The sequence below is a fragment of the Sinohyriopsis cumingii genome, chromosome 6 (genome assembly GCF_028554795.1).
Source record: "Sinohyriopsis cumingii isolate HCF-2022 chromosome 6, ASM2855479v2, whole genome shotgun sequence".
Taxonomy (NCBI): Eukaryota; Metazoa; Mollusca; class Bivalvia; order Unionida; family Unionidae; genus Sinohyriopsis; species Sinohyriopsis cumingii.
In genome coordinates, this window is record NC_142966.1 from 49849813 (window position 1) to 49921901 (window position 72089).

Genomic DNA, 72089 nt, shown 5'->3' on the forward strand with positions numbered 1-72089 from the left:
AAAGATTTAACAGGCTAAATAACGATCTTAAAAAACTTGACGATGCCTTAGCTAAATTTAGCAAAAAATTTGACGAGGACATAAAAACATCCAGCGATACTTCCTCCGCCGCAAACGAACTAGCAAAGAAAAAAGCCGATCAAGCATCGCATGACGATCTTAGCGATAAAGTAAGAAAAATCAACGAGGATATTACTAATATTCTCGCCGATATTACCAAAATAAATACCGCGATGGGTCAGAAAAGCGATAAAACATCGCACGATGATCTCAGCGAGAAAACGAAAAAAATCAACGAGGATATTACTAAAATCAACGATGAAATTAACGTAGTACGTGAATTGGCGCGTCAAAAATTCGATACATCGGTGTACAGCGGAGAAATTCGAGATTTAAACACGAAACTTCTCGACGCAACTACAAAAATTAGCGATATTAACACAAAAATATCGTCAATGAATCTTGGAAGATTAGCGCGTATTTCGATACCAGCGGAGGTAGAAACAAAAAATCTTCCCTGCCATGTACCATTTGTGGTAAAGACACTAAATTTTACTTGGGAACCCCAAGGTTTCGGATTTGTTTTCATCGCGCCAATTACTGGCGTATATCGAGTATATATTATCTCCGAGATAAAATTTAAGGTAGATGTAGGACAGAATCGTAAAATCCATGAATTCTACCCTGGATTTTTTATTATTTCATTAAGTGAAGATAGCGATACATTATTCGAACTAGAACCACCAGATAAAACCACCACAGGACCAATCCCCTATTTTGTAATTTTCGAATATTTATCGGGATGGGCCACAGTTGGTATTCCCGGATAAACACAATTGGTAATTCCGTAATTGTTATCGTAGATACTAATAAAATGACCGCATCGGATTACCGTTACAATCAGGCGCGTTCATGGCAGGATTCGCTAAAAAAACTTCTCGACGAGTATCAGGTAAAAATAAAAAAATATCAACGCAGATTAATTGCCATCGATGTCGCCGTGTACGCGGTAAGTGCAATAATCGCCGGTGCGGGAATAATCTTATCCGCGGTAACAACAATCGCGTCGATCGCAGCAACGATAATAATCTCATCGACAACAACAATCGCTGGTGTTCTCAATATCATCGCGAAAAAAATATCCTCGTGCACGAATGAGAAATTGTCTCTATACACGAGTAAATTATCCCAGGTCAACGGCGCGTATTCAAAATTATCGTCGTTGCTTTCTGAGAGTCTCAACGACGGCGTTATATCCGATCTAGAATTTTCGGCGATGATAAATATCTACTCCGAGATTGAACAAATGAATATTAATAATGTCCGAACTAGCCCAAATCGTGACCAACACGACACCGCTGACAACAACGCTGATATCGGCAAGCTCAACCAGGCCAGAATTTAGTATCGATTTTCCAATACCAATTAGCGTCAAGGAAATTGCGCTGTTACAGTTACGCGTCTATAACAGCTGGCCCAATGTTAGGTCGAAATCATTTGGTAGATTATCATCGAATAATTCGCTTGTTTTTGCCAATAAAAACCGCCCCGATGGAACTCCCGATTGGATCGTCGTTGGCATACCAACAGGCAGTTACGAAATTGAGCAACTAGGTAAGGAATTTACCAGTAGAATATCAAATATAACCGGCGATGCTACTCCAGGAATAAAAATATCCTCGCACGATCCAACGTTGTCGTCGATAATCGAAGTAAAATCGCCATATATCGTTGATATTTACCAGTCATCGATTAGGACAATTCTAGGTTGGCCCGAAATCGCACCTCTGGCAAAACCAGAAAAACCAGATTTTATTATTCCAGGTTGGCACGAGGAAGCTCCTCCAGAACTACCGGAGCCAAAAAAATCAGATTTTACTACTGATGAGGGATGGAGGGAAGATAACAAACACAAGCCTCTGATCCACAGCGCCATCAACCTCATAAATAACCACAAATTTAACCTGGTAATGTTCGCTTTTACTTTTATTAACGAAAGAATTCTCTCGTGGTTGCCTCTTCCTAAATTCCCCCCGGTGTGAAAATCTTCGACGCTACCAATATTAACAGGATAATAGCCCCCATAGACGGTATCTTGGTAAGAAGAACCCTCGACGAATTTATTCAAGAGCATAAATTACAATTAAATTTATTGCGGGAATCATTTCATGAATGCATCTTAAATAAATCAGGTTCATGTAGCGAAATTATCGAACGCGTGAAGATTTTAAATCAACTCGCGAATGATGTTGAATATTATCACGGTATGTTCATTCGGGCGATAATCGACGATATATCAATTGCCGATTATGTTCTTCCTATTAGCAAATTCGAGTTGATCAGAAATTCAGGAGAAAAACAAAAATTCATGAGAGTATTTGGATTAACCGAGGAAACGCTACCAAATTTCAAATTTCCCAATTATGATGTTGATGAAATGAGAAAATCCGTCACTGATACCATCGATGATTTATTTCCGAAGTTACATGCCGCGTGGACTAAAAAAATACAATCAGAATCGATTCTCAAACACAATAATGATCCCGCCGGGCAAGGGCGGCATATCTCGCCAGGTATTGTCAATATAATGGAAGTTATCGCGATTTATCTTCACGCGGATGTTGTTGAAAACAGCTACAACGTTGATTCGTCTGTGTCAGAGCAGGCACAGCAGGGATTTATCTTATATTCGTTTTCACCTAGCGCATCTCCGGGTTTTTTGATAATAAAAGAGCCAGTAAATCCGTTTTATCTGCGATGTCACAATCGATTATTGTCGAGGATAAATTTCAAACTGACGGATCAAAATGGACACTTGCTTGATATACGCGGAGAAACACTGAGTATCAATTTGTTGGTGAGATCGTGAAAATCGAAGATTCTTAAATCTCTCCACGGGAAAAAAACAGGCCAAAAAAATAAATAAAAACCAAGGAAATTTTCAAAATTAATATATGTTTTTAATTTTTGTTTTTTTTTTGTTGCAGAAATCTTCAAGATTCCTTGACTTTTTCATCGACCAGCTTTTTCAGCTGCCTGACACGCGAGCTTGTAATTTTTCTCGATTCGTATGCGTCTGATAAAATCAACCTAGCTTTTTCTACCAGCGTCGATAATTTAACGAAATCCTCGATTTGATTATCGCTGACTGTCGCAAGTGATTGACACATCGCGATTTGGATCTTTTTTATTAATTTGTATTCTGACGGCAGTGTGTATTTATATTCGAGCTTTCCCTGAACAATTATCTCGAATTCGGATCGAATTTTATTCGCGTCCAACTCCGAGGGAAGATTTATATTTTTTTTTCTCAGGTCATCGATAGCTTCGATGATGTTATTTATATTCTGTTCGTCCATTATATAATTTTTGTAATATTTAATTAATTTTTATCCTCACTTTCCGAATCGAATATTATCGGAATATAGGAAAACTCGATCCACGCACCGAGGTCATATGAAAACGTCGCCCTGTGTATTTTTTCTGCTGCATATCGTACCGAGACGGTATTAATACCGAAGTATCTTGCAGCGGCCCTCATCGACTCAAATACAAGCTCATTGCCTGTTTCTCGATTTACTGATTTGACCGACTTAGCCGATCGCGCACCACCGGTATTGCCGGATCTACAATTTTCACTCTGAGTTACTGCTCGAATGTTAGATAGCTTGTTGTTGAGTTTATTTCCGTCAATGTGATCGATGACAAGTCCAATTTTTATTGGTCCGTGATAGCACTCGTATACGAATCTGTGATTGAAGTACCTTGCGCCTCTTCTTTTATCATTTTTGTTGACGGTAAATCTGAGATATCCATTGATATCAACATTACCAACACGATTCTTCGTTTTGATATTTCTGACAATACCATCCGATGATGACTCGCATCCCATGATCGTAGGATGAGATTTAAACTCGCATGTCATTGTTGTTGGAGGAATCGTTGATTTCAAGTTCATTATATAATAATTATATGTCTAAATCATAATTTGCTTTGAATCGATTAATATAATCTTCTTCACATGTTATAACCGACGAGGATCTCTTTTCGTAATATCTTCGTAATTCCCGATAATTTTTCCCTCCACAGGATAAACATAATCGGGTCTTTCCTCGAGTGCCAACTTGGCAAACTAAGCAACGTTGTGGTCCTTTACTGCCACGTCGAATTGCATATATGTGAGCGCCGCAATAATCGCCTCTGCAGGATTTGTCGCATGATTTTGTTGATCCGATTGTTATCCATTTGCAATGCATATTATAATTTAAACATTTGTCTAAAATATAATCATGGATGTATTTGATCTTGATGAGGCAGAATATATTATACCTGAAGTTGATCGGGCCAAGAGAGAATTCTTTGATGATGGAGCTGTTCATGTTTGGTCGACTTGGAAAACTAACTCTGTTGATGCTACGATGAATCTGGAGCGAGCCAAGAAAATAATCGAGCACATAAAAAACGAACATAAAGAAGAGCGATTTATCTTCGGAATAAAATTTATCGCACAAATGCCGGACGACACTTGGATTATTCGCGATAAACGAGATCCCGTGCTTGGCGGTAAGAAAAACGTCATTCTCGATAAAAATTCTAAGCCCGGATTGTTATTGGGAATCGACGGTCCTTATTATGCCAGGGCGTATCCATCCAGCGCTGTTGTTTATGGAATTTATCGGCTGAATAATAATCCTGACATGAAAAATCTACCCGCGATGAAAGAATCGCCGAAGATAAACTGCGTGGCTGAGCGTGTTATCGAACACATGAAAAACGCTCGGCGCGGATCTGGTCTGACCCAGTTGAGGTTGAATAAAATTAACACGTGGGCAAAGACAGTTGCTGATGGTGCATCGGTGGACGATGTAGCTGCGTTGAGCAAGAAACTTAAGTTTCCTATCACGGTGAAAACGCTATCGGGAGAAATATTATATTCGTCTCCGTACAGATCTCGAGGAGTACCAATCGAAATTGTCGATCATAATTCACATGCGTGGTCGCAATCGGTAATGATATTCCCGCGGGATCGTGTTGTTAAATTTTATCCTGTTGACGCTGCAAAGGACAATTCCGATGCCATGTTCAGATATATCAAAAAATTGAGCTCGTCTGATCCAATATCAATTTGGTTATTCTCGAGCGAAGAAAAATATGATCAATTTATCTTGCCACGCGGCGATATTTACCGTGATGAAATATTACACGAATCGATGAAAAATCTCGCGGTGAAGTATTCGTCGAATCCCGATCACTTATTAACGAACTGCTTTACGGTTCCGTCTGTTGCTGCTCACGCTGCCAGAGAGAGAAATTCGTGGAAACCTACGAGGAATGAATATCTCGCTGATATTCAACTTAGCTGTATCGAGTACGGCCATGGAGGATTGTGGAATACCAAGTATTATTTCGAAGATATGATCTCCGTTGACATGAGCGCGTGTTATCCTGGAAGTTTCCTCGGATATGGCGATTGTGCCGATTATTTTGCTAAATTTGGCCATCCTACCAGCGAGATGACGAGAGTAGCAATTAACGGACCGTTGCCTGATTTTGTTATGACCGGATTCGCTTGTGTTACGTCATTCGAGTTTGCTGAAAATTTGCATAAAATCTGTTATATTTGGTTTGGTCGGCATTTATCCCAGCGTCGTTGGGTTCCTACGGTGTTGTTGAGATATATGCTGGATTCGTCGATGTTAGTGTCGTTGACAGTGAGCGAGGCGATTATATCATATAGGAAACAAACTAAGGTGTGGCTGCCGACGGATTGTGAAAACGCGAAAGATATCGGAAGAAAAATAATTGGCAAATTTACTCAAGGAGGATCCGTTGATCATAAACACCGACACGCTAGGTTGTTTATCAATGACGCCGAGATGGATTTTATTATCGCCGATACGGTATCGCGAGGAATATTCTGCAACAGAGAGAATATTATCATTGATGGAGCAAAGTTAGGTACCGTAATTAGCTACCTTGATGGAGAATCAACGCAGTATACGCATTTGCGGTCATCGATGCTCGCTTATGTGAGTATAAATTTGCTGTCGATGATAAATAAATTTTCTGATATCGCGGTAAGGGTCGCGACGGACTCGTTTTATATCGATAAAAAATACCAGTGTAGGCTAGAAAATTTAATCACCGATGGTAGCTCTTGGGGAACTTGGAGGATAAAAAACGAAGATATCCTAGATTATTGTGAAGACGCTGATGTCGAAGATTGCGATAAATTTCATCGAGATAAATTTGAGGAAATATCGACGGCTGCATCTGCATTTGACCCAATTTCACGTAGTAAATTCGTTTACATGAATGGTCCTGGTGGTAGCGGTAAAACAACGCGAGCGATAAATTTATTTGCAAACTCTGATATGATCGTGTTGACTCCGACTCACAGATTAGCGCGAGAAATAAAGCAACGCGGAGTTGGTTCTTGCACGTATCATAGTTATTTCAAATACAGCGGTGGATTATGGGATCCGGCTCGCATGGGAAACAAATATATCAACAAGATCATAATATTTGATGAAATTTGCACGGTAAATCTGGTCACGCTAAAATCAATCCTGACCTGGCTGGAGGGGAAAAATACCGCCGTGGTAATGTGCGGAGATCACGGTCAGCCTGATCCGATTGATGGTGAATCGCCTCATGAATGGCTCAGAAACTTCGTTGATTATTATGAAGAAATCGACGCCGATTATAGATCTACTGATATTTTACTGACCGAATTTAAGAAATTAATTCGATTACAACCGAATAAGATTCAATGTGATGTGATGAGAAGAATAATCGACGAGACTCCGATGGATGATTTTCTAAATTTGTGGCGTCCCGATCATCTGATTGTTGCTAGTAGGAAAATTGTTCGTGATATTATCCAAGAAATGTTATTCAAGCTGCATTGCGAGAAGTTTCCAACGTTGCAGGTGCCGTTATGTTATAGGCCCACTGATACTAGGAAACAAAATATCAGTGTTACTTTGCCCTGCGGAGAGGAAAAGATTTTAGTCTTAAATGATATTATCTTCGTTGATATTAATCTTGTCAATGACGCGATAAATGCAGAAAAATCGCCATGGAAACTAGGATACGCAACAACGATACACTCGTCGCAAGGATTGACCGTGCATGGCCAAGTTTGGATCGTCGATGATAGAATTTCCTGGTCAAATTTAGTGTATTTAGCCGTGTCGAGAGTAAGAAAATTATCTCAGCTAGGACGAATTCGAGTAAATTACCTCAGTGACGCTGGGGGTAGTTGAGTATCTTCTGGTATTATTTGTAATTCTTCCTTGGTAAATCCGCGTTGAGGCGCTAACGAATCTAGGATATAAATAGCTGGTCTTCCTGACGATCTTGTTACGGCGGATATTTTATGTGTTGTGACGCTCCAGGTTGGATCGGTTGCTCTTTTTCTTCCTCCTTCAGCCTCACCTTCCTTATATAAATATCTAACTGTGACACTACCTAGTACAGGCTGAATTGTGGAATCTCGCTTTAGTGGTATATTCGATTTTGTAATTGCAATTGCAGGTTTCATTGCTATTGTTCGAGTCGTCTCGTTATTTAACACGTTAATTACATGAGGCAATCTTGATACCCAATCGTGAGATCGATTATCTTGAATAAATTCACGCGCGTATTGGTATCCGAATAATCGTTCTGCAAGAGTTTTGTTGAATCTTTCGACGATAGCTTGATTGTGATGAACACCTACAATACCGCGACGGATTTTAACATTATTCTTTTTCATCAGTGAAGTAACCGCGCCAAGAAATTCTCGACCTGGATCAACCTGAAGAAGATTTGGCCATGTCAACGGGGATCGTGAATAAATTTCGCTAAACGCCTTAGCGATCTCCGTTGCTGTTTTATTCGATAACGGCTCGGCTTCTTTATACCTGCTGGCGATATCAACGACTGTCAAGACATATTTATATGTGACTCCGTCGACGGTATCGTAAGGAAGAAACATAAGATCAGCCTGATGGACTTCATTAGGGACACTGACGGTGAAACTTGCATATGGTATTTTCTTAGGCGGAGGAAGATATATTTGCCAAATTGCCTGTTTCGATAACCACGATTCAGCGGTGGATTGTTTTACTTTAGCGGCTTTAGCGAGTTTGGCAATTGCTGATTTTCCTCGCCAAAATCCTCGAGGAGAATAATATATCTGCTCCATTATTATTTACCAGCGCCGAGTACTAATTTACCTTTCATTGCGCCTTTTATCAACCAAGTTGCCAATTTTTCTTTGAAACTTTTGTCAGGAATCGCGTTTAGTGCGTGAATTAGCCTGATATCAGCGAGATGCCTTTGTTGTAGATCTCCACTACGATACGCAAGATCGTGGTAGTAACAAGCGCTGTCGATGGCGTTTACTGGATCTTCGCCTTGCTTTGGTTGGTCATTATCGTCAAGTCTTATATCGAGTCTTGTTCCGGGTCCACAGTAATTGTACCCTGGCAGATGCTTCTCTCCGGGATATTTTGCCCAGGGAGTTCCGGGTAGATTTGACAAGGAGGCGGCAATGTCTCCTCCGGTTCTAGTTTTTTTTTTACAAATCTGAACTTGCGTGTCTTGCAAACTTCGCATTCTCCTGCAATTGCGTTTCTGTTATTGCGTGTAACGATTTCAGTCGGATTTATCGTAGCTGTGTGCGTGCGACACTTAACACAATATAGATCCATGTATTTTAGTAACATGAATGTAATTGATTTTTCAGCCACGAAGCGACGCGAGCAGGTGAAACATAACGCGGTATTACCAAATTCGATAAGGATGATAATTATTGGCCCGTCAGGTTCTGGAAAGACGCAGTTGTTGCTAAATTTGATAATGCGATGGCTAAAATGGGACAAGTTGTATTTGGTTGCACCATCCGTGGACGATCAGCGATGTTATCAGGTGCTAAAGGAATTTAGCGACAATACCGATGAGGGCACAATCGAATTTATCACAGACATCAATGAAGCTCCATCCGTGGAAAATTTAGATGGCGATGTTAATAATCTCGTCGTATTCGATGATGTTATGCTGGACAAGCAAACTAATCCGGCTAGGATATTCTCGCGTGGCAGACACAAGAACACCGATGTTATTTACGTGACACAGCGATACACGCAGATTCCCAAGGTAATTAGAGATAATTGTAATATTTTATCGGTGTTCAATGGCGTTGACACTCACACGTTGAGAAATATCCATCAGACCTGGTGTAACGGCGACATGGACATAAACAAATTCAAAAATTTATTCAGCCGCGCTCAGGCAACGCCGCATGGTTTTATCACGATCAATCTTCATGATCCGCGTAGTAGATATCGAATCGGTCTCGATCAAATTTATTCATAAAATCGCAGCCAAACCTTGCAAAATCACACTTACACAGAATAAATTTCCCACCCACCCCCGGAAAATCTTCCTTTTTTCCTTGCTTGAATGCACACAAAAATTGCACTCGGCGGAGATTTTACGCAAATTAATTTTCGTAGGAAGGCTCAAAAGTGAAATCTGAGGCTTCTACGGAGAAAGTTCTCGCAGGAAGGTTTATTTTGGCTGGAACGGCTGGTCTGTACAACTTCCCTGCTGCTATTACAGTCATGGAGTTCGGGGTAATAGGAGGACACTGTCATGTAGGGTAAAAGGAGGACACTGTCATGTAGGGTAATAAGAGGACACTGTCATGTAGGGTAAAAGGAGGACACTGTCATGTAGGGTAATAGGAGGACACTGTCATGTAGGGTAAAAGGAGGACACTGTCATGTAGGGTAATAGGAGGACACTGTCATGTAGGGTAATAGGAGGACATTGTCATGTAGGGTAATAGGAGGACACTGTCATGTAGGGTAATAGGAGGACACTGTCATGTAGGGTAAAAGGAGGACACTGTCATGTAGGGTAAAAGGAGGACACTGTCATGTAGGGTAAAAGGTTGTGACCTAGGTCTGTAACCAAAGCTACATAAGCCACTGTTATAACTCTAATGCATTCAGCAATCAGGATCGAATAGACTTTGGTTGAAGCATAATACTATTAAATTGTAAACATTTACTATTAAATATAAGTAAATAAGCGTAAATGACCACGACTTTAGCAGTAATTATACTCATTGACCTGGACTGAAGAAAAACGTACCGATGAATGATCACTAAAAGGACATATTTCAAGCATTGGTTGCATTGAGGGTTTTCTTGTGGTCACCAGCAACATGAGGTGAAACAGTACATTTCCTCAGTAAATACTGCTTAATGTCTCCTAACTGAGTTAGGGGGATGACAACTTTCCGTTTAGCTCCATTATTAATTATATCTCTGATAAAACGAAATTTTGCCAGCTGACGAAAACCATACTATAAATGTTCATTGAATCTGGTATGTATATAAACCTAGGGTGCGTGTTCGTCTAGCAGACATACACGGTTATCAACCAAGTAATCCAATCTCATCTAAGTACAATGACTCCTGATTCCTACCTGGAGTTAATGTGGTGTACTTATATGAGAATCTGTTACTGGGTAAACAAGCGTGAGTGTCTGCTATGCGTGAATGGCTATATCAGTGACTTTGTATTATGCATTTGTGGGGATGTGTGCTTTGTTGAGGGGGTAAGGGGGGTAGGTACGTATAGGCAAGGCGATGAGTGTCGTGAACCGCTGACCCTTGTTCGAATCTAACTTGTATGATAATATTCTTTCTCCAATGTGTGTGTATGTGAGTGTGTTTGTGCTTATGGTTTAACACCATTGAAATTTCTATTAAAATTCAAAGCTTAAATATTTGGTTTAGTTCTTTGTTTTAACTGTTCCTTTAACAAGTTATCGACTACATGATGCAGAGAAAATGGGAGTTATCTACCTTTTCCGTGCAACCCGAGCTAGCTTAGGCGGGTATCAGTTTAGCGACCCTTGCGTTGCAACTGTACTACAGCGACTAACTGAGCTGTTCGTATGTGCACATACTGAATTTGAAAAGATAAAAGTTATAAATGCGCTGGGTCCCTTGTGGGGTGCGGTGGAAATAAATGTGCAGATATATTTATTGGTATCGTCTTATTTGGAATTTCATTTAAAAGTGCTTGATAGAGTATGTTACGTACGTTTATCGAATCTTGGGCTCCTGATTATGTCTGATATTTTCTATAACCTTTGGCGCATTGTTTACACTGGTCAACAGTGAAATCATTACTGACTTGAAAAGGCCCTAATCTGTAGTATTTTGGTGTGCCGAACACGAATATAACCGTGAAAAATTTGTATTGGCTCTCGTTTTGAAGATATTCATATACCTCATTTTCTATGTTTCACTGTGTAAATTTCTCCAGTAGGAGTGCAGCAACATCCGGAATAATGATGTAACATTGCATAATACCATCATGCTCACATCATCCACAGTTGATTGCATCATTTTCTGATGCAATGCAATACTAATGCCATGCGGCTGCTGAAGTAAGTTGACGTCAGCAGTGTACTATACATGTGTAGGCCTATTATACTAATGCCAGGCGGCTGCTGAAGCTGACGTAAGCAGTGTACTATATAAAGCCCAATCAGATAGGTTCAGCATTTAAAATATTTTAGACGTTGTGCGAGACAGTTCAAGCTACTGTTACATAAAACTTATTATTTTATCCATTTACGTACAATAAAGAACAGTAATGCCTCGAAAGTGTGTTAATACCGCGGACAATTTTTGCTATATTTGTGGGGAAGTGACATTTGCCAACCAGAAGAAAAGTATCAATTCTCAAGTGAAGAAGGCATATCATCTTTACTTCGGATGCAAGGTTGGTGACCAAGACAAGCCTTGGGCTCCGCATATATGCTGTGCTACATGTACAACACAGTTTTCACAGTGGTTGAATTGCAAAAGGTCATCAATGCCGTTTGCAGTCCCAATGGTGTGGAGAGAGCCAAGCAACCACCTAAATGACTGTTACTTCTGCTTGGTTCCTCCTCTTTCCGGCGGAATAACGAAGCGAAAGAAGTCGAGAATAGTCTACCCAAACATTCCGTCTGCATTGAGACCAGTTCCACATGGTGAGGGACTTCCTATTCCAGAACCTCCAGCAGAATATTCTCTTGATTCATCTGACGAAGACAAAGGTGAGTCGACCTGTTCTTCTCCTGGTCCATCAGCATGCAGTGATCCAGATTTTCACTGTGGTGCATCATCAACCCCACACAGAATAACACAGGAAGAACTAAATGACCTGATTCGTGATTTGGACTTATCAAAGAACAAGGCAGAATTGCTAGGATCAAGACTCCAACAATGGAATCTTCTAGAAGAAGATGTCACAATTACTGCATATCGAAAGCGCCACCAGCAATTGGAGCCTTTCTTCAGAAAGGAAAGTAATCTGATATTCTGTTCCGATATTGAGGGCCTCATGAATGCTTTAAAAATCACTCATGACCCACAAGAATGGAGACTATTTGTGGACTCTTCGAAACTGAGTCTCAAGGCTGTGCTTTTGCACAATGGAAACATTCTTCCATCTATTCCAGTAGCGTATGCTGTCCACATGAAAGAGACATACGATAACTTAAGGCAGCTACTGAATTCCATTGAGTATAACAAGTACAGCTGGCACCTCTGTGGTGATTTGAAGGTAGTTGCCCTTTTAATGGGACTGCAGCAAGGATATACAAAATACATGTGTTTCTTATGCGAGTGGGATAGCCGAGCAAGGGAAATGCACTACATGAGGAAGGAATGGACTCACAGGCAGAATGTAGCCATTGGAGAGAAGAATATCCAACACCCAGCTCTGGTTGAGGCTCAGAAAATCTTGCTACCACCCCTTCACATCAAACTAGGTTTGATGAAGAACTTCGTGAAAGCCATTGACCGGACTTTGCCAGCATTCCGATACCTGCATGAAAAATTCCCTCGACTCAGCGAAGCAAAGATTAAAGAGGGAGTTTTTGTGGGTCCTCAGATTCGAGAGCTTTTCAAAGATGACCGGTTCAACAACTTGCTGGAAGGTGACGCGAAACAAGCATGGAATGCTTTTCGCCTAGTTTCTACAAACTTCCTCTGAAATGTTAGGGCAGAAAACTATAAGGAACTAGTAGAAGACATGTTGATGAAGTATAAGAAACTTGGCTGCAATATGTCTCTAAAGATTCACTTCCTTCATTCCCATTTGGATTTCTTTCCTAGCAACTGTGGTATTGTTAGTGATGAACACGGCGAACGTTTTCATCAAGATATCGCAACAATGGAACAAAGATACCAGGGAAAATGGTCCACTACAATGCTGGCTGACTACTGCTGGACACTCCTCAGAGATGCTCCCGAACAGCTGTACAAGAGACAGGCGAAGAAATCTAAGATGTAGTCAATGACTTGATTTTTTATAGGTAGGCTATTACAGTTGACCTTTTACTATTGGAATGCATTTCGTTATGTAAACATTAATTTTTTGCAGATTACAAAAAAACTAGAGCCAATTTTGCAATTTGACTGTCATATTCGTGTTCAGCACATAAAAATTGATAAGAATTGACTAATTTTATTTCAGTAACATGACTTTTGTAAAAATTTGTTGTCCAGTGTTATCAACAGAAAACACTGAGTGGATGAAAACCGAAATAAAGATAGACACTCCATCGTGGACCTGCGGAGGTGTTGGTGGTAGCAAGGGAGGTCAGTTGCTGCCACCCTCCCGATTTACTAGAAAATATATTTTGTCGTATAGCCTGTAGAAAAAAATTAATAATGGTTTTGACCCCGCCTCCCGGAAAAAAAATCCCGCGTACGCCAATGTTTCAACCCGTTAGTGTGGAAAAAAACAACAATATAATGATAGATTACTTACACCCATCTTATCCCCAATCCCACTGCAAAGATAAAAGGCTACAATTCAAAAGTTTTGCTATATGTATGTAAACATCTTACACTAAAAAAACGCTTTCTCCGGGAAATTTAATATTTAATATATTATAAACAAAGAAGCTACAAGGCATATATGACACAACATATTAGGACAGATTTTGAAATCAAATCGTATTATTGTGTGCACATTGTGAACATTTCTAATATGACTCCTTTCATCTACTTAATTGCATTTTTTTTGTCTATGTATATACTGTTTCTCGTCCTGTAACCAAGGGTAAAGTATTTGTTCTCTCGAAGTTCTTTGTCGTACTTTGTACAATACTCCTAGGACAATGAGCACCGGGTAGCTGACAACAAAGACTAACGTCTTTATATTATTGATATATTTTGACTGGCCAGTAATATTTGACATTTTAATCACATGACCCAAAGGGTAATATAACTAAACCGTTGATTTTTTTAACCCTATCTCGCTTCGCTGATTCTAGTTTTCCGTCGTCAATATGAAAAGTTAGTGGGCGTTTTAGACTCTAGCAGACTGTATCATGGATTTAGGTACGTTCAAATTCTTGATTCTCGCTGGGGAAGGGTAAATGAACTCGAGCAAGCCACATCACATGATTGTCCGTGTGCTATTGATTACATGAGAAACATGTGCGTCAAAACTACGTGGCAAAAGGACATGTATACAAATTCGCAAGTTGAAGCGCGAGTAACATTATTTACACTGTGTGGCTGAGTGTATGGATCGGTCCTGACCAAAATGAATTTTTGGCTTGTACACCAGTAATTTCAACATCAATCCATCGACATCCGGTGAACAGTTTTCATACCTGCTAGGTGAGTTGTACTCAGATTATTTGTTTGTTTTGTCATATGTTTCGACAAAAGGTCACAAGACTTCAACTAACTTTATTACGATTACTAGATTTAAGATTATGACTGCGGGGTTAGTTTTCATTTAAGAAGAAAATATCAATGACATCTTAATTCTAACATGATTAGGGTACCGGGTGACCGTAAGGTCAAAGGGGCTTATCTTTAAAGATCACTGATATCTCACCTCTGTCCGCGTGGGTACAAGTCTCGGCTCAACCAACATACGTGTGTGGGAAAGCATGCCTGTAGTTTTCATTAGCCCAATGGTTCATTTGCTGCAATGGCGTTAAACAACCAAAACGAAATCACACTAACATGGCACAACGGCCAATTAGCGACTTATACTTTTGGAAAAAAAATATGTAATAAATAATTAAAAAAGAGAGTTTATTGAGAATTATTAATTTAACATGTTATGCAATGCGATTGCATGATTAGGCAGTGTAATAACTATATGCATGTGCTCAATATTTGATCGATATTTATAATACAATCATGTGAGATCGAAGTCGAGAAATGTTACAAAAACGACATACTCTTTCAGTCTTCCCAATTTCTTTAGTTTTTTTCTCGATAAATAATGCCATATTGTTCCTTAATATTATTAATTGGATTACTCGTGGTTCTATTGTGCTTATTCTGCAATTTTCTGTGTACGAGTCCGAAGCAATAAGGTAGGTGATCACAACTAGCTAAAAAGTAGTTGTTTGTCCGATGTAAAATTTTGACTCACTGTTAGTAATGATGTGTGAGTGGCTTTTTATGTGTTCCTTTTGCCATTTAAGACGAAAATAACACAGTCCGTGTATGTGTCATTTGGATTTGTTAAGGTAGCTTTAATATTTTTTCAGTCATATCGCTACGATGTCTGCAGTGTGGCAGTTTATAGTGATGTCTAGCACTGGGGCATAATGTCGCAGACATGCAGCATGATGTCCCACCCAGTTACATTATCCTGATACCAGGCCGACCAGTCCTAACACGAACCTGTTAATGCTGAGCGCTAAGCAAGGATACTGTTAGCACCATTTTTATTAAGTCTTTGGTATGACTCGACCTGGGTTCGAACCCGCAACCTCCCGTATCAGAGGCGGACGCTCTAACCTCTACGTCACCGGAGCGGTCCACAGTGTGTGCATACTACTGCTACCACTACTACTACTGTTAAAAACAATTTGTCTCAGGTTTCAGCAGATCGAGTAGTAATGCAGAATAGCACATGCCATTGTTACATGCTTTATATTGTTTTAAAAGTTATGCTACATGGCTACCTTTGTCGAGGTATGCAATAGAATGTTATCTGGTGATCTCAACAGAGCTGGCGGAGTCATGTTAGTAACAGTGTACTGAACACAAAATGTGGAGATGGGTTATGCGTATTTTTCCTGTCTTATTTCATAGTTGTTATCTGCATATTCGATTAATGTTGAAATCAGAAAATCTTATTCAACATATTTTCACACTTGGACCCCGATCACATTACCCTAACAACCATTTTATGTATATTAAAAACCAATACAGCAGATTTATTCAGTATTTCATGCCACCGAATCATTACACATATTAAACAACATAATATAACTTTGTAACAAAGCAACATGCAATGTAACTATATAGGTAGATTAGATTACAGTATATATTATAAACTTTCTCTTTTTTCCTGAAGGCATAGTACAAAAAGTTGCCAGACTAGCCGAGGCAGTAGAATTGACTGCTGCTACCAAAATTATCCAATTCGTAAATAATCTGTTATTAAGCCATCTAATATACATACATACATACATACATACATACATACATACATACATACATACATACGTACGTACGTACGTACATACATACATACATACATACGCACATACATACGTACGTACATACATACATACATACGCACATACATACATAGATACATACATACATAGATACATATATACATACATACATACGCACATACATATACATACATACATACGTACATACGCACATACATATACATCTATATATACATACATACCTACATACATGTATTACATACATACATACATACATACATACATACATACATACATGCAGATAGATAGATACTGAAGTTCCTAAGTGATATATTTTACACGCACATACCTACATACATACATACATACATACACACACATACACATACATACATACATATATACATACATACACACACATACATACATACACACACATATACATACATACACACACATACATACATACATGCACACATACACACATACACACATACATGCATACATACATACATACATACACACACATACATACACACACATACATACATACATACATACATGCAGATAGATAGATACTGAAGTTCCTAAGTGATATATTTTACACGCACATACATACATACATACATACACACACATACACATACATACATACATACATACATACATACATACATACATACATACACACACACACACATACATACATACACACACATACATACATACATGCACACATACACACACACATACACACATACATACACACATACATACATACACACACACATACATACATACATACATACATACATACATGCATACATACATACATACATACATACATACATACATACATACATACATGCACACATACATACATACATCGATTTCCAGGTCAGTACGAATATTTTCCAGTATCAGCAACAAGTTGAAATAAACTAGTCGAAACATAATGAAGTTAAAGGTTTAATTCCTGTAGAAACAGCCATGTAAAGTTTTGAAAACATAACCGTTTTCTGTTTTATTTGCTTGTCTTGTCTATGTTTTGTATTTGCGTTTGAAAAAAAAGCATTAAGGAGTCGAAAGCGCACAAAATAGTTAGATACTAGTTTCGCACTGTTCGTTGTCAGTTTATTGCATTTATCTTAATCAATCCCTGACAAACGTGATAGCTTGCTGGATCCAGTGTACTTGAAAGGATTGTTATTCGCCATGATTTGTATTCCTTATATATATATATATATATATATATATATATATATATATATATATATATATATATATATATATATATATATATATATATATATAGTGACTACGAACAGTGCAAAACTAGTATCTACTAGTACCACACTAGTCAATCTGGCCCCTGTGGCGATAAAAGTTGCAAAACCTGCCAAAATATTATAGAAACCATGACAGTTTCTTTGCACAGTGACTAGAGAAAAACTGAACATACATGGATCAGACAAAACAGAATGTAATTTATCTCATCACATGTAAGATATGTAGCATCCAGTATGTCGGAGAAACTGAAAAACTACACAAAAGGATCAACTTTCATAGATCTGATTGGATGACAAAAAAGCGGTACAGAAGCCCAGTCGCAGAACACTTCTTCTCCCCTGGCCACACTTCCAGGGATATAACACTAATACCAATTGCTCAAAACTCCAAATGGAGTTCCGAAAACAGGAAAGAAAAGGAATCTTACGGGATACGCCGCCTTAGAACATTGAAACCAAGCGGTTTAAACCAAGAAGATTAGAAAAAGACATCATCATTATCATCATCATCATCAGTCCCGTAGTTTGGTAGACCACTGGGGCACTGCACAAGACCAAACAACCAACTTTCTCCATTCCTCTCGATTTTCCGTTTTTCTTAGATAGTCGCTCAATGTCAAGCCTGTCCAAGACAGCCATTCACAAATAAAATTACCTTTTTGCAGCCGACATGTTCTCTTTTCAATAATTCTCTAAATTTGCTTATTAGTCACCCAATAAACTATAATTACAACCATAACAATGAAATATCCGGGATATAATTTGCGCGTACATACGCTTACATAAAATAACAGATGACGCTATGGCTCATCCATTTCTAGGTCAATATAAAATATCTTTCAGCATCCGCAACAAGTCATAGGCATGTAAAGTTTTACAAAGACAACGGTTTGTCTGTTTTATTTGTTTGTCTTGTCTGTTTTGAATTTGCCTTTGAAAAAGACTCATTAAGACTCGAAAGCGCTTAGGCTAGTTAGACATTAGTTTTGCACTGTTCGTAGTCAGTTTATTACATTTATCTGAATCCCTGACAAACGTGATCCCTTTCTAGATCCAGTGCACTTGAAAGGACTGTTGCCATATGATTTGTATTCTTTATATAAATATATATATATATATATATGTATATATATATATATATATATATATATATATATATATATATATATATATATATATATATATATATAGTTGTTGTTGATGTTGTGGGGCTTAACGCCATTTTTCAGCACACGATAGGCTATACATGACGGCCAGTATTAATGGTGGAGGAAGCACCCGGGGAAACCCCGGAAAGAACCACCGACCCACGAGAAGCTACTGGCAAGCTTTCTCACATACCCACATTGGCTGAATCTAAGACTCGAACCGGCGCAGACAGAGGTGAGATGGCAGTGATCCGTAACGGAGAGCGTTTTAGACCACTATGTGTGTGTGTGTGTGTGTGTGTAACGTCGCCCTCTTAGTAAAAGGGGTGGTTAATTGGGTTTGGCTGGCGTTATCCAGACGAATACCTCCCTCGATATTATAGCCTGGCAGGAGTGAAAGAAGAATGGAATTTCAACAGAGAACTGAGCGAGAATACTGGGAAGAAATAAACTAGACGAGCCCCATTTTGACAAGGAAATAACAAATTTAATCCGAACAAATTAAAACGGCATTTCCATTTCAGGTTAGATTATCTAAGTAGAATTTAAATGGCATGTTCAATTTGGATTAATTGCATCATCATAACGATAGGTGACAAGAACGCAATGTCCATGATTGATTGCATCACCTTCCTGTCTGACCGTAAATCAACATCTCCTACTTCATCCTTCCTAAGTTCTATGTTCTGCCCCTTCATGGACTTCCTGGTCCTTTATTCTGGTCTCGTCCTTCTTTTTTTCTTTTTCCCGTAGACTGTCTCGTATTTCTCTCAGAAACTGTTCCTTAAAGGACAAATTTACCCAATAATTCCATATATCCACTATTTAGAGGTACATACAATTCACTTAAAGTTATTCAGAGCATGTTGCTATCCACACACCGCGTAAATTCTGACTTAGAACGGTAGGTCATTTATCTCGCTTTCCAGCGGCAGATCTTAAATTACCACGTGAACGTCTATCAAATATTGCCATATTATTTCACAGATACTACTACATGTTCGATTACTGTTGCATGAAATACAAAAAAAGTTAACTCATGGCATTCCTTAAATACAAGATTATCCAAGCATTACAAAATCCGATATAATTAGTTAATTATCGTTAACTCACGATGTTCTGTAGCGTCCTAACAACAAAGAAAGTTATTTCATATAACCCTATGAAATCCTACACATATTAACATTTGGATCGACATTTGGATCGCATTTAATCAATTCTACCAATGAACTAATAACTGTAAAATTAAAAGGTAAATTGCATAACAATTCTAGCAACAACACGTTCCATGAAATTGAATAAAATAAATTGCATAACAGCTCTAGCATCTACACAGTTCCATTAACAGACTAAAATAAATTGCATAACATAATATCATCAATACATTCCCATGAATTGAATAAAATAAATTGCATAACATCAATAGCATCAATACATTCATATGAATAGAATAAATGATACATAATATGGAAACCTAGTCATAGCAAACACATTTGCATAAAACAAACAAATAACAGAATATTACGTGAAACCTTGTCGCTGTTTCTTTCAGGACTTGTACGCCCTAGCACTAAACATGCCTTTCTTTTTACACGACGACCACCTGGTACCTTCCTTGTTTCACGAGGAAAGCACTAACCACTTTTATGCTTTCACCGGAGTCGACAAAGTTTCCTCTTCTAGGAAATTTTGAGATTAAAGAATTTCGACTAGGGTCGTCACTTTAAAGTCAGATTGTTATAAAGTGTACGCCATACTTTATTCTTCCCAATCGTGGGCGGTGGTCCCTAATGTTTCCCAAAGAAATAATTACTTTCATCCGATTTAGACAGCTCATAATCTGTGTACGACAGTGCGTGACAATTTTCCTTTGAAAATATGATAAGTGGACATAGTTCATACCAAGCGGTTAGGGTTGGTAGCTCAAGTGTTTACTTTCTAAGGACCGTGTTAAGATACCGCAGTCAATTGGGTCGGAATGCTGTTCCTTTGAAGTTTACACTGACATGGGGGGTGGGTGAGATGAACGAAGAAAAGTCGAAGTGATTTTTAACAAAGACTTTCTGGCTTAAATGCTATACGACTTTAATTGCTCAATGCATTCAACTTTAAACTTTCCTGTAATTCAAAATTCGACACTTCACAATATATATTTATTGTGATATTAATCTTTTATAAATCTTGAACCAATCTTTATGTAATACGAGTATCTCTACTATCTCTTCAACTAATTTATGACGTCAACATTGAAATCTAATAATCGCATTTTAAAAATTTTAATGGACGTCTTATAGGTAAAGCATGGTTCAACATTAACAAAGATTTAGAAACTCTAACGTCCTCGCGTTGAACCCATAACCTCTATATGCCATTGTTCTATCATACTATCCTTAAGCCATGTAAAAATATGCCATAACAACCACCATGCAAAAATATGAACAAATTATTATCCCCATCACTTTGTTCAATCCATAATAAACTAGACCCATACGAATGTAATAATTTCTCCACATTTTTGCGAATGTACACAAGTATTCGTATAGACGCTTTAATGTCGACTAACAATTATAGGAATGCCTCGTTTGCTTCATGTGAATTAAACGTATTTTAATGCACTTTATATAATAGGTAACGCATACTGAGTAACTGTCATATTCTCCAACTACATTCTCATTATTCACTGAGAATGAAAACTAAGGTCGCGGGTTAGAACCCCGGCCGGGTCATAGCAAAGTCTTATAAAAATGGTACTAACAACTGCCTCTCTAGGCGCTCAGTATTGACAGGTTTATGTTAGGACTGTTCGGCCTGTTGTCAGGAAAATGTGACTGGAATCGTAGCGATATGACTAAAATTCTTAAAGCTGCGTTCTCTCTCTCTCTCTCTCTCTCTCTCTCACACACACACATACACACACACACACACACACACACACACACCGAATCAGTTTGGATGCATACATTACAATTACACGATGAGATGTATTATTTTAAGTGAAAATTACATAATCTATTCTTCCTTCTAAATCTGTCGGATAGAAAGATGTAATGTTAATTTTGAAAGTTATTACGACACAACGAGCCAGAACTCCTTACTGCAGTAAGACATTACAAATTTTCTTGAATTCTGGAAGCGACGGTTCTATTTTCTACATGAAACTTTTGTGGCAAGAGCAAACAATTAGAAGTTACCAAATTCATAGTTCTCATGAATGTTTTGATTGCACTGGCTCGAAAGCCCGTTTCTATTTAATTTAAGTATATTGAATTTATTAAATAATTCGATAATGCGCGACCGATCCGGCGGCTAAGTGGTTAGAGCGTCAGCCTCGTGCATTTGAATGCGGTCCGAGTCGTACCAAAGACATATAAAATGGTACTAGCAGCTGCCTCGCTTTGCGCTCAGCATTAAGAGGTTAGTGTTAGGACTGATCGGCCTGGTGTCAGGATAATGTGACTTGAGGATTATGATGTTGCATGTCTGCAGCATGATGCCCCAGTGCTAGACATCACTATAAACTGTCGTCATCTAAGATGTAAATTCTTTTGAAGAAAAAAAAAATGATTAGTATATTTATTCTATGAATTCATTTAAAATTAAATAAGACCGGCTGTTCTACAGTTGGATTAGTTCTCAGACCAGTCCTTACGTCTTATATTTTTCATTAATTCTTGCACCCAAGTTTCTTGCTTTGCAGTATGTTGCCCTTTTCCTTTCCTTAAAAATGATCTTTGTAAATAAATTTAATTTCAGTGAATTTTATTTTGCACGTTCATTATTTGACTCTCTACGCTTTCAAAATGATTGTGTAGTAAATCTTTGTTTTTCTTCATATACTTGGTAATCTTTCTATGGTCATAACATTTTGGATCTACTAGAGAAATGTTTAGAAATAATGTCATCATTTCAAAAAAGTATTAAAATGCCGCGATCATCTGCTCGTTCAGTTAGAATCACAATGGCGACTTCTGTCCAGTATTTGTATAGGTATAGCGTTCTAGGAATGATATAGCTTAAAATACCGTCAGACAAATAATGATTTGGTCTTTGCGGTTCCTCTTTCAAATAGCATACTGTCAAAATGATATCCCAGACAAGCTGCTATCAATGAGCCTTCTACATACTTCTATTTTCATTATCCCTAAAATTCCAAGTATCCTCTTTATTTCTATATATAGTTGTATTGATTAAATTCGACCACGATTCATTTCCATTTTCCAGCAATCTTTTAACACATCTAATCTTACAGCAGCAAATGAATGCATATACATGAATCATATTTAGTCTTTCCCCATTCTCAAGTGATTCTAGTATATCACGTTTAATTCTCTTTTATTTACTAGCCGATACAAAATAAAATAATGTATTTTTGGTCATGTTTCAATTTTTGGTGTTGGATTTGGAAGTGGTGAAGCAAGAGTTATTAAGGTGGGCAGACAGGAGATTTTTCAGACTACTGAATGATGTCTTTCTGCCAGATTGCTAGTATTCCCTTTGCATACGTTAATTTCATCCCATAATATTCTCTTCCATTTTGTTGTAAATATGGAGAAAACTCAAGGGCAAGGTGTGCAAATTTATACAAAGACCATTTTTGGTGGTATCGGGACATATTATTTTATTGGAAAATGTCTTGCTTCCAATCAGAGTTGACTTTGGCATTGTTTATTACTAGAATGTAATCTTTCACTGAAAGCTACGACATCCAGTTTGTTATGCTCTGTCCGTTGGTATTGTTTTAAATAACACCATCTCAGAGATAAATTTAAAAAAGGGTTGATTTTAAGTAAAAAACAAACATGCAAACCGTCGAAATGAAAACGCGAATGTGTGTCTATACAGTAATTAATGGGTTATAATACATTGATTTATATATTGAATACTTAGTTATGAAATGCTTGTCTGCATAGAAACGTAGGGGATGTAATAGGTTTGTTTTTTCAGTAGATAAATGCTTATGATTGGTTATCTATAAAATAAACAAAGGGTGACGATATGCTTGTCTATACAGTATAGAAAGGGTTTACCCAAAGAATCATGATTAACTATGTAGATAGAAGACGTTGATCTCTTGATTTCATGTGGGCTAATAAATATTTGAGTTCCTGAGTGAGCTTAAACACCCATGTCTGTATATCTTGGAGTTTAGTCTCGCGTTATTGGAGTTCCCGAGTGAGCTAAATTACCCATGTATGTTTATCGTGGAGTGTAGTGAAGTGTTATTAGAGTTTCTGTGTAAGTTAAATACACATGTCTGTTTCAATAAAAGTGAAGGCAAGCACCTCGATGGAAACTGAAGTCTGTTGAAACGTGGGTAAAGACTGTTATATACATGGGATGTTTCTGATTCAAATTAAACTGGTTATGTACAGCATTTATGTATGACTAAATGAGGATGATCTATGACGAAGTAGATGGTGTTATCGTCTTCGATGTCCTTTTCAGAAATATGACATTCATTGGTGTAAGTAAAGTTCCTTGTGGTTTGTTAAAAGTATAAAAAGCTGTATTGGGTCTAAGTTCTTCGTATACATTTCCTAAACTTGTCATCACACAGTCATAAAACTGTTGTATGTAGACTTTTCCTCTGTATATTATAAGCCGATAAAGTAATTAAGCATATTACTTGGCTGTCTGTATTAGTGTAGATTAGCTTGCAAATTGTCATATCAAGTATATTATATATCGATATATTTTGTATTAGTGTAGCTCAGCGTGGAGCTTTGCAAACACAATCGAATTCTGGTAACCCTTACTTAAAGAGTATTATGTGCAGTTAGATTGACGGAGGCTTTAAATAAGTAAACTTTGCGTTCTAGAACTTATTTTCATTCAGTTTGGGCTTTATAACAAACGGCCATAATTTCATCTTTGATAAATGTTATGCCCAAAATGTTTAACCTCACCTGCCAAAGGTATTTTGTTTTTCTTTAATTGCAGGTTTATTAACTCGACCTAAACATCGAACTCCCGATGACGACTCCAAAATTGACACTTCGTAAAACGGCTGCTTAACGACATGGAGAAGAAAGAAAACTTCTATAGATTCGGCGCGCTTTTGCTGGACGTTGGAGCAAGAGTTTTGAGAGAAGTTCTTAAGTTACATAATTTAGGCCAAAATACACTTGCAGCCTATCTTTCTTCAAACAAAGGTCGCCTAATGAAACTCCCTGAAAACGTTTTGAGGCAAGAACAGCTAGATACCTTGTTTCCTCCCACTGGCAACGGTGCTTTAATCGAAGATTTGGATATTAAACTGCTGTGCTTACTCTTTAGATACCTTGACTCCAATATATCATCCAATAACCCAGTGTGGTCAAACCCTCCGACAACAGATCTTTCGTTTCAAGCAGATGTGGGAAGGATAAGGGTTATTCGAAACTTTCTCTTTGGATATGTGTCTTCTGCGAGCATGGACACGTCGACATTCAACACCAAGGCACGCAGCCTCACAACTATATACCTCCGTCTTATATCCCAACTTTCAGCCTCGCCATTTTCGGCTACCGAACTTAAACAGATGATTGACAAAGAATTGCAGGGTCCTGTACGACCAGACCTTGAAAATGGAATTAACGTGATGAGAAGAAAACTACACGAGTGGTATCAATATGGTAAGGACTAATAGGCATGAATGCCACTGACGCACGTGATCGGAGAAACTATGGCAAATGTAAAATGTAGACAGGTTGCATGAATGGAGCCGAATAAGATAAATTGAAAGTAATATGTCATTTATTTAGTTGGTTCTTCATAATATGAACAATAACACATCAGACTATTAAAGATTTGTTTTATTGTTTCTTTTTCTTTAAAGGACGCAATGCAGGTTTGGGTCTAATGCAGTTTTCATTTATACGAATCTGACATTTTTATAACTAATGTAGAGCTTGTTTCCGAAGAATCTTGTATAAGATGTATGTATGTAATGCTAAATTATTTATATGTAGTTTGCACAACACATACCCAGAGAGAGAGAGAGAGAGACAGAAACACAAAGAAAGAGAGAGAGAGAGACAGAAAGACAGACAGAGACAGAGAGGAAGTAAGAAACGAAAGAATGTAATTACTCTGTAGGCAGTTTATGAGCATTGCTTCTATCAAGACTTAATAAATTCCTTTCGCGTCCAGTCATTTATGAAAAACTAAAACAGTTTTGTTTCCATTGTTGCTTGAAAAAAAGTCTCAGTTTATGAATTATGTCCGAATCTAACTGACTTTAAAAAAGGTTTTGTTTTATTTTGTTTAGATGAAGATGTCAAACAAATGGTACAGAAAATCAGTTCTGACATTCATGAAATGCCAAGCACGAAAACAGGTTAGAAAATATATTGCTTGATAATGCTTCATAAAGTAAAATATTCCTGTGTTTTACGGAACGAATGAACGCAATATGACACCGTCATCTATGCATGCGTTCATAGGTCAGTCTCTTACTGAAAAGGGGATGCAGATGGAGGGTAAGGACGGTTATAGTAGGATATATGAACAGCTTCTTCAACAAACTTTGTATGTTGTTAAGATTTGCATACAATGTAGAACTTTCATACACACAGTCCTTTCAGAATAACGCATGGAATGAACTCCTGCCTTTTTATTTCTTCATGAACTCAGTACATCGATGGGCCAAAATCACGAACAGAAGATAAATACACACTTCATAAGAATTCACCACAAGTCACATATGTTATCGATATCCAAATCATCAGTCAAAAATTAATCATCGGTGTATGGTAGAGGTTGTCTATGAAATTATGACCTGTTTCATGGTATTTTATTCGTACAATTGAAAAATAATTATATCATGTTTCATGGTATTTTATTCGTACAATTGAAAAATAATTATATCATGTTTCACGCTATTTTATTCGTACAATTGAAAAATAATTATATCATGCTTCATGCTATTTTATTCGTACAATTACAAAATAATTATATCATGATTCATGCTATTTTATTCGTACAATTACAAGATAATTATATCATGCTTCATGCTATTTTATTCGTACAATTACAAAATAATTATATCATGCTTCATGCTATTTTATTCGTACAATTACAACATAATTATATCATGCCTCATGTTATTTTATTCGTACAATTACAAAATAATTATATCATGCTTCATGCTATTTTATTCGTACAATTACAAAATAATTATATCATGATTCATGCTATTTTATTCGTACAATTGAAAAATAATTATATCATGTTTCACGCTATTTTATTCGTACAATTGAAAAATAATTATATCATGTTTCACGCTATTTTATTCGTACAATTGAAAAATAATTATATCATGCTTCACGCTATTTTATTCGTACAATTACAAAATAATTATATCATGCTTCATGCTATTTTATTCGTACAATTACAAAATAATTATATCATGATTCATGCTATTTTATTCGTACAATTACAAGATAATTATATCATGCTTCATGCTATTTTATTCGTACAATTACAAAATAATTATATCATGCTTCATGCTATTTTATTCGTACAATTACAAAATAATTATCTCATGCTTCATGCTATTTTATTCGTACAATTACAAAATAATTATATCATGCTTCATGCTATTTTATTCGTACAATTACAAAATAATTATATCACGCCTCATGCTATTTTATTCGTACAATTACAAAATAATTATATCATGCTTCATGCTATTTTATTCGTACAATTACAAAATAATTATATCATGCTTCGTGCTATTTTATTCGTACAATTACAAAATAATTATATCATGCTTCATGCTATTTTATTCGTACAATTACAAAATAATTATATCATGCTTCATGCTATTTTATTCGTACAATTGAAAAATAAGTTATAACGCTCCTGGCAAGCATATCTATTTTTTCATTTGATAGGTGAGTAATTTGGAGCCAGATTAAATGAAACTGTACCTTTTTGTTTTTGTCTTGTGTCCAATAACCACCATGAAACAAAAGGAAATGTTTGGCACCTCCTCAAAGGCTTAAGAAAGTTAACTAGCTGTTCTAGTAGTTCCTCTTGCCTTAAGTTTTTCTTGCTATAGTTTTGTTATTTGACAAAGCGAAAGAAAGCATAGAAACCTAATACCAACACTGATAATAATAATTGTCATTATATGCGTCTTTTCTTCGCTTATATTACATTCTCAGATTCGTGCAGTATTTGTCCATATTGCACAGCTTCTTAATGCACTACACGTGTTTGAAAGAAGTATCGTCATTTAGAAACTTATTTTGGTTGTAAACAAAAAAATGAAAACTCGTGTAGCAAGCACCTGAGCTTTTTAGTCATTAGATTTGCACCTGGTTGACCTAACCAAGCTATCTGGTCGATTTGAAAGTCGGGACAATAAAGTTGACAACGCGGATGCCTTCAATGTGTCATAAAATAAATTTTCAACCAATTAAACGACTGAACGTGATGTCCGCAATGTCCAAAACAAGCGTGAGAAACATAGCACGGAAAATACCATTCTGACAATTTTAAATAGTAATGTAAGAGAACTGTTCATAACTATTTGAAAATTGAATGGTTCCGACTGTGATTCGTGCTTGCAAGGGTCTATACAATAGCACAGAAAGGCACATTAAGGACAAGGGCACTCCCGTCTTCCTCAGAGATATCTCATTTTACACGTCAGTCCAAATAATAAATTCGAAATAAGCAACTTGAAAAGTTGGGTTTTGATAGAAGACTAAGAGCAATCAAGCCAAGACCATGATGAAGCCTTAATTCCGCCGGAGAAATAGACTGTTACACCGCAGTTGCTTTCCAATATTCCAAGTTTATTTGTTTGAGAAATGTTTGCATTTGTAGTGGCGATACAAGTCATACAGGTCCTGCAAATAGCTGGGACTCCCACCCCCAACAAAGAGCATGTAAATTCTAGGGCATGAACATGTGTCGTCTTAAGCTGGTATTAACAATTATAGTAAATATACTTAACTTTTTCTATCGTTAATTGCCTCAAATTTACTTTTTTTAAAGTTATTTCTTCTAATCAGAATTACGTGAGTTACAGACATTGATCCATTCCGCGAAATTGAACTAATTTCGTCTTCATGTCGAGCAGAAATCACATTCTTATTGCTGTATTCAGAAACGAAATAAATATGATATTACCTACCAAAATATATTTAATCCTGCATCTTTTTGAGAACTTCAAATATAAGAATGTATATTTTCCCACATTATAACTACCAACAATCATTGACAAAACAGAAAAGTCACGTACATCAACACCAGTTTCTCCAGTCAGATGTACGTCGCACGAAATTTACCCAGCTAATAAATCCAGTCTATCACAATTAGAAATGCAGCATTTAGTTGGATGGACAGAAAAATAAAATCCATCCATTCCAGACCAACTGGAAAAGTTGTTTCAATGCGCATTCATTGACAATATGACTGTGAATTTCAATTTTAAGGAGACCAAAACTAGATTTAATTTTGAAATAAATGCGCGATTCGTTACCAAGTTCAAATGTCTCTGGACATTGCTATGTGCACATCAAAATTGTTACTGTATATTGTTGAACCTACAGTTTTGTATTTTCTTTGGAATTCAGCATAATTTCGATTACTTTGTGTTTTTATAGTGAGTCCATTTTATTATTCAGCCTTAGAAATGCAAAATTAGTATTTAATGTCGTGCAGTATTGCTCAGAAAAACTCAGACATATTAAATATAACTATATCTACTCTTTCAAAATCTTATGGACCTTATGATGCCATCGTAATGTAAAAACGTTAATAATAATAATGATTATAATAACAGTAATAGTCAATAATAACAGCATTTCTACTAATATCTTCAGCGCTGTCGTATGGAATATATATATATATATATATATATATATATATATATATATATATATATATATATATATATATATATATATATATATATATATATATACACACACACACAACTAAACAACTAATTTTGAACTTACGAGGTTTGTATTATTGTTGTCTCCATATTTTTTTCTAATAATGTCATTCTTCCTTTCATATATTTACATATCCTTTCTTTCAGCACTACTTGAAGTGCAGAAACAGTTGGACAGTCCGAGTAGGTCTTCATCTTATCGCCATGCATGTACTTTGCGAACCTTTTAGCAAGGACGTTTTGATTTATCACAGCTATACAACAATCTGTCTCTTTCATATTGTAAATTGTGTATATTGTTATATTAAAGCCTAGACATGACATTAAATAACGACAAACTTAAATTCACAATATAGCCTTTAAGTCATTCAAAACACGGTTTAGGCAATTTACAGCATGCCACCATACACAGACAAAAAAATGTATCATGCAAAGACTATCTAATTCGATTATCTACACAGCAGCTGAGCAATTTTATTTAAATTTTTTGCCGTGAGTGCATGTATTGCATGGAAACAATAAGTCATTTCTTGAAAAGGGACCTGGAAAATTAATTAATAACGGGAAGGATAAGCTTTGCTTCTTTCGTCATCATTTGTTATGCTTTAGTAAAATAGCATGGACAATGCCACTGACGATTCTCCTTGATTTACTTTGTTTTCAGTTAAAGAGAGCAGGACCTTCGCCAACAAGAGGGACCAAATGAGAAAAATCGGTACGATTTGAATATTGTCTATAATTTACTGATATAAAAGAGGGCATATGACTAACATAGACGTTATTATTATTATTATTATTACACCATCATCAACAAAGAATGAAGGACATATTAAATGTAAGATGAAACGAGGTACAGCCAATGAATCAATTTTTGAAACGTATTTGTTGAAAGCGGTATATATCTTCTGATGTACTTACCGTTCGTGCACAGTTTCCCTATATTAGCACATGAAATCGATTAAATTCCTGATATCAATTATTTTATTATACTTGAAACACTCCTAAATAATAAAAACGACTTTTCATTATGCCATGTCTTTATTTGCGGCTAAACTGAATTTAGACGAGCGCGTCGACACTGATTCATTTCATAATACAATTTAGCACGTAGTCGGTACAATTTACACATAATATGTAGAAGTTAATATTTTTGATATGACAACATGTTAGCATATCACTTTATGTAATTCGGATTGGACTAAAACAAGCAATGTGTTTACAATAATGAATGCTGTGCCTTGTTGTGCGTGTCAGTGAAATTCATCACAAAATCTGAGTTTTTCCGTACGAATACACTTTTAGGGTTTGAACATGTAAACTTACAGAAATGATCATACTAAACTATTCTGCGGCGGTTCGAGTCTAAGATTCAGTCAATGTGGGCATGTGAGAAAGCTTGCCAGTAGCTTCTCGTGGGTCGGTGGTTCTTTCCGGGGTTTTCCGGGTTCTTCCTCCACCATTAATACTGGCAGCCATGTATAGCCTATCGTGTGCTGAAAAATGGCGTTAAACCCCACAACAACAACAACTAAACTATTCCTGCTGAAATAGTCATAGTCATGTTCCCTATACCTAAAATGGAGTGAATTCGCATATTTGCTTCCGTGAATAATGCATAGCAGTCTTGTTGTATTTTATACACTCGGATAAATAAAAGTACAGAGGTCTTGTTCTTGTATCGTATACACTCATTTTAAACAAAGTGCAGAAATACTGATATTGTATGTTATACACTGAACCTAAATAAAGTACCCAAGGTTAATTCCAACCTCCAGGTATCTTGAAATGAGGTTATGTCACGCTCGGTTTCGAACAATGACCTTAGCTATCCAAGGCCGATGTTTTCGTCTAGTTAAATGTTTTATGAAACTTTTTACCTGATGTATACACCAGGAACTGCAAGTGTAAAGTTTAGCGATAATGTTTAATATTACTTATCCAAAAATCAATATTTGATTATTTTCTTTTCTTCTCCTTGTCTTAGATAAATGTCGTCTCGCTCTCTTTTGTATAATAATTTTGATTTGACAACTGTCTGGCATTTTTATCTGTATCAGTTTGATTACATCTGAAATTGGTTTAATTATGTCTCTGACGTCTTCTGCAAGAACGTTTATACTTGAAAACATGTAGAAAACCACCAGTGAATGCCATACGATTGGACGAGGATTCATATTTACATATTTATATTTTGAAGACTATTTCCATGGGACAGCTATATCTTGTACGTATGAAAGGAAGGCATGTTACGTAAGCAAGGGGGAATTGATGGGATGTGGGTTCGGGGTGAGTTTGGTAATACAATTTTGTATTATAGCTCTGGGATAAATTATGGGTTACGGATGGGTGAAAATTATTTTTTAATTGAAATGTTAATTAAAATAGTCCTCATTATACTTAAATTGTATCCATTTAGCTTGGAATGTTTGCATAAGGCAATTGGTCAATCTTGCTATAATGACCACTAGTGGTGTAATCTATCAAATTGATTGCAAATTACAGTCGCTTCCTTTCTATAAGGGCATTTGCCATGTTCCTTGAAGATTGCTAAGTACTAGGGAGAAATAGCCGGTAAAAATACTTTACCATTATTATTCTAGCATGTATTTAAATAGTTTCGTAAGAATGTTCAATGACTTTTTGTTCTTTTAATTACTACAGAATTTTGAAGAATGTTAATACGGTTTGTCACATAAGACCGCATGACCACCTGTAATTATAGATGGGCTTCTTTTTAAATTTTTACTGTGAATTATACTTACTGTAGAGGCGTCTGTTTTCACAATTTAGACGTGAAATATACCTAATGATATGCCAGGTCTTTGGTCCATGTTACTTTCACCGCTAAGCCTACATTATGTGGGCAATGTTTACATTCTTGTTCAGTGAAATTCGTGTATTGTATTCGGGATCGTATACGTTTCTTAGTTATATATTTTCTCGTTATTAGCTTTCATGTATTTTGTTGGAGTTCTATCACTCGCCATATTTTTATATTTTCTAAAGACAAGCTGACGCGAGTGCCTGATATATATCAGGTAAAATACTTAGTAACACATTTAGCTAGACAGAAAGATCGGAGTTGTATTGGTAAAGTCATTGTTCGAAACCAGGAATTAGATGAACCTCATTTCAAGATACGTGGAATTATCTTTGTGGGAAGATATCTAGCGAGGTAAAGTAATAAAATAATACAAAGGTATACTGTCTATTTCGTTGTAAGCTACGTGATGAATTTTTCCAGATAGACACTTAGGGTTACCGGTCTTGGCCATGTGTTTATTGAACAGTGGAGCTTGAGATGAATCTAATTTACCGATACATTGAAGATAAAAGAATCCATTATACATCTATCTAGCCAAAGCAATTTATCTTCAAATTTATTTCCGTTTTTCAGTGTTAAGCCAAATTATACTGGAACAACATAGATCACATGCTGAGAAAAACTTTGTTGAAACTCGAGGATACAAAACTGGAAAAGAAATACTCAAACAACACAGAAGGTTGATAGTTACTGGTAAATCAGGGCAAGGTAAAACTTACTTAGCATATCAGCTCTTGAAAACAATGATGACAGTCGACTCAAATATAAAGCCTCTGATTATATCCACTGTTGAGGAATGGAGGACTCTGGTAGATTCCAATGTCACTTTAGGTATAATTGTTGATGATATGTGTGGGAGATTTGGCTTAAACGAAGGTGAACTAATACAGTGGGAAAAGGAATCAAAGTATATGTCAGCTCTTGTAGAGGATGGAAAGCATGTTGTGATTTTTACAATCAAATCACATTTGTGTCAGAAAATATTGATGGCTCTACGACAAAAATCTAAAGTCTCTAGTGTGCTATTTTCTGAAGAAATCAGTTTGAACTTAGACAATATTGTCTTGCAAGTATCAGAAAAAGTTGAATTTGCAAACAAGTACCTTACTGAATTTCGTTTAAACGAAGGTAATTTATCACAATTATGTAGCATTAATGAGGCGGCTGTCGGATTTCCTCAACTTTGTAGAGCTGCAGTGATACTCAAAGAGAAAGAGGAGTCAAAACTACTCGATTTTTTTTCCTATCCCCGGGAAATCATTTTAGAACAAATAGAAAACCTCCGCTTGGCTGACAGGAAGATATATGCCAGTCTTGTTCTAGTGTTACTCTCTGAAGGAAGATTAGACCTGCAATCAATAAGAGAATATGAGGCTAGACGTGACAATGAAGAAAACAAAGTCATTTCCGTGTTTAGATCATGTGGTGTTCGCGATATGACATCTGTTGCAGTAAAAAGAACATTGGATTTTCTACAAAGTACGTACGTGTCGGTAGACGCCAGTGATGGATCATATTATTTCAGCCACGAATCCATCGAGGAGGCTGTATTTATTTCCCATGGAAAAGTATTCCCTAAAGAGACGCTGCTGTATTCTTCATTAGAACTCATTTGTAAACTTTGCACAATAAAGTACAAATCCAATGATCCTGAGATAACAGCAGATGAAAATATTCTGATTTTACAGCCATCATATCAATTGGTTTTGATAAATAGATTCATGTCAGCGTTGAAAGGGGGCAGTCCAAAGGATTTTGCAATTATTTCTGAGGCAAATATTTGGTCGTGTCAAGATTTTAGAAAAGCCTTTATTGGCGAGTGTAAAGAAATAAATTTGTTAGCTGACAGAAATGCAAATTCTCTTTTGGTGCATGCTGCAAATGCAAACAACCGAGATCTTGTTGATCAGCTTTTAGAGGAAGTAAACCAAGTACCTTTGCATCAGAAGAAACAACTTGATCAGTTTCTTTCAAAAAGTGCAAAAGGGTCTTGTCTTCACAAGGATACTTATTTGCTTAAGACACTATGTACAATAGGTGGTGTTGATATCACTGAGATACTACAGAGCTCTGTTGAACATGGATCTATAAATGCAATTGAGTTTCTTTTGCAAAATGGAGCTGATGTTAACTTTAAATTTAGCGATGGGGAAAACTTTCTGCACACTGCATGCCTCCACGGTAGAACTGACATTGTCAAATTCCTCCATTCCAAAAACGAAAACCTATTTAACGAATTGGACAACCATAACCGAAGTGTTGGTCATTATTCAGCTTGTGGAGGAAACGTGGAGATTCTGGAATTTCTTTTACAATTGGGTCTAGATCCAACATGCACTGATTCAGGAGGATGGAATCTTCTGCATTATGCCTGTTGGCATGCGAACAAAGATATGGCCGACCACTTAATGAATAAGTATCCGAACCTGACACGTAGTCAAACAAAAGACGGGTTATCGGTTCTACATTTAGCTGCTTTTAATGGCAATACAGGTTTGTTGACCTTTATAATTGATCATGGCATAGATCCATGGTGTAGAACCTCTCAAGAGGCGACATTGCTACACATAGCATGCCTTGCAGGTCAGTTAGATATGACCAAATACTTGGTAGAGAACTATCCTAATATGTTGAATGAGGTTGACAGCAATAAACAATCAGCGGCTCATTATGCTGCAGAAAGTGGCAATACTGCAGTATTGAGCTATCTAGTTGATCGTGGCACAGATCCTTGGTGTAGAACCTCTAAAGGGGATACGTTGCTACACAGAGCGTGCCTTACAGGTCAGATACATATGACCAAATATTTGGTAGAGACTTATCCTAATATGTTGAATTTGGTTGACATAAATAACCACACAGCTGCTCATCATGCTGCAGAAAATGGCAATATCACTGTTTTGAGATATCTAATTGACCGTGGTACAGATCTTTGGTGTAAAACTTCTAAAGGGGATACGTTGCTACACATGGCATGCATTAGGGGTCAGTTTGATATGACCAAATACTTGGTAGAGACCTATCCTAAAATGTTGACTGAGGTTGACAGCAATAAACACACAGCGGCTCATTATGCGGCATTAAGCGGCGATGTCGCGGTGTTGAGCTATCTTATTGGTCGTGGCACAGATCCATGGTGTACAACCTCTGAGGGGGATACATTGCTACACATGGCATGTATGAATGGTCAGTTAGATATGACAAAATACTTGGTAGAGACGTATCCTAATATGCTGAATGGTGATGACAGCCATAAACACTCAGCGGCTCATCATGCTGCAGAAAGTGGCAATGCTGCCGTATTGAGCTATCTAATTGATCGTGGCACAGATCCTTGGTGTAGAACCTCTGAGGGGGATACGTTGTTGCACATAGCATGCCTTAAAGGTCAGTTAGATATAACCAAATACTTGGTAGAGACCTATCCTAATATGTTGAATGAGGTTGACAGCAGTAAGCACACAGCGGCTCATCATGCTGCAGAAAGTGGCAATGTCGCTGTATTGAGCTTTCTAATTGATCGTGGCACAGATCCTTGGTGTAGAACCTCTAAAGGGGATACGTTGCTACATATGGCATGTATGAATGGTCAGTTAGATATGACCAAATACTTGGTAGAGACCTATCCTAAAATGTTGACTGAGGTTGACAGCAGTAAGCACACAGCGGCTCATCATGCTGCATTAAGCGGCAGTGTCGCGGTGTTGAGCTATCTAATTGATCGTGGCACAGATCCGTCGTGTACAACCTCTGAGGGTGATTCGTTGCTACACATGGCATGTATGAACGGTCAGTTAGATATTACCAAATACTTGGTAGAGACTTATCCTAATATGTTGAATGATGATGACAGCCATAAACACTCAGCGGCTCATCATGCTGCAGTAAGTGGCGATGTCGCTGTATTGAGCTATCTAATTGATCGTGGCACAGATCCTTGGTGTAGAACCTCTGAAGGTGAGACGTTGCTGCACATTGCATGCCTTGCGGGACAGTTAGATATGACAAAATTCTTGGTAGATACCTATCCGAATATGTTGAATGAGGTTGACAGTTACGAGAGGACGGTTGCTCATCATGCTGCGATAAGCGGTAATGTCGCTGTATTGAACTATCTAATTGAGCGAGGCACAGATCCGTGGTGTAGAACCTCTCAAGAGGCCAGGTTGCTGCACATAGCATGTCATGCGGGTCAGTTAGATTTGACCAAATTCTTGGTAGACACCTATCCTAATATGTTGAATGACGTTGACAGCAATAAGCACACAGCGGCTCATGATGCTGCAGAAAGTGGCAATATCGCTGTATTGAGCTTTCTAATTGATCGTGGCACAGATCCATATTGTAAAACCTCTCAAGAGGCGACGTTGCTACACAGAGCGTGCCTTACAGGTCAGTTAGATATGACCAAATACTTGGTAAAAACCTATCCTAATATGTTGAATGAGGTTGACAGCCATAAGCACACAGCGGCTCATTATGCAGCAGTAAGCGGCAATATCACTGTGCTGAGCTATCTAATCGATCATGGCACAGATCCTTGGTGCAGAACCTATCAAGAGGAAACGTTGCTACACATAGCATGCCTTGAGGGTCAGTTAGACATGACCATATTCTTGGTAGAGACATATCCTAATATGCTAAATAAAGTCGACAGCCATAACCACACAGCGGCTCATTATGCGGCAGTAAGCGGCAATGTCGCTGTGTTGAACTACCTAATCGATCATGGCACAGATCCTTGGTGTAGAACTTCTCAAGAGGAAACGTTGCTACACATAGCGTGCCTTGAGGGTCATTTAGATATGATAAAATACTTGGTAGACAAGTATCCTAATATGTTGAATTCTGTTGACAGCAATAAGCTAACAGCGATTCATTATGCAACAAAAAGTGGTAATGTCGCTGTACTGAGCTATCTGATTGACCAAAATAAAAAAGAGAATGGGAAAACCCCGTAAATATTGCATTGTTTTGTAAATTTATGTTCAAATAGCAGTTCCTTTCTAATATATATATATATATATATATATATATATATATATATATATATATATATATATATATATATATATATATATATATATATATAAGTGGTTACCAGCCATCAAATCAAAATGTCAGGATTCCGATTATCACGTAAAATGCTCCGCTGGCATAGTGGTTAGGTTAGAGCGTCTGCCTCGGATGCGGGTAGTCGTGGGTTCGAACCCCGGCCGAGTCATACCAAAGATGTATAAAAATGGTACTTACAGCTGCATCGCTAGACGCTCAGCATTAAGAGGTTAGTGTTAGGCATTGGTTGGCCTGGTGTGAGGATAATGTGACTGGTTGGGGCATCATATTATATATCTGCTGCATTATGTCCCAGTGGTAGACATCACTATAGTCTGCCACACTCCATACATCGTAGCGATATGACTGAAAAATTGTGAAAGCTAAGTTATAAAAGCAAACCCAAACCCTAATATGAATGTGATTCATTAACACTTGAAATAGCATGAAAACACCGAAGTGTCCGAAACAATGTTATCGGTCTCCCATTACGTCTGTTTTGGTTTGCTGTTTTAGCCAGTGTGATTTATCTAAATTGCATATTTATTTCTGATATGCAATTTGTTTGTATTCTATGCATTTCTGTCCTATATGATCGTTTTTGCAAAACATTTGATGTTTTCATCGTTCATCTTATTACATTTAATCGTCATTAAGTTGTGCAACAGACATTTTCTTGCATGTATGTATGTATCTATGTATGCAAGTATGTATGTAGGTATGCATGCATGTAAAAATCCTACCTTTGCATTTAGAGAAATATGCGCATACTGGGGGTAATATCGAGTCTATATATAGGCGGGCGTAGTTAACATGCAGCCGACTCTTGGGGTCATTATCATATTATATAGGTGATATGTGCCCATAGGTACAACATGGGAGGGATTCTTTATGGTCAGTCAGTAACAGTGTTAGAAGTGGCTAACCTCAATTGGGGTAACATAGTACAGTTGTTAGAGTTAACCTTAATTTGCGTCACTATAGGTACAGTAGTAAGCTAAATGATTCCAGCATGCAATGAATATAAATATTTAATATTTTTACTTTCAATCTAAAAGCGTGATTTATACCGGACGAAGCTAAACCCTGTCGCAAACGCTCGTTGATTGATCTCTCTCATTATAATGCATTATTATATTAAGAGTAAAAAGTGAAATATATATATTCATTCTATGCCGGAAATGTCATTTAGCTTACTACTCTTTGTATATAAACCACTACCAACATCAGTACTAACAAACAGTACTTCTCCAGTACAAACGCAGCCTAATTTTTATCAAGCGAAATCTGCCTCAGATATGTTTTCTGTTGTTTATATTTTAGGTAATACTTAGTTTTTATTTGTTACACAAATTTTATCATCACATTTCGATGGACCACAATGTTAATAGAATTACAGCAGTATCTTGTATCATCAAAATTACACAAGCTTTACTTTATTACAACATTTGTTTCTATTTTGTGACAATTTGATCTGATCTTCGTCATTTCCACATGCATTTATTCTCCTGCTAACTCTAATTTATAACCCAATGCCCTTGTTTACAATATTTGTTACAGATGCTGTTTGCTCACTTTTTAATTTTATTATAGTTGAGTTCAATGCAATACATTTTACTTCTTAAACCAATAAACTCTGCTCTTGGTACAAAGTTTGTTTCGTCTTTAAACTTTCCAATGACTTTATATTATAATCACACTGACAACCACTACTTCTCAGATAATCTGATAAGTCAAATAAAATTTTATTAGCGTACGAATCAGTATAAACACCGTCAGTGTGAATGTTACAACATAATTTATACCACATATATTAAAAATAACATGGCATTTAAAGTTTTGGTATAAAGCTAATTGATATACCAATACTATTAGTATATTAAATTGTGATCCGCCCATTGCGCAAAAATACTAATATATAAACATTCTTTCAACTTCAAGTCTATAGATCAATGATGAATTTTCACTCATTAATCAGTAATGTCGTATGAAAATAACGATAAAAGGTATTAATAGCCCCGTTTTTAAAATGAATTTAACATGGTAGACAATGTCATCGCAATCCTTTCTTTGTTTCGTTCCCCAATCTTGCATAAGGGGCGACATACACAGAAATATGGAGTGAAAGAGACAAACAGTTTGGGTTGGATGAAAACCTTAAAACTTAACTTGCACCAAGTATCCTACAAGAATATGGTTCGTCGGAACGGTATGTTTACATTTTCCTTGGGATCCATATGCGGTGTTCATAATATCAATGATACATACTTGCAATAGCCTGTCGACACTAGGCCTATAAGTTAAATTTGTCGGTTACGAGACACACATACTGTAACGTATTGAATGCTTTGTTGTTGTTGTTCCTTCTCAAACCTATTATAATGTTATAAAGTTCGATTATTATTAATTAAATATGAAAATGTCCAAACGGCGCCCCCCCCCCCCCCCCCCGCTAGACCATCGTAGCGAAAAAACGGGCGAAAAGCCATGAAAGTACGAGCGTTGGGGATTTTCGCTTGTGTCATACGACGATTTTACCCATGAATGATGGTAAAGCTATGTCAAACCATCCGAAGGGGGTGGGGGTGGGGTGAGAAAATTGTTTGGTTAATAGTAATGTCAATTAAAGCAGAATAATGACTTAAATCTACTGTAAATGAATATTTTAATTGCGTCTTGTTGGTTCGTCGTTTTGTTTCGTTTCTATTCCACGCTAATATTCATACGCCACCACGTGAATGCCTGAGAGTTAAATGTGTACTAAAAGCTAACGTGTTTGTAGTGATCGAGCTTCTACATAAAAAACATATTTAAGTCATAAATGAGTCTTATATTGATTTAATCAATGTGAATAAAAATATAAACTTAAAAAGAAAACAATCAACTAATCAATTTGCAAATGTGATTATGAACAACAAGAAAAGACATAGAACTACATTTTGTAGCGGACACACTCGCAGGGATGTCAGGAGTTCATCCACTCGGTCAATGCACAGTTGCCCGGATCATTTCTCAACTCCGTTCAAAGGGCAAATATGTGTATTGGTATGTGATATAAATAAAATATACGTAGAGTATGTACGCTGTATCAATGATATACCACTCGATGTAAAAAATTTCATTAAAAGGAAACTCTGCAAACCTCGTTTCCTTTTAATGAAAAATGTATACATCTCGTACATACTATACATATATTCTATGTGTATCTGTGGTAGTAAACCAAAGTTCAGCGTTAATATACTTCTGTGTGACAAAACCATACTGAAAGTCGTACATCAAAGTATTTGATATATGTAAAATAGCAGCGCTGACGTACTTTGTCTTTTTCCTGAGAACACAACTAAGTTTTCGTTAAAGATTTGATTAACACGAATCAATCCTCTGCTACTACTTTGTTTCTGCGATCAACATTATTAGCTACTTCAATATCAACCCTGTTTCTGATATTTTCAACGAGTTTACCGAACACACTATTGTTCATTAGTTTTAAGACGTGATTTTTCAAATTCTGTTGTTGCGGCTGCTCTTTAGTTTGTGTTAAAGTCAAAGTTACCTTTTAACCAACAAGTTTAACTATTTATACCTGTGAATGCTGTTGATTTTTGGTACATTATCGGTAGCCTGCTTTAATGCCTTAATTTGCAGTACGTAACCCTTGTTTATCAAATAAATCTGGAACAAGTTTCGTTACCTGATTTTCATCATTTTAAAGCTACTCTTTTAGTTCAAGGTGCTCATTGCTAAGCATGCCACCTGTTATTAGACTTGATCAGGACAGACTGGATAATCAATGGATAATCAATGGATAGTCAATGGATAATCAATGGATAGTCAATGGATAGTCAATGCATAATCAATGGATAATCAATGGATAGTCAATGGATAATCAATGGATAATCAATGAGCAGCGTGTGTAGGTTATCAGGGTAATCCAGATCGACTTCAACAAGATAAACAACATGGTCTGCTACTTTTTTTTATCTGTCTCATCTAAAACCTTTTCTTCCTTGTTTGGTAAGAGTTATCTTTTGTGCGAGGGGCAGCACTCAAGATGTTTGTTTAATACCGCATCTGACGAGCATCCGTGTAAATATTTGTATCATATATATTTCTGGTGCCTCGTTTTGTTGTGCTGCCCACCAACTAAGCTGTTAAAGATTTTTATCAAACAATAATGTCCATTGAAACGCAGCAGGTGGACTGTAGTCTGGTTAATTGTTTGCTTATAAATCTTGGGTAAATTAGATCTTTCTCATCAACACCAGACACATTAATGCTCACATGATTTGTTTTTCAACCTTCGATATCTGTTTTTTAGAAACTGGAAACTCAATGCAAAAAAAGTTATTTTTTTAATATGTTTTGTCTAATGTGTTTACCAATCTGGATTTCGATCTGCAGGAAACAACGCAGACAGTACGTTCCACATGAAACAACGATCACCATTATTTTTAACATTGACGTAGCACCTGCTTCTTTTTTAGTTTTCTCTGATAGTTAAAAAAAACGAACTCCTTCGGAGTGGATTAGTCTTGGAAGTGTGAAAGATAACAAGAATGACAATGCCAACCTGAACCTGACTTGGTGAAATCGTCCATTGTCTGCCATATTTAATGATAAAAGTCTTCTATTATCGACAGGACAGCAGCTTTGGAGTGTCATGTGTTTCTGAGCGACCATTTATTTCGTTGATATCACGTAGTAATATACAACTGATGACGCAAGTTTTCTTGATAATTATGTCGCACTTTACAGCAAGCGAGGAAAATGCTTGGAGCTTGTCTAAATTACTCATTATGCATAATAATGCCCAAAACACGTAAAATTGTCTAATACACATTTAAATTCATTCAAAACATCTTTATTTTTCGATAATGACATTTGATGCTACTTGCTTGTTGTCAACTGCCTAATGAATAAAATTGCATTACTTCTTAGCTCCACCCACTTTGCCTTATGTTTCCCCAATAGAGGCCCATTGATGAAATAATTATCAGTTTCGCTGTTGAATTTAACGAAATTTTTCATTTTTCGTTCTGTTATTATTTCCACTATTAAATAAAGGGAAAAATAATTTAATATATTGAAATCAATGATATAGAGTTTGAATTGGAAACAATCTGTTAGAAACGAGTGCATAGAATAATTCAAGAACATAGTACTAATGTTGCATGTGATTGAAATGAGGTATTGAAGCTATCTGCTATTTTACGTGAATGATTTGTCAAGCACAAACGTCATTGTCTTGATTTGTATGCTGCCAATTTACTTGGTGTTGAAAACTTATTGAAACAGGAAAAACTATTGAACAATGAACACCAGTGATTATCATATTCTGGTAAAAGGATTAGGTGACACAACTTTCACGGAAATATTTGCATATCATTTTGTGTGGCAGAATTTTGAAGGTGAGATTCCCGAAGGAAAAAGAGTATTTAATCTTAATCTCAACGTGATTGACAATAACATTACAATTATGAGTTTGCAAGATGCGTTTATAAGTACAAGGTTGTAATCGTGTTATTATTAGAAATCATGTCATTGTTAGAAATGTTAAAACAAAATAAATTGTTGGAAAATTCAATAACACATGTTATCTGTAAAAGTTAGTGGAACAAACACTAGTGAGGTGAATTGCTTATTTCACCATTTCGTTAATGAGGTTTTTTTCACGGTCCAGCTCCTAATGGTTTAGTACTGTACAACCACGACGGGGTAAAAACAAACTATAAACTTGAGAACTTAGCTGCTGTACCTCAACAAATAAATTGTTAGCACAGTGTTGCCAGACATAAATACAACGACCTGTTGTTTCAGTTAATTTGGAAACAGAAAAGATTGACCTGTTGTTTCAGTTAATTTGGAAACAGAAAAGATTGACCTGTTGTTTCAGTTAAATTGGAAACAGAAAAGATTGAGTTTCAGTCAATTACATCTGCTTATAAATATTTTGAGATAAGACGAAACTTAGTCACAAAAGTCGCCTACTGTACTAACAAATGAAAACTATCAAAAAGATCTAGCTAAAATAATAATTTTCTTTATTGTGATTAAAAATCAGTTAATTCTCAAATCGAGTATCATATTCAGATCACTCGAGATAATGTCTGTCATTTCCTATCATGTCAAAGAACCATGTGCCCAAGTCATTACGGCTTCTTTATCGCAACAACAACCAAATTTCCATTTTCCTCCAAATCTTTCTTTCGTCTGCTGTTAACAAAACGTTTCTTCTACAGATATTTTCTGAAAAGTGACTAATGTCACATTTTACATGATATCCTCTTGTTGTCATCTTATGGCATCATTTTTGACAAAATTATTCTAATAGAATGTCCCTGCTAAAAGAACTAGCTGACATTTACTCTTTACCACCGCTCCAGCCCGAACAGCAGCAACAGTAGCTGCAACAGCAACAACAAGACGATTGTGATCCAGAAGATTATTTGATCAAAAGGAACAAGAGAAAGATGTAGTTGACATTCATTTTGAGAACAATGTTCTTGAGAGAAAGAATCATGCCGATCGTCTAAAGGAAGGCACAGTTTGAAATATCAACTAGCAAACAAAAATAAAAACAAAAATTACACATGAGGAACATAATATATTTAATGAAAGATTAAAATATTTTGCGAACATTGCCATAACCGGGCGACAAAATATATAAAATTCGATTGTGTATTCGTGAAGATCTTTGCCATAATGGCGGCGTCAGGGACGCTACAAGAATATCGGAAACAATATCGTATTTCATAGTTTTAAATCGGTATAGTGTAAAATCAGTTAGATAGAATGCGAGAGCATTTACGATGATATGATTAAAAATCTGTGATGCATCATGTTGGGATCCATGTAGTAAGGTCATCACTGTACCCACGATATTATACTAAGCTTTTCTTGCCTCTTGCTTTTATTATTTTCTCGATGACAAACATATCACATTTTGTTCTTTTTGTTTTTTGTTGAAGATTTTGTTTTCAAAAACTTTTATTGACATCTTCACCGGAAAGATCTTTTAGTACGTAAGTTACTGGTATTGTTGCTAAAACTTTATCAACAACAAATACTTCTTCAGACCAATTTCGGGTAAACCCTTTTTCAAAGTTGTTATGTTGTTATATATATATATATATATATATATATATATATATATATATATATATATATATATATATATATATATATATATATATATATATATATATATATATATATATATATATACAAACTTTGAAAAATGTGTTTGTGCGTGCGTGTGTGTGCGTGTGTGTGTGTACGGTATTTCTAACACCGGACAAAATGGACATTAAACGTTTAAATAGCTCCAAGCCCATAGTCAACAATGCCGACAGCCTAGTTGCCTTAAAACTCAAGGTGAAAGGTTTAACAATTTAATAAAATATATCAAATGTATTAAACAATTTCATCCATAAGTTTCTCAATCACAGTTTCTTCTGAACAAATACCAACAATAACCAATCCACAGTTGCCTATTATTATTTCTTCATATGAATTTAATGTCTTCAGTGAGAGTGTTTCTTTTCAATGTTGTCTCTGTTACTCATCTGTCCGCCTCTTATTTCTCCTTTGGTACTTCCGGTACCATTGACTACGTTATCTCTTGCCACTTCCGGATCCGTCTTTTCCACACTTCCGGTACTCTCTTCCATGAGTCCTTATGGAATTGCGCCTCTACACAAAATGCTGACGTCACAGTAGACTTCTCACGTAATTTCAACGTGTCTTTCCTCTCTCCGATCCTCGGGTGTAGCCTCTCACACCCACCCGAAAAGATTCCTCAAGAAGCTTTAGTTCACAAATCCAAACCTTGAATTTCACTAGAATTTCCTCCAGCCTTTTAAAGAGCGCACAACTTCGGCTACTCGGAGTACAGTCTAATACCTCCCAACGTTTCTACGGTCCACATCTGGCGACGTTCGCACATGTGCTGATGGGAAAATGAATGTAGTCTGAACAAATTGCTTAATGAGACTCCTTACTAGATTTGAATCTCTTAGTTTCGATTGTATACGGTATGGTCTCTTTGAATCTGCCCTGGTGTAATTTATCACTTACTTTTTACTCTTGGATTTTCGGTCAACAAAGGCCTTAACTTGCTACAAGCCGGTCGTGACATTACTGACTAAGTGCAAAACAAGCAAAGGTGTTGCTACCTGGTGGTAGAATTCCCACTGAATTTAAATGCGAACGGGTCGTTGCATAATGGTTAAACAACATACAGGCAGTTTCTTTGAGTCCAGAATCGGGTCTATATTCGTAATCTTACATAATACGTATTGACATTATCACAGGTGCTCTTAACTACGAATCAACTATAATAGATATATATACATGAAGCATAAAAATGAGCAGATTTTTGCGCTTAGAGGTTTTTAAGAATAGGCTCTACACATGGTCCTCATTATTGTTATTATATAACAGTAAGTGTGTGCGTGTGTGTGTGTGTGTGTGAGAGAGAGAGAGAGAGAGAGAGAGAGAGAGAGTCACGTTTGCTCAGCCCCAGTTAGTATGTCATGTATAAACTAAAGTATGGTCTGATGTCTAAACAATGCCACAGGCTAGAGTTAATCTCTTCCGCAAGGTTAAAGATTACCGTTACCAGAGAGAAGACCCATCATCTTGAATCGGCACAGGCGGTGGATCGCGCGACTTCCCACATATATGTTAGAGCTTAGTCCTAAGATCAGATGAACCCGCGAGGGACCGGGACGTGTTCTGCATCCGTCCCTACGTGGACATACAGTGAGAAGGACATTGTCCGCTAAGTTTGATTGGATCAGCTCAAAGCGACATCCAATCGGAATTGAGATAGAGAGTTGATAACAATTTCGATCCGAATTATAACTTCTAACTAGCAAGCGAACATTTAGTCTCGCCTAGGAAGATTGCTGAGCAATATAGGGTTACCCCGAGGAAGCCACTCATAATTTGGCGGTAAAATTTAGAGAGGAAATTCTAAGAAAAGACGAAGCTTCGTAAATGTCCGTAAGGTCTTTGCTTGACTTTTGCACAATATTACGGCATTGTAATTTTAATTATGTGTAGTATGTATACTTGATTACTAGGCTCTTTAGCACGTAGAAGAACCTTTGTAGTCTTCATTTGCATGCGTATTTGAGTATTATGTAGATAATTATGTACAATGCTAGCTTGTGGTCTGAATTAATTTTGTAATTTTCTGTTAGGTTACTTCATAGTAAACTAGTGTATTTATTCATGTGATATGTTAGATTTTGCAAATGCTTGAATTGTGAATTTGGAAAATGGTTGAAGTGTGTAAGATTAGTTGATATGGATGTGTTGATATATCAGAGCATAGATATTTGAATATTTATGTACTTTGTATGAGTTGTAATGTAAAGAAATGTGTCTGATTGCTGTGATATTGTTTAGTATAATGGGATTATGAATACGTTCTGATGTGTCGCAATTTATTGATGTATGTATTAGAATTGATACTGTGTTTTTATTACGACGTTGTTTTACCATTCAAGAACGAATGAGTATTTCGATGTGAATGAATGCGTGACCGAAGAAATTTAATAGCCTTTGTTTGATGATAGGCAGTGTGTAATGTGAGATGAGAGGGCTAAGGAAAATATTGTACCGTCCTTGTGTTTTCATAGGAAGTTTTTTGTAGAACAGACTTTCCGATTCAGTTAAGTCCCGAGTCTCTCAGAGGGGAGACGGAAGTGAGACTAGCAGGGCAGTCGGAGTCGACAAGACTAGTCGGTGGAGAGCTTCCGTGGGGAAATGGAAAGTTTTCATTAACTGGTGTCACGTCAGAAAGGTCACACGAACATATACAAGACATTCATGAACCCGACAAAAGCCTTTGACACAGTCTGCGGTGGAGGTCTATTAGAAGATCATAGTTTTGTCCAGGGAATGCCTAATATGGTTCGGCAATTCCATGATGGCATGCTAGCTTGCGTCGTGGGGTGCCTGAAGAAACGGATGATGATAAGGTGGCAGGACAAGGTCCCAGACTGAGGTTCTCACACTGGCAGGCATTGCAAGCATTCATACTCTGCTCATTAAATCACAGATTGAACTTCCAGTTTCCAAACCTTATTAACTTTGTTAATTTCTAATTTATATCAGGCCATACTTGTACTAAAATCTTAAATCAGTATTTTCCTATTTATCTGCAATAAAGTTTAGAAAATAAGGGACGTAATATGTTATATTGCTTTGAATGACGTGATTTTCTCCAAATATAAAAGCAAGGATTATTTTGGTAATAAAGCAAAACAAGCTGAGATTTAGGGATAATATGGATGTCGAAAAACAGAGATAAGAAGACTGAAAGCGACACATTGTTTACAACGAAAACAGAGGTCACTGAAATGAATCAATGAAACGAAATTGATGACACAATGAAACATCTGATTGATTACATGCACTTTCAAATATATGGATTTCTTTTTCAGGATTTTCTAAACTCCTCAATATTTAGTCTGACAGCGTTGAAAACATTCTCAGTATCTATCCAAATTGTATTTTAATGGCCTCCGAGGATTTTTGGGTGGTGGGGTGGTGCAATATTTAATTCAACTGGATAAAAACATCAATGCTTTTTATTCATTTTGATATAAGTGTTGTGTTCTCAATCCATTCAAGAAAGTCAATGTGCAAAATATTCAATCTTGTCAAATATAATCTTATGCTTCGCGTGTATGTACTAATTAGTAATGTACATTTTCAAATAAACTTTAAATGTATCCATTTCATGTCTATTTAATATATTTAGAGACCTTGCTGTCGTAAAATAGCTCCACACTGAATTCACTATTTTGAGTTGGGGGCATTTTCTCTGATCGTTATGTCTAGTTATACTTTTTAAAGACCCATTTGTAACATATTTTTCATATTGGTCTTTTTCAAATGTGTTCAATATTATTGAACCATTCGTCTATTTCCAAACGTAAAATGTATGCTTGCTGAAATCTTTCTTAGTGGATCCATAAGACTTGTTCTGGCAATTCTGTTTAAATTCTGTCATTCGTGCGTCTCAGTGTTTTCTAGTTTAGAAAGGCGTTGAAAGGGGTAGTGGTGGTAATTTTTCTCACTAGTTTTGCCATTTATGTATCAAGTATTGAAGTAGTAATTTAAATCTTAGAAATATTTTAACACACACACACACACACACACACACACACACACACACACACACATATATATATATATATATATATATATATATATATATATATATATATATATATATATATATATATATATATATATATATATATATATATATATAACTATTTTGTATTTGATTCACTTACTAAAGCAGATATATTCCAGTATATAATTTAATATTATATTGATTTTTATTTAGAAATATTTCCACTCTTTTGCAATTTTTTCTTCATATAACATATTTTTAGCAAATGCGAGTCTGCTCTCACTGGTTTTTTAGTCAATTTGTTTGGGGGAGCCATATCTGCTGTTTTGGGTACACATAATCGCTTCTTAAGGACATGATTCGTAAATTGTTTTAACAGGGAATTATAACGGTTGTGGCCGCAGGTTTCCTACGTCAAAATCAACTATGTTTTCACTGAATTAATTCAATGCCACGGTTTAATTTAATTCCTATTGGAGCACCTAGGCTCATACGAAAGACTAGCAGACCCGGATGTATTTCATCCAGTAGACATAGAGAAACTTTCGAATGAAATTTATGATGCCCCAAAGTTTCTCAAGCCCTGTCATCGGAAGTGACAACAATTTATACCCTTGGCACCTGTTTAATGAATCATGACAAATAAAAATAATTAGATTGTCAAAGTTTAACGAATGAATCGCCAAAAGAAAGCATATGTGCTCGAATACGAATTATGCTAATATTTTGGTATACTGGTCTCGGCATCTTGAAAATTCGATGGTATTTTGCCCATTTAAATAAGTATTTTTGTCAAATATAATTAAGAGATTACAAGCCATTTTTGAATAATGTATTACACGTAAATACAATCCAGTACTTTCTCTCGTTCTTTGTTTCCTTCTTCTTTTATATTTTTTCAATGGTTCTATACATGCTTAGGAAAGTCTTGAAATATATCTTAGGGTCTGGCTGTGTCCTATCTCCCAATATGCTTATTACTGCTTCAAACGATTATAAAATATGAAATGAAACTGATACCAATAAAATTAATATGCAAACATTATTATTATTTCATTATATTTCTCATGGTTTAATTTGTTGTTGTTGTTGTTGTTGTTGTTATGCGGTCTAACGCCATTTTTCAGCACAGGATAGGCTATACATGGCGGCCATTATAAATGGTGGAGGAAGAACCCTAGAAAACCCCGAAGCTACTGGCAGGCTTTCTCATGTTCCCACTTTGGCCGATCTCGAGACTCGAACCCATGCCGACAGATGTGAGCTTTCATATGTAACAATATTATTAACAAACCTATTTCGAAACAAAAAAGCTTACTAAATTTGTTCTTCCTACCTTAATATCACATTCATGAATGTTTAAGATCGAAAATAAATATTATTTGCAGTGTGAGTGTGGTGTGTGTGTGTGTGTGTGTGTGTGTGTGTGTGTGAGAGAGAGAGAGAGAGAGAGAGAGAGAGAGAGATACAGTGGAATTTAAAATAATATTAGATCAGTGATAATACTAATAACAATATTTTTGCCCCAAGATTCACAGCTCATGGACAAACTATCAGAACTGCGAACAAAGCTTGTATAAAGAACAAAAAATGACATGGAGTGAGCGAAAATTTAAATACAAATGGTCTTGGCTGGCAAGACATAAGCAAATATATTTTAAACAAGTATTTAGTAATCTCAATCAACAAATAACAATTTCCATATGTAATTTATGTTAACATCGCAGTATAAACATGCACAGAAATAGAGAACTTTAGCTTTTACATATAACGAAAGTTATTTCAATGTATTTTCCAAGTTTGATTATCGTATATACTTCCTTATTATTATTATCTAACTGCAAACACCATAGACACATCCCACAATGCTCCCACTCCTATAGTGTATGGCAATGTGGTCATCCAGGTGCCCTGTAACTGTCGTCAAGAAACATTCAGACGAAAACGCTTGATCACTATGGAACATTACAGTTAAGACCGGGTACTAAACTGGGTGAAGAAAAGAGCACGTCGGGTAAAATTGTCACAATAAAGGGCAGTATACGAATTTTCTTTTCAACATTTGCTCTGGATCACACATTTAGGTTCACCTCGTCTAAAAATGTCCACGGTGTTTAACATTGAGTTCTGCCGTATATGTTTAGTGGGGCGTGTAAATAATGACCTTCCAAAGAACATGGATTTAGAGGATCCAAACAGCTTGAATAATCGAATTTTAAAGGAATGTGTAATCAAATTCTTCAAAACGACAAGCGTTGCTAAAACAGTCAATAGTGACTTTTACTATAACAAACTGCATAGAACCAGATCTACTGGTGCATTGTGTGACGAGAGATTTGGTTTTATGCAGTTTGAAGTTGGATCTGACTTTCAAATGAGTCTCGACAGTATTGTTTCTTTTCTGAATGCTAGGTTGTTCTGTCAATTTATAAATACAAGATCGTTGGCAGTAGTTTATTTTTTATGCATGATTTTCCAACTGTCATTATTTGGCATACAGGAATAACATAATTTTTATCTTCAATTTCTAAACTATCCAAACTCTTCTGCATTTTCTTTCAGTATGATGGTAATAACATTTTCATTAGAAGAACATGTGCTGTAATTTTGATATTGTTCAACAGATTTTAAAATTTTATATAAACTTGTTTTTACTCAGATAAAATACTCAGACAAAATATGATAATTTGTATGAACTGTCTGTACAAAATACATTTTAAAGAGTTATTCATGAAAGTATGAGTTTGTTGTATACAATTATCATACATAACACTGTTTAATGTTATGTTTGTAATATTGTTATATATATTTAATTTGCATTATCTGTTGGCTTTACTTCTCGATTATATGTTATGTACATTTGTATACTGTACTGTAACTTGTCCAAACTCAAGATTATGGTATACCTGAAGGGTAACATTAATTTTGTAAACAACAAAATACATCACTTTTATGTTTCTTTTTGAGTTCGAATTAAATATTCAAATCATTATTGAAAGTTAACGTGTTTACTTCAACTTGAGTTAGAGGCACAGTCTTGATTTTAACCTTTGAAACTTCCACAATGGAAAATTCCTATTAATTGACAGAGCATTTTCAGAAAATGTTAATTCCTATATGGGTCTTGTTTACCTGAGAATTACTCATTCCTGTATTAACATCTGAAGCAGAATCATTTTTATTGTGTTCAGTTTTTCGTTTGGTTGGATTTTTTAAAATTCAAATTATTATTCACTGGAATTACAAAGTACTCAGTAATATTCATGGACTGTAACAGTTTGGAATTATAGTGAATTCAGACATGAACATTTTCGATCATATTATTATGATACGAACAAAAAACTGTTAGTATATCATCATATTCCAGGTCATTGGCACGTTAGCACATTTGAGACAACAGCCACATCAATACATTAAATTTTTGGAACTGATTTGGATTATCACTGGAATTCAGTCGGAACTTATACATTTGGACAAGTGATAGAACTTATAGGACTCTTTTGGATTGAATTCACAACACTAAGTTCTTTATAAATTTTCACTTTGTACTCTAGGGAAATATATTATTTTTTGGTTATCGCTCTTTTTATTACTTAGTTTAGGACCATAGATTCGTAACAATATATAAGTTATATTCGTGTTTTTTTATTGATTCGTTCGTAATGTATTCATTTTCCATACTTCCCATTATAAGATGACCCAGATATTGTCAGACAAAGATACACTGGAATCACGATCGAATATATACAGTGGTATGCTTCCGCACAGTTCCACCCTACAGGCGTCGTTATTATCATAATACTTCACGTACGCAGTTTTTAAAATTAAAGCAATATCCATATTAAATATTAAAGTCAACATAACAATCAATATCTACATAACATAAAGGCTATAAAAACAACAAGATCGTTTTGGCAGTAGGTGTCTTGCTAAATCCAGATCTTGGAGACGCAAATTCTTTCTTTACTTTCTCAAAGAATGAAAGAGTTAGGTTTCCAGAACTGGCTTAGCGATGTTAACAATTCGAATAATTGTTTTTTATAAGTGTACGTGTTATAGTATGTATAAAACAAATAGAACATGAAAAATATATTGCATGTGGATTGTTTGTGAATATACCAGCTCAGTTCAGGTGCTCATCACAAACGTTGGAAATAAGAGACATGTAAGCATAGTAGAATTCAGACAAAGTAAAAGGCTTATGATGTTTGTCTGAGAAAAAAGAAATGTTTACTTGGCAGACGATGAATTCCATTTCGTTTATGTTTTTCCAACTTGTGAACATCTTAGAAAGAAATACTTTAATAAAGTTTTATTATCTTTATCCGTCTGTGTATCCCTCAATAGTCATACTAATATCTTAGTCAAAAGAAATCTTTCATAGTGTATCAATTCTCTGTTTCGTCTCAGACAAATTGCAATATCTGACTTGAACGATGAATGAATATTCTTTGTGGTTGTATATATTTGCGCTATAAAACCACGATGTATTGTAGAAAATTGCGCATGTATATGTATTCCGAACGTACATTTACTCAGAACTGTATTTTGTATTATGGGGCGATTTCGGGAAATCCCCAAAGGAATCCTGAATTCTAAGTAATTAGACAGCGATGACAGATATGCTCTAACTGACTATATGTAAGTATGATAGATGTTTATGTAAAACAATAACAAACCGCGATGCTTTGTTCCACTCTAGCAAGAGAATGACACTCGTCTGTAAAATACCATTTTAAAAAGACAGATTGATTGAATTGCTTGCTTGATTGATTGCTTGCTTGCTTGATTGATTGATTGATTGATAACAAAAAAAGAATTGGTTAGTACTGAAAATGATAATGAAGTTTATTATCTTTATCCATCTAAAGAGAGAGAGAGAGAGAGAGAGAGAGAGAGAGAGAAGTTTGTCATGCACACACTTACTATTACAGCAGACGGCAAATTTAAAGAAAATATATTTTATATAGATAATTCCTCTAGATATTGCCAATCTGACATTCTACACAAATAGTACATATGGTCTTGCTGGTTTTTTTTTTTGTAACACCTTTATAAAAGGCACGAGTCGAAAGTATTTTTAATGCATTAAATTAAGATAAATGATCTGCATTGGAATTTCATTCCTATAATTTTAATTTTTCGTCTCGGATTGTATTACTAATTAAAATGACAATATTAAAGAGAAGTTATAACAGTTCCAAACACCTACTTAAATATGTTTGGTAACTCGCTACAGAGCTGTTACAAGTCTCTAATTTGAAACAATAATGGGCCCTCTAACCACTCCATTCGCCCCCTAACCCCTCCATTTGGTTTTGATTGTTGTATTATCTATCTATTTATCTGAGGCGTAATTGACATTAATTGTCATTGAATTTATTCAGAGAAGTAACTCTGAGTTTAATGTAACAAACATATATCACGATTTACCATGCAGTTATTTATAATCATACACGGGCGGATATATATCTGTCAAACAATAAACAAAAATATGACAGTTGTGCTATTAAGAATGGAAAAAAGAACGCCATTGTTTAATATCGTATTGAATGCGCACGTTTATCTTGTATAAATGCATAATATTTTGTTCCGTAACCTAGTTGAAAATGGTCTTCAAAATGGTCTTCAAAAATATCGATTGAATGAATTAACTGGCATACTTTAAAAATCTACGGACCAATTCCAGTAAAATATGCATTGATAACACGAAAAACAAGGGGCTGACCAATGTATTACGTCTGTATTGGCTTGCAAGTCACCATCAAGCATGAAAGCGCTCAGGGGTTATTTCTACAACGATGAAATGGAATTCATTGACAAATCCACCCCGATTGCATTCACCATTGAGTATGTTAAACCAACAATGACTCAACTAAGAAGAGCATAATCTCAACTGAAATTCGACAAGGACGTTATTTTCCGTGTAACTATTCTTTATCTTACACGTAAACGATCAGACGTCATTCAATGGCGCAATCATTATAGTGCAATGTCCCCCAGAACGCACAATTTTAATATTTCGCAAATATATTTTTTCTACGGTTGAATGGCTGTTGTATAGGTAAATAAGAACATTGAGTTAGATGCGCGTGTTGCTCCTGAAGAAGGCAAGCTAGAATAGCCATTACACTCCGCTGTCGCAATATGAATAGAAGAAATATGATAGACCATCAAAATTACCGAGGCGAAAAATGAATTGAAGCGGAAAAACAGCTGAGATGCAATCGCTATACAAAAAAAAAAAACAAAAAACTTTTACTCTCGAAATATGAATACAAGTGTTTGAATGAATGTGCTATATGCAGAATTACTGCAGTAAACACTGTTGGCCTTAATGTTACGGGAAGTTTGACAGCAATCATTATAGGCACGACAGCCGGGATATACTGCCGGGGCTATATCGATAGTAACAGGTATTACGGGCGGTGCCAGTACGACTGCATTAGCGAATACGTGTTTATTCAGAATTTCTCGCGGAGGCACATTGCAGTCTCAATACAATTACTAAGCCGTACTCGAGGTTAGCGAAGATGAACCGATCAGCATGGATGAGTTCGACACGATTTTGGCGTAAATGGAAAACTATCTATGTATACGAGGATATATGCGGAACCGGTGCATTAGCAAACCAACACACGTAGCCGATTAACCGGCAGAGTAAATGGAACAAATGTTTCCAAGTGGATATTGATCAGGTTTCCAGTGTATTGATGAGACTCGTGAGATTTTCAGTTTTGGGACTCACGATGGTTCCAATAAACGTTTTGCAATGTTATATTTCCAGGAAGAAATGGAAGAAATATGAAAAGGTTTTAAAGGAAATAAATTTCGCATTATCTTTGAAAAACGCTTAAAATTATAATAACAAAATGCGCGTTCGTTCGTTTGTGCCTTCTGCTTTTCTCTGGAAATGATAGGAATTTATATCATTATTACAAAGTAACAGGAAACGATTACATAAATACCCTGCGGATGGAACAATAATGTGTTATTTCTTGTCCAAAGCAGGAGCAAGGTGCTTAGGTGTCATGGGATTAAAGAAAAGTCATAGAAACGATTGTACAAAGCTTTACTCAATAGATTGTTTAGGGAAAGCGCATTTATTCGTATGTGTACGGTTTAGATTTTGTGAAATAGGCAATAGGTATTATTCACTACATCTTTCCGTCAGTCAGTCTGCATGTTCGTCTGTCCACCCAGTCATGACAATTTCCTAACACCGATGGATCGAACCTCTGTGTTTGTGTTTGTGTGTGTGGGTGTAATCTTGGAATGAACTTATGGTGCGACCTAATTTCAGGGATTTATTTAATATTGCTTAAATTATACTGACTGTAGTCACAAAATGGCTGTATATTAGAGTAATTTTATGTAGTCTCAAGATTGTGATTTGCATTTTGTTAGCAGGGGTTTACATTCTGTGGTGCGTATAAGAAAGGCGATCTTACGGTATTTTTAAAAAATCTGAAACCACTAAAGTGGATACGTATTTTGTCTAATATTTGTATCGTTTTACTGTGTTGAAGCATCATCAAGAGTAATGCGACATTCCCCATTTTCTTTGGAGCAGTAGTCCGTAAGTTGACCAAGAAAGTTTTGTGCAGATGCGATATAGTTAAAGGGAAACAACTCAAATGTTATTTTACGTCAATTCAGTTCCGCTTGTAAGGAATAATGGGGATGTTGGGGAAGCATGTTAAAATAAATCCCTATGTGTGACGGTTGTTTAATATAAATGTAGCAAATGTAATTCATTACGTGTAGAAAGGTGGTTTTTTTTTGTTCGATCACAATTTATAAAACAAAAGGATTTATAACCTAACGATTTCTTGTTGTTGTAGGATTCTTAGATAATATGCATGAGATATAAATTAAATTTATTCTTCATATTATATGATCCAAAAAGTATAAATGTCTTTAAACATATCATATTCTCAGATAGACCATTTGATTTCAATATGCTAGTTAATTCTGTCCATTTATTAACACTACGTCATTGTCAGTAATTTGGTTTCATGTTTAGTAATGCTTATGTTGATCTTACTGCATATGAAAACAAGTATACATCTATGAAACATAACGATGTTTAACACTGCATATCAATGTTTGTAATATACATCTCTTTTATGGATTCTTTCGTAATGATTTAATTTTCCACATTCATGTTTCACATTCATATACCCTATCAACCTGTAATTCCGTTAATTTTTGCGTTATGAACTGTCAGTGGAAGAATAATGTCACAGCTATGCTAAACTATAATAACTCTTCTGCACTTTTTATCTTTCAGTATAATAGTGAAGACCTTTTTTCATCAGAGGAACATGTACTGTCATTTTAATAATATCCAGTAGACTTGTAAAGTTTATATAAGCTGGGTTTTACTCAGATAAAATATTATAACTATAACGCTGTAGGAAATACATTTTAAAGACTTATTCATTAAAGAATGAGTTTTTTCCATACAATTAATCAACTTTATTTAACATTACAGATACAAAACAATTCATATCAATGTTTATAATATATATCTTAATGGATTCTTTCGCCATAAATTGATTTTCAACACTTCCCATGATGGGAAACTCCAGATTTTTTGATATTACCTACCAACCTGTCACTCCGAACATTTGTACGTTACGTATTGCCAGTGGAAGAACAATCTTCCAGTGGAGTCACGGCTGAATATATACAGGGGTATGTATTCCCAGTTTTACACTACGTACGGCGCTGTTGCTTCAAATACTCGTTATTGATTAAAACAACATACATATTAACTATTGAAGTGTATTATAACAACCAATATCTACATAACGTATAGCTTATCAAGGCTAAAGAGATGTTATGTCGTTTCGGTATTTAGGTACGTCTTGGTAAATTACGACTTTGAGGACCAATGGAACTTGCTCTCACTTTTTTTTATAGAATAATGAATGACTCAGCTTTCTAAGCTGGCACTATCGTTCCATTAAAATCAGATCTCCACTGTTAGACAAAAAGATCTAAAATGAATGCATGCGAGTGTCCTCTCTAGCTGTGACCAACTCAGACTTTCCAGAAAAAAATCCCCGAAGCCCTGCTTCTGCCCGCAAATTCAAGTCCCAGCTAGGTTTGTAAGATTCGCGCCTTAGATGAATATTTAATGATGCACTGACCCATACTCTGTCGTTTTGATAGGTGTTTTATAGAGTGGTACCTACCTAAGAATGTAAGTACATAGAAAAGCACATCATGATGCATCCTTTATGAAACATGAAATTTTCAGCTGCAGGTGATATTTTATGGGCATCTGTTGATTACAGCCCATCATTGAAAGAACGCAATTCTCGTTGCAAACAATATGTACCTATCCTAAAATATATCACTTAGGAACTTCAGTATCTATCTATCTGCATGTATGTATGTATGTATGTATGTATGTATGTATGTATGTCCGTTCAACGACCACTATACGGTAGAGTACAGTGTGCTTCATTGTGCGGTCTTGACTTAAATTGCAGGTACAATATACGGTCAGCCCCTATAATAGGAGGTGACCCTTAATTCGATTTATTTGCTGTAGCCAGCATCGGAAACAGACTACAGCATATAAGCGAAATGCCAACGCTAAACAAAGTGGTCAATTTAAACTTTCAGTCTGCGCAGCAGAGACAGATGCTACATCCAGTCAGAAACGGTAGTTATTCACACTTAATTACATATTGACTGACCTACAAAGGTTAAATTATATATAAAATGTACGCCTATCCACTAACCTGTCTAACTATGTGCCTACTTACATATATACATACTTTTTCAGCTTTGAACGTTTATATTTGTCATTTATTGAGGACAATTCTTGTATCATTTAAAGACTTAAATTGCCTGCATAAATTGTGCGAAGATTCTAATCTAAACATAATCTTTCGAATTTGGTAAAGATTAACCCCACTTATTTTCGTAATGTTTTAGTACAAAACGCGAGCAGAAACCTAAATGTTAATGAATGTCGAATAATTGAACTTACACGATCTTCTTATTTCTGGCTCCGCAACATTTAAATGAGATAGATACGTTCTTCTTATTATTTATACCTTGTTAGGTCTTCGATCATACCGAAAGGTTTATGTTCCAAACTGTTAGGAGATTATAGGGTCTGAGTATTTCTGAAGATAGTATGACCCATATGCAGTTTATTTTCATTTATATTTTAGTTTCAAAATTAATATTCCATTCAAAATTATAACTGTTCCTATAATCATATGTTTGAGGTTTCACTTTCTATGCTGCCTACAGAAACATGATTCATTCATTAATGACTCAGCTCAGATTATGAAGGTATATACTTACGACAAGACGCATGAACACACTTTTAACTGCCTCTTCATAGGTCTATTTTTATGCTTTACCTTTCATATTGATGAAACGTTAACCAGTCTGAAAACGAACAAACTTCTAGGTGAAATTCATATCGAGTGACGTCTATACCGAAAACTACGACTACATCTGGCCAAAGGTAAAGAGGAGACGCTGAAGAACACGTGCCCGAGGATGTAACTAAGAGAAGGGCTGGGATATACATGTAGTTGATATGCTATGCTCTGAAACCTTATGTATATTCTTCCGTATGTGTCTTAATCTATCCTGACGTAGTCCTCCGTAAGCGAAATACTTGACGCTCGCAATAATAGCAATCCTTCTTGTCACCTTGTTAGCGTCAATGAATTATCTTCTTAGAAAATGGTGGGGTTCTAATTATCTGCTTGGAATATATTTTTGACATAATTTGCCTAGTTTTTGCTTATTCATAATGGAGTAAATCAAGATTTTTCAACGGCGCCATCTTCTGAGACCGGTTACTCGAAGACTTCTGCCCGAGGGTATTCGACTACTCGTGCCTAGTAATCGAAGGCATCCTCTTTTATATAACTGACAAAAACACTAATACATGTCATGTTAGCATCACTCCCACTCGTAATCTCCATAGTTAACATGACGCTGTAAGTCAGTCGTTTCTAAATAATTGTCCACACCAATCTTAGAGTAACCACAGCGAAAACGTTCTGCGGTGTTGAGTAAAATATCTTTATAAAACGGGTCCGCATCAGTAATCGCAAATAAGTCATCACCGAGTACCACAGAAGCATACATTTTGTCGGATGACTGTCGCATGTATCCAATAATGTTGAACCTTCCATCGTGAGTTTCATCCACTTTGTGTCTGAAGAGAGCGTCTAGAACTTCTATCACATACTTGTGCTGCCTCTCTCTCTCTCTCTCTTGCACGGAGGTAATGTGTTCTGTAAATCAAACTTAGTTGGAATGTATTTATTACACTTACGCTTATGGCCTCGAAGCATCTGTTTCATTAGCCCGCTCTGAATCATCTTCGTCAATGACTTCATCAAAAGCGTCAGTCACAATGGGCCAGTTATCATATTTCTATTGAGGGTATACTCTTTATTGCACAATATTCTGCAGTTTCCTTTTAGTTTTGTTTGCCTCAAAAAATCTGTCAAAGTTTGTCTAGTTCTATTTCGAAGGTCACTGCCAAATTTACCAGCTTATCAATGTGGTCTGATTTTGTTTCGAAGAAACCGTACATCTTTTGCACCTCTTTAATGAACCTGTATGAAGCATTCAAAGGATACAGCGATATCAATTTGTCTGTCACACATTTTGACATCCCAATCCTTTGGAAGTAGTACGCCGCCCTTTGCAACTTCCATAAATTCGGTCAATATATTTTGTGAATCATTAGTTTCACTGCAACTCATTTGTATACAAACAGCCACTGATAATATGTTTAATACACGAACATTTGCAGTTGAACTGTAATTTCCTCTTTTCACCAACATAAAACGATCGATGTACATATACATTAGAGGCTACGTAATACACTTCTAAAACTCAATACACATCAGAACTGATATAGTACATTTATTCATTAATTGCAGTAGGAATTTCGTTTTTACAATCATTGAAGTCTAGAGTAATACGAAAGTGGGCTTTTGACAGCCGTAACGAGACTCTAACCCCCATACCGGGACCACAAAAATGTGACAACGGACAACATGGGGGATAACTTGTCATGGGGTTTATAAGTGAGGGCGGGTGTCCGGGTACCCATAGGGTAGCAAATAAGACAAAACGCCAGTTTCGTACTGCTCTAACACTTTCCTGAAAAGGACGAGCTGGCGTATTTCTGTCAAATTGTCTCTTATGCATGAATTTTTTTTAAAAAGTCATATGATCTGCTTTGGAATTTCATGCCTATATCTAGACTTTTATTTGCTTTTTTTTCTTCTTCTCGGATTTCATTAGCCTTTAAAATGACAATAAACTGACAATATGCACAATACTAAAGGGGTTATGGTCTATCTAATATAAACTGACAATATGCACAATACTAAAGGGGTTATGGTCTATCTAATATAAACTGACAATATGCGCAATACTAAAGGGGTTATGGTCTATCTAATATAAACTGACAATATGCACAATACTAAAGGGGTTATGGTCTATCTAATATAAACTGACAATATGCACAATACTAAAGGGGTTATGGTCTATCTAATATAAACTGACAATATGCACAATACTAAAGGGGTTATAGTCTATCTAATATAAACTGACAATATGCACAATACTAAAGGGGTTATGGTCTATCTAATATAAACTGACAATATGCACAATACTAAAGGGGTTATAGTCTATCTAATATAAACTGACAATATGCACAATACTAAAGGTGTTATGGTCTATCTAATATAAATTGACAATATGCACAATACTAAAGGGGTTATGGTCTATCTAATATAAATTGACAATATGCACAATACTAAAGGGGTTATGGTCTATCTAATATAAATTGACAATATGCACAATACTAAAGGGGTAATAGTCTATCTAATATAAATTGACAATATGCACAATACTAAAGGGGTTATAGTCTATCTAATATAAATTGACAATATGCACAATACTAAAGGGGTTATGGTCTATCTAATATAAACTGACAATATGCACAATACTAAAAGGGTTATAGTCTATCTAATATAAATTGACAATATGCACAATACTAAAGGGGTTATGGTCTATCTAATATAAACTGACAATATGCACAATACTAAAGGGGTTATGGTCTATCTAATATAAATTGACAATATGCACAATACTAAAGAGGTTATAGTCTATCTAATATAAACTGACAATATGCATAATACTAAAGGGGTTATAGTCTATCTAATATAAACTGACAATATGCACAATACTAAAAGGGTTATAGCCTCTCTAAACATTCCTATCTTATGTTAAAAATTCTTATTGTTTATGTTTTCCATGAACGGTTTGGCATACCCTATTTAATGCGTAATAGGCAACCATCGTCATCGAGTTTGTTCAGGGATATAAGATTGATCATTAAGAAAATCCCACATGTGTCCAAAAACGAGTTCTTATCCGTCAAACTCCGATATAGCAAATATAAACGATTTACCACGTAATTGAGACGTATGAATGCACCTAATTTAAACAGAATTACCACAAAAGTAGAGATTGATTGAATAATAATGTAGGCAGGAAGTAGCAAGACTTGTATTTACCATGTAATAGCATTAAACCACATCTGAAGAAAGGTAACATAAAAAAATATTACAAAATTTGGTTTTTTAAAATTACAGTTAGATCTAACGATCAGACTGACGAAACGACCCACCGACTAAAAACAGCGTGCTGAGTGTAAAGCTTTTTGAAACCAACAAAGTCTCTAACTATATTTAATATATATGAAATGGAGTATGTCATTGAAAGTTTATTAGAAAATGTGGATGCCAAAGTTGGACAGTAAATAGTATAAAATATACGGTGATTCTTGACAACATTGAATATTTAACATGGCACATAGACTTTCCTTAACTGGTTATGAGTTAAACTCTTGCATTAAAATGAAGAGTTAAGAAATATGCGGTTCCATCAAGTTTAAAATACCCCCAATAAAGATCATAAAGCCCATGAAAATACAAAATGAAAAGATACTGTAAATGGTTCAAATGCTGTCCGGGTATAAATGGATGAGGTGCTAAAGTCTGAAAAGGAATTTGCAATATTTGCAAATGCCGATAAAATACTGGAACGGAGATATGGGGTGGCAGGTGGAGACAGCAGAGCTGTGACAGAGGAAAATAAGAGAAACTACGTCAAAATCGTTTAGAATACCTAAGTAGATTGAAAAAGTATCTTAATCCTATTTCCATGAGACAGCCCTTGTGATTATAATGACATGAGGAGATAGCCATTGTGATTATAATGACATGAGGAGGTCGCCCTTGTGATTATAATGACACGAGGAGGAAGCCCTTGTGATTATAATAACGATGTATCATTACGTCATAATAGAAGATCTTTACATTATTTTTATCTTCATAGATGAGTAAATATCATATACAGAAATAATTTTTCTAAAACAAATTCTTGAATGCTTTACATACCTTAGGACATTTATCGGAACAGGAAAGATTTTGCTATAATGTAGATAACTCGACATAGCCAATGCCTAAAAAGATTTTGCTATAATGTAGATAACTCGACATAGCCAATGCCTAAAAAGATTTTGCTATAATGTAGATAACTCGACATAGCCAATGCCTAAAAAGATTTTGCTATAATGTAGATAACTCGACATAGCTAATGCCTAAAAAGATTTTGCTATAATGTAGATAACTCGACATAGCCAATGCCTAAAAGATTTTGCTATAATGTAGATAACTCGACATAGCCAATGCCTAAAAAGTTTTTGTTATAATGTAGATAACTCGACATAGCCAATGCCTAAAAAGATTTTGCTATAATGTAGATAACTCGACATAGCCAATGCCTAAAAAGATTTTGCTATAATGTAGATAACTCGACATAGCCAATGCCTAAAAAGATTTTGCTATAATGTAGATAACTCGACATAGCCAATGCCTAAAAAGAGTTTAGTTGTAAAACTGAAAACGTATGAATATTTATTAAAAGTTCCACATATTCTTTATTACCATTTTGAAATTATCATCATGCCAGAGGTGCGATTCAAAGACAGTACATGAGGAATCCATACCGCGATCTATTTATTGTTGTTAGTGGTGGTGGTGTGTGCGTTAACACTTGTGTGTACGACCAGTAGTGAGGTTTGTGTGCATGAGAGAGAGAGAGAGAGAGAATTTCACAAAAATTGAAATTATGTTCTTGTCAAGGCAAATTTAAAAACTAATAAATATTAAGATGGAACTTATTCAGAATACATATCACACGGGAAAGATATTTTCTTTATATTTGTTTCTGAAAAAAGTTTGACTTTAATTTTTAAAGGAATCAACAATGGGTGTCGAGTCAAATAAACAATGATTATAAAATCTATACCTGACAAAACAAATGGAAGAAAGTAATTAAAAAAATGAATGGGAATTCTTGGGTCCCATTCACAGAAAATATTTAATATTGAAAAAGGAAATAATGATTAATTTTTTAAAAAAATAACTGTATCGGCCAAAGAACAATGTTTTTAAATCACCTTCTCTACCTGTGGATGAATGATATCTGAATTATTTTTAAATAATCGATCAGAGAGAATGCAGTGGTCAAAGTGTTGTAAAACGTACATACGAAGTAGAAAAAAAAATACCAAAACTTTGAAAACATGAGACAAACCGCTTTATTTGGATTATGATGACGAATGCAGTGACGTTTAAAGAATACGTTTTTCGCTTTATTATGTAGCGTCTATTATTATATCTACAACCAGTCAATCCAGGAACCAAATTATTATCTAACAAACAATGCATATTTTAACGGTCACTTATATGCTGAACATTAGAAGGATCTGTGTTTGGAACTGATCCGGATCCCACAGACACTTTGCCATTGGTAAAATCAATATGGCCACCACGTCCATCACGTTCGAGCCCAAATCCGAACGTTGAGCCTCTATGACTATTCAACCCTCCTCCAACTCTCCCTATCAAATCTCCTTCACGGCGACTAAACACGCCTCCAAATGACCAGTCTGGAGTCCTACCGAACTGTCCGCCAATCTCACCGGTCCCTCTGAAATGGTTGTTTCCGCCTGTCCTCTCTAGATGTCCCCTGAGTGACCAACTAGGTCTAGAAGATCCGCCCCCTAGCGGAATACTTAGTGAAGCGCTGACTCCCCATTCTGTTTGTCGTTTTGATCGGTGCTTTGTAGAGCGATACCTACGAGACGAAACAAATATAAGTACATAGAACGCACATAATGATTTGCCTTCCTCCCTAAAACTCCACAAGTTGCAGAAAGATAATATCGTTTCAGGTTGAGGTACGCGTCGGAAGTCTTAGCGAAACACGATATTGTCTACTCCAACCTGGTTCTCGAAGCATTCGACTAACCCAACAAACGATATGTACCTGTCCTAAAATAATCACTGAGTTATACATACATACATACATACATACATACATACATACATTTGATCGTTCTTTATTGAGTTTAATCGTTCTTTATTGAGAACACCGTCTCTGTGTTTGAATGAACTTAAATTACCTGTGCAAACTTTACTTCGAAGATTCCGTTCTAAGCATAAACTTTGGAATTGGGTAAGACTCTCTTATTCTCGAATCTTCTGGAGTGACAAACAAAAGGATGCACTTAAATTACGTGAAGTTCGAATGATAAAACTTGTAGGAGCTTATTAACTTGGCCTCCTCAACATTTCCATGACAAGGATACATTCTTTATATTATATATAACTTTATTTTGGCCTTTGAGTTCTGTTTTTATAACTATCTTGAGATCATAGGGCATTTCTGAGGATGCAAACATAATCATCTACATGCAGACCATTTTTTTTATTAATGTTTAAATGTGGAAATTAAAATTCCATTTATAAAAATAACTGTTGTTGTTATCATTTTGCGTTTGAGGTTTCACTTTCTCTATTCATTAATGACCCAGGTCAAATTATGAAGCCTAAAAATCATGACAAAACGTACGATCACAATTGTAACTGCGCCTTCGTAATTCTGTTTTTATTCTTACCCTTCATACGGAATCAACGCCAACCAGTCGCCTAACGGAGGAGTTTCCGAGCCAAATTCATATGGTGTGCCGTCTATCCATGGAAGTACCACTGCATCCGGCCTAAAATAAAGCGCTGACACTAAAGACCATGTACACGAGAATGTAATGAAAAGCAGGGCGGGGATATTCATTCTGTAGACGGTGTATAGCCTCCTAATGTATAAACACAACATACATTGCTCTAAATCTTTTATATTCCTCCTTATATATCTTTTTCGATTCTGACGTACGCTTCAGTAATGGAAAAAGTTTCCGTTCCCATTAATGACACTCCTTCTTGCATCAATATATTACCTGATTTTGCATATTCATGATGGAGCGAGCTTGGTTTACCTCATAATTTGTCTTAAATTGCTGATTTAAAAAACTCATTAATAGTTAAAGGTTAGTGAGGAAACCATTACTGTAAAACATACGCGTGGATTCATTAAATTTAATAAAAATTATAACTTCTTGATGTAAAGCACATCTTGCTATAGACTGTCTCATTAATGTCTTGAGGATGAGTTTTATGCATGAAGTCACACACCTAAGCATGATTTTGAACTCGTTTGGTGTAAAGACATGTTTGTGAAAACAATTACGAATATTACTCTATTTATTACAATCCCCCCCCCCTCGTATAAACAAAAGAACATACAAAACAATAGGCCATGCAAAGAGATAGATTTGCTTCACCTGCTTCATTAAAACTTGTTGCCTGCAAGTCGTGTAAATAACGATATTTTATTGGACTAGAGAAAGTATTCAAATCAAATCTACATATTTTCAGCTTGGATGCATACTAATATTAATACATGCGTCGGAGAGAAAGAGAGAGAGAGAGATGCATTTCATCCACACTTAGTATTATAGCAGTGGGCAGGTGTGAATATATTTTAAATAAAGTTTTCCTCAAGGCATTGACAGTTTCATACATGATGGACCACCCAAATACAATATGTGTTGTTACTATCTGTTTCTAACACCTTTATAAAAGGAATGAGTTCATAAATTTCTATGAAATTAGCAGCAGGGAGGGTGAACCTTATAAGGTTTAGAAGGGTCCTTTCGCGCAAAAAAAAAAGCTTCCTACGAAAAATGAAAATATAAGATCAACAACACCAAACCGAAGCCTCTAACCGACCGAGATTTTCTCTAACTGGGTTAGCTCATTTTGTTATATTTTTTTTGTTGACGCTTGAGTTTTCAAATTTTTATTCGCGTCTTTTACCCACCCGGACAGTCAGTTTTTGTCGCCACCCTCCCTGCTGCTGTCTCTTAACCGAAACTTTTATCAAGGCCTACAAGATATCGCGACCGAGGATCATGTAAATGTATCGTGATAAATGCGTGTGGGGTAGCTTGCGCACGTGACAAGTTTTTTGAAAATAATCATATCCATATCCCCTGAGCACCAAGTCTGATTAATATTTCGCAGGGTATGTGTATCAACTCAATTAAACACAACTAAAATATTGCAGTTATCTCTGATCACTTTAGGTATTTGTATATGTCGCTGAATAACATATATAACATATGTGTTTTTGTGCCTACCTCGAGAAAATATTCCAGCTGGATTTGATTGTTTGTCCAGCATCACATCATCTTATACTACGAGATTATTAATAAATCCATCGCGGTCATCCACAGATCGGGCTTCATCAATACCGGTGATAAAATCAATAATATCATTACTATCCTCGTCCGAAAATTTTGCGTTTTCATTAAAATCTTACATCGTAGCATCACTGATCGTCTAAGATGGTGTCACTAAATATAATTTATCCACTTGAGCAATCTCATTATCAGATTAAGCAACAGTTGCGTCTTACCAGACCCAGATGGACATATGATAATGATTCTGATATAATTTGGCAGCTCTGGATGATGCTTGTGTGGCTGTTGCTTTCGTGTCGCTGAGAGATCAATGACATCCATGTTAAACAAATATAGTAAATAATATGGAATTTTGTTATGTTCGATGTAAAACATCCACCTCTACAAATGGATTAACAACAAAAATAACAAAAAATAAAAGGCGCGCGCTTACAGGCAAGTGTATGAAATGTGGTACAAGCAAATACAAATTTGTCTCCGGACACAAAATGTCTGGCGGTGATATCGCTGCATCACTGGGAAAAATACCAGGAGTTCCATGGTCTAAATACCCAAGAGAAAAACATCTTCCTCGTTCTCTATTCCATTAATAAATGCAATATATCTTCTAGCACTAGTTCCGGCCTGATCATCTCCGTAGTGTAAACGAAATACCCATTTGTACCAGTTATCACGACTTTCAGTATCATTAACGTACTCGGGTTTCAAATTTTTCTTCTTTGATCAAATCAACGCAAGGCAAACAGAGATAATTCATCCGTGTTTTCAATTTCTTTTTTGATGATGGTAGTACCTTCTTCGGTAAATTTAATAGTTATTTCAGTTTTCTCTCTTGCTTGTTCTGGTTCTGTTTCTCGTATTAGGTCTTCAGAACGAAGCTGGTCAATACCCTAAAGTATTTCATGTATTTGTGGTTGATAAGTAGCACCAGCTATTTCACCTGGAAGTTCTCTTAAAATCTTTTTTTAAAGTTCTTTTTACTATTTTTCCAGTTGCTTTAGCGGTTTGCTCCAACGTGAGAAGAAGACCTTTGGTAACCTTTATAACTCCTTCGGTAGCCTTCGTAACCGGTTTAAATAATTGTTCTGCACCTTCTGCAAATTCCACCTGAGACTCCTGACGCGCTTGTAGTTGCTGCTTGACAGAATCACGAAGAGGGAGATATTGTAGTAAACTCTTGTCGCTGTCGACATAAGTTAGCTGTGTGAGATTCCATCTTTGATATAATAATGATTTCATTACACTATAATACAGCAGCAGGACGGTGACAACAAAAATTGAGTTTCCGGGTGGGTAATCGAGCATGCATACAAATTTTGAAAACACAAGCGTCAAAAATAAAATATTAAAATGAGCTAACCCAATTAGAGATTTTCTCGGTCGGTTAGAGGCTTTGGTTTGGTGTTATTGACCTCGTGTTTTCATTTTTCGTAGGAAGCTTTATTTTCGCGAACGAACTCTTCTAAAATTTGTAGGTTTCACCTTCCATACTGCTGAATTAGTTCTAGATATGAAATAAATATATAAAGATATATGGTTTGCTTTGGAAATTCATTCCTGTATCTAGAATTTAAATGTTTCGTTTTGTAAAGTATTAATCTTTTAAACGACAATAAAATGACCACGTGCATAATACAAACAGATGTATTGCCTAATCACTAATATAGTATATCTTATGTTAATAGTTCTTATTGCCTATGTTTTCCAAGAAAGTTCTAGCGTCCCCTAGTTAATTCAGGGAACTGAGACAAAACTACCTGTTTCCAAAAAACAAGTGCTCATCCGTCAAATTCCGATTTATCAAATATAATTACCACGTAATTATAGTTAACATATGCACATCCGGATGGACCGGATGTATATCTGTCAAATGTAAACATAAAACTGACAGTTGTGGTATTAAGGAAGCAAAAATAAGAACGTCATTTTAAAAGTATAAATTAGATTATCTCCTTTTTGGCTAACCTTTGTCTTGTATAAGTACACATTATCTTTCAGCAACCTAGGTGAATTACAAAAATGTAAAATGAGGGAATAACTGTCATGTTTTAGTAATGTATTTACTTATTTCAGTGAAATGCACACTGGTAATCTGCAAAACAAGGACTTTCCAACGTTTTAATTCTGTAAATGTAGAATAAGGATTTAATTAATCTGGCAAAATGAAAGTCATCAATTTCTGGATACTAATATACACAGTTAGTTAAGTAAACATGTCGATCGGTTTGCAGGCATTTCAGTATTTACATCTTTCTTTTAGTATTATTGGATCTTTGAATTTGTCTAAATTAAACAGCCGTCCTGTTTTTATCGCTCAATATCGCAATATTTTAACTTGGACTTGTATCCCAGTCTATACGACTGTTAACTTGGACTTGTATCCCAGTCTATACGACTGTTAACTTGCGTCCAGAGTTATAAAATACACATATCGACTGAAAAGCATTAAAACTATTATGCAATTAGATGTATCACAGGGTGACATCTTAAATGTGTGGTCTAATTTATTTTATCTGCATACACTTATTACGTTCTTAGCATTGACATGGGGGTATGCTGTACTTTATGATGCATACACATGTCTCTCTCCCTCGTTCCCTGTGTGTTTTTGTCTGTCTGTCTGTAGATCGACAGGAAGGTTTGTAATTGGTTGGTATATGGTTAGATCGATAGGTATATAGGTTAGTAGGTAGGTGGATATGTATGTATGAAGGTATGTGTAGATAGGTTGGTTACAGCTAGTTCGTATTGGGGATATGTCTGTGCTCCTTTTTTCCGTCTTTTGGTGCGTATACATCAACATAGAATCGTCCGACCATTCTGTTTATGTATCCCTTTTCTGTCTTACAATTGTTAACCTTCTGTCAAAGTAATTTCGTCCACTAATATATCAGCAGCTTGCATTCTAGGATTCATTAGGGATATTACACGTGTTGACTTACACACTATAAACCAATAAGCAATTTAATTGATAATTGGGTCAAATTGTAATTGTTTTTATGTAACGTATGATTCTAAATTTATTTTGCACAAATGGGAATGGTGAATAGGGCCTTAGAATGTATGTACAAGTATATCTCTCTCTGTCTGTGTCTCTCTCGTTCTGTGTGTATGTCTTTATTTATATGTGTGTCTTTGTGTTCGGATTTATAACGCATATTTAATAATTTGTCTACATAAATGTACGGTATCGTTTAGTATAGTTTGTGTTTAGTATGCATGCATCTCTCTCTCTCTCTCTCTCTCCTCTGTGTATTTGTGTATTGTCTCTATGCCTCTCGTTTTTACTACTGTCGCGATGTTTTGGGTTTAACGCCATTTCTCAGCGCATGATAGGTTATACATGGTGGCCGGTATAAGGACCCAGAACACAATTAGTTTTACTACATATTCGCTACATTTCTTTCTCAACACCTTGCAAGATGTACTCACGGTAAAGTTTTTGTCATAGGTTCACCGTCATTGTTTTGAGAGGCTTAACTGTAAACAAACCAGCGTGCAATAGAACACAGATTTCACTTCCTGATCATCACCTAGACCTTGTACTCACTGTACACTGTTGCCAAAACACACACAGACAACCACTCCTTAAGCTTATATTCTAAAGAATAGACAATTTTCTTTCAATCCATATAAAGAATGCTTAGATCTAACTCTTGTATCACCGCCAAAATGACACAGGAAACAATTCTCTAAAGATAGACAGGGACTACATACGTAAGTACTGAACCGTAACTATTAATTGTGGTCTGATTCCATAAGTGGTGAAGAAAGAACCAGAGAAAAAATGAAGAGGATAAAACATAAAAATCAACGACCTACGGGAAACTACTCGCAAGCTTTCTCACATATCCGCATTCACCGAGCCCGAGACTTGAACCCACACGGACAAAGATGAGATAACAGAGATCGATAAAGGCGAGTTCTTTATGGCAATCGACGACCCGGAGCCCCTCGTTATGTATGTATTTATGTGTGTATGTATGTATGTATGTATGTATGTATGTATGTATGTATGTATGTATGTATGTATGTATGTATGTATGTATGTATGTATGTATGTTTGTATGTATGTATGTATGTATGTATATGCGAATGTGTGTGCGTGCTTACATGTATGTAAAAGCATCCGTCCGTTCCATCTTTAAAAGCTGAACAATCTCCATTTTGAGAAAGTCTTGATACGTGAAGGTTCATTTTCTCTACAGAGATCAGTACATTTGATGAGATCAATCTTAATCCAAAAAAATCGTTGTTGAAGAACAATGCATGCCTTCTGAAAAAAGATCCACAAAAATTGTTTGCTGGTTCGCCGATGTATCAGGTACCTACTTTTTATTTTCTCAAACTGTTTCCACAAATTGAGATTTCCAATATCTTGTTTGTCATAGAATATTGAGATTTCGTATGGATTTGTATAATAGCAAGGATACAACATAGCCTGGCATACTGAAAATTATTCATCAGGGAGTCTTTGTAGTCGTGATAGTTTGGGAAATATATATATATATATATATATATATATATATATATATATATATATA

General features: G+C 35.9%; 1 protein-coding gene and 1 long non-coding RNA gene across 2 annotated transcripts; one reads left to right on the forward strand and one right to left on the reverse strand.

The window, feature by feature from the left end:
• The first annotated feature begins 14343 nt into the window (after nt 1-14343).
• Nucleotides 14344-39363, forward strand: LOC149796902 (uncharacterized). Its single transcript, XM_089961559.1, has 6 exons — nt 14344-14693; nt 24882-25555; nt 26191-26259; nt 29980-30015; nt 30497-30547; nt 33230-39363. The coding sequence occupies exons 2-6, from the start codon at nt 24961-24963 to the stop codon at nt 37615-37617; spliced, it is 5139 nt and encodes a 1712-aa protein (XP_089817685.1). The 5' UTR covers nt 14344-14693; nt 24882-24960; the 3' UTR covers nt 37618-39363.
• A 25161-nt stretch (nt 39364-64524) lies between these two features.
• Nucleotides 64525-66490, reverse strand: LOC149796903 (uncharacterized). The gene is made up of 2 exons (XR_016421750.1): nt 65905-66490; nt 64525-65081 (listed from the first exon to the last, which is right to left on the reverse strand). It is a non-coding gene; the product is annotated as an uncharacterized LOC149796903 (long non-coding RNA).
• Between the last annotated feature and the right edge of the window lie 5599 nt (nt 66491-72089).

What these genes read in the sequence shown, in the direction of transcription:
- LOC149796902 (XM_089961559.1), top strand. Translation starts at nt 24,961, where the DNA reads ATGGAGAAGAAAGAAAACTTCTATAGATTCGGCGCGCTTTTGCTGGAC. An exon ending in ACACGAGTGGTATCAATATG is followed by an intron (nt 25,556 to 26,190) that starts GTAAGGACTAAT and finishes TATTTTGTTTAG; the next exon opens with ATGAAGATGTCAAACAAATG. An exon ending in GAAACAGTTGGACAGTCCGA is followed by an intron (nt 30,016 to 30,496) that starts GTAGGTCTTCAT and finishes CTTTGTTTTCAG; the next exon opens with TTAAAGAGAGCAGGACCTTC.